This window comes from Cupressus sempervirens, chromosome 2, assembly GCF_028749045.1.
Source record: "Cupressus sempervirens isolate cs-2001-9-10 chromosome 2, ASM2874904v1, whole genome shotgun sequence".
NCBI lineage: Eukaryota > Viridiplantae > Streptophyta > Pinopsida > Cupressales > Cupressaceae > Cupressus > Cupressus sempervirens.
The window spans coordinates 648,276,558-648,348,646 of record NC_143119.1 but is presented as its reverse complement, the minus strand read 5'-3'; the positions used below and the strand labels follow the sequence as shown (position 1 = coordinate 648,348,646).

The following is a 72,089-nucleotide window of genomic DNA, read 5'->3' as shown; positions in this document are numbered from 1 at the left end:
GGTGATAAGATTGCATGGTTTGCCTAAGACTATTGTTTTAGATAGAGATACTAAGTTTTCTAGTTACTTTTGGAGGGCACTTTGGAAGAAGATGAATATGGAATTGAAGTTTAGTTCTACATTTCACCCTCAGATGGATGGACAAACTAAAGTTGTGAACAAAATTTTGGGTAACTTGCTAAGATGTTTGGTTGGAGATAAACCTACTATTTGAGATTTATTTTTGGCACAAGTAGAGTTTGCATAAAATAATTCTATGAATAGAAGCACTAAGAAGACACCATTTGAGATTGTTACTAAATTTCATCCTAAGGGAACCACATAATTGATAGATTTTCCTATTGAGACATGAATAAGTGTTGAAGCTGAGGATTTTGCAATTTTCATGAGGGCTCTATGTGATGAAGTAAAAGTAGACTTAGAGAATAGTAATTTGAAATATTAAAAAAGAGACATAAATATTTGGAAGTTGGAGATGAGGTTATGATTCAATTGAAGAAGAATATATTTCCAATTGGTACCTACAACAAGCTAAAATGAAGAAATTTGGTCCTTGTAAGATTCTAAAGAATTTTGACAGTGGAAACACTTATGAAGTGGAGTTACTAGAGGACATGGATATTATACCCATGTATTGCAAATATCTTTGAGTACTTTGAATCAGATGATGAGTAGAAAGATAACCAAGATTATCCTAAGAAATAGAAAGACATCATTGAGAGAATCCTAAATAGTAGAATAAGTAAGAGTACAAGAGGAAAAGACTGCATGGAATACCTAGTTCAGTGAAAGGACAAACCAGCCAAAGCTAGCTCATGGATTACACAAGCTAAGTTGGATCTTTAAGATTCAAGTCAGAATATGAGTAGTGCTTGATGTGGACATTAGTTCTTTATTAACCCCAAGTGTCTAATGTAGGAGCATCTTGGGTCTTGGAGCCAATCCACTATTTGTAAAGTAATCATTGTTGCTTGTAGTTTTATTTAATGTATATTTAACATCATGCAAAGGACCTACCTTGGGTCCTCCTCCTAAGTGTGCAAGCCTTGTTCATTGGTTTTGCTTGAGTTTTGTGTCATTCTTTTTAGTTTCTATTTATTTGATTCTCATCCTGTGAGGTGCGATGTTTTCTTTGTTGTGGTTTCCCATGTTAACTTGGCATGTTGCAAAGTTAGCAATTGACTCCTAAGACTCATGTGAGCCTCCCATTAAGTGTGCATCACTTCATGTATCTCTTTTCTTTGGTTTTGGTTTACACCTCCAAGGTTGGACCTATAATGTAATTAAATGCTTAACTAGCCAACTTGTGGCTTAACTAGCTATATAAGAAGCTTGGTTAGATGTGGAAACATAACAACTCGATAGTAGAGGCATAAGAGACACTTGGAGAAAAGATAGAATGCAATATTGGACCCTAATTTCATTCTATATGGTTGTAACATAGGAAACCTCGCAATAGGGCATGTTTTTTTATCTTTAATAATTACACCAGTGTTGTTGCTAGTGATCTAGCCTCGTATAGATTGTGTTTTCCCTAATTTGAATGTTTCTTCCATCTGTAACTCTAAGTAGGGGATGTTTGTAGGTTTAAGTTGAGTTAATTTTTCTTGAATCTCCCTACTCCCTATGTCAATATGTATATATACGTGTACATATAAATGTATACATATGTATGCATAAACACACATAATTTGGTCCAATACATGAATATCCTTTTATTCTATCACCTTTATATATATGTATGTGTACATGCATGTATCTATTGTCATGGGGTGGAGTCTTCTATTGCTTTGGTTTTTCTTATTTGCTTTTGTCCTTTTGAATGATATGCATATATATACTTAGTTTACACACACATAATATATTTATATGCATTTGATCATTTTCTTTGTCTGTCTTTAGTTCCTCTTCTAACCCTTAGTTTACCCCACCCTCACACACATTCATGATGTCATGCCAGTACGTATGACTTGGTTGCCCCCCCCCCCCCCCCCCCCCCCCCTTTATGCTTTGTATCTTTTTACCTTTTACTATTGAGGTTACTCTCTTTTCTTAACATGTTGTTTAATCACTCCCTTGGTCTTGTTCATCATTCACTTTTGCATTCCCCTAGATTTTATTTTTATGATTTTGAAACCACCGAAAGTGATGTAGGAGCATCCTTGGATGGTTGGCAATCTTGCATCACCCACAAATATGTTTGCTTGTTTTCTATTTTCTAGTTATCTATCTGATAGTTTGATTCCATAAACACTTGTTTGTTCTTTCTAGATTTTGTGAGCTTGACTTCATATTGTGGTCTTATCATGGATCATTATCCTAAATGTGCATAATTAAATGTTACAATTAGTAGAAGTTAGCTTCATATTCTTGGGTGTTGATTTCCTATGTTGTTCTTCATACGATGCCTGGTATTTAATTCAATGAGGATTTATATTTAAGTTTTAGCTTACACACTATTGGATCTAGACATGTGGTTAATGTATGGACCTATAGCTGAGGCTGCACAAAGCTGTATAATGTATTTATGTATTTGGTCATCAATTCATTGACGTTAGTCCTATATTGTATAACACATTTCCTATTATTGGAGATTGTGAACTCAAAGCCAATATGTATCCTAATGGCTATATATGTAATGTCGTGTAAGGTAGCATTAGGAGCATTCAAGAAGACATTGAGTAGTATACTTGGAGGAATCTTGAGAGTAGCGAGTTTTGCTCTACAATTTGAAATGCATTGGTTGTAACTAGGAAGGCCTTATAGCCCTACATATTGCATGTGAGTTGTCTTGTCAATCAAAATTTAGTTGTGTAATTGAAGACTTGTGTTAATAAGTGAGTTATTTTCAATTGTATCTTGTTATACTTCTACTACTTTGTTATTGTTGGGGGCTTAGTCATCTCATTTGGAGGTACACACACATCGTACTGCATCAGATGGTATCAAAGTGTGGTTTGATCTGGCTGGACTTATTAGAGAGAAGATTGATCTAATCGAGTTGATTTGATCATGGTTAAGCTCAATGGACTTGTCAAGACTCAAACTCTTGGTTGCGAGGTGGAAGATCGTGGTTCTAGTTCACAATTGTATAAGACTTATTTAATTTGTGTTGCTATCCTATTACAAACATATTGATTCTTGTTGGTGGATAGATCGCTAAAGTTTGAGGCAGTTGCATCTTATTGTGATTCAATATGCCACCTAGAAGGATGAATCATAGGAGGTTAGAACATATGTTTGAATAATTAAAGGCTGAGATGAGGAATGAGATCCAAAATGTTTTGAATGGTTTGAGAAGAAATCTTGAAACAAAAGATGAATATATTGAAGCTATCAAATATGTTGAAGTGCCTAAAGTATAGATCCTTGCATAAGAAGAAAGATTATTAAGAGTTATGACACAAGTTGGTAAGAGTCATAGAATAGAGATATCAAATTATTCTATTTCTTTAGATCCCGAGGAATTGAAAGCTTGGATTAATAGACTTGAGGAATAATTTGAGCTTGGAAATTATAATGAAGATCCACAAAGAGTTAGGTTAACACAAACCAAGTTGAAAAGCCAAGCTGCTTTGTGGTGGAAAGAATTAAAGAAGGATAATAGGGAAGTTAATGATGAACCTAAGATTAGTAGATGGAAACCCATGGTTTCTAGATTGAAGTCTAAATTCATTCCTAAAGACTATGAACTTAAATTGTTTAAGAAGTTGAAAAACATGAAGTAGAAAGATATGATTGTGAAAAGCTACACTGAAGAATTTTACAAGATACAAATTAGATTTGGACATCATGAATCTTCTAAAGAAAAGGTTGCAAGGTATGCTAATGGTTTTAAATTTAATGTTTAGGATGCATTGAGTATGTTAAAACTTGGTTTAGTTGAAGATTCTTATCAATGTGCATCGAAGATAAAAGAAAAGTTTGGAAGGAAGTAAGGTAAATAATTGACCAAAGGAGATAACGATAATCGAGTTATTTTTGATAAGAAATATGTATTCAGAGGTACTTTTTAAAATTGTGGTAAACATGAACATTAAGATTTTGAATATCTTAAAGTGATGGTTGACAAATAGAACTTGGTAGTATAGGAAGATTAGAAAGTAGAAACTTCTGATATTGATTTGGCTTCACTTGGAGTTGGAGAATCTATTTTGACGAGAAGAATCGTGTTGGCTAAGAATGATAAAGAATCAATGCAAAGAAGAAACTTATTGAAAACTATTTGTAAGTCTATAGGTAAATGTTGCAAGGTTATTATGGATGGAGGTGGTACTGAGAATTATGTTTATAAATAAATGGTTAGGAAACTTGGATTGCAAAGATTAAAACATCCTAAAACTTATGGTATCAACTAGTTTCAAGATGATCAGTAGGTGTAGGTTAGAAAATAATGCTTGGTTAATGTTGTCACTTAGGTTTGCACCCTTGTCCAAGGCCTATGTGCGAGGACAACCTAGTGAAACATGGAAACAACCTCCAAGCTATGGGACTTGAACTGCGAGGTTGAGTCTCCGGAGAAGGCCGACTTCCTCTTACTATCAGGGCGCACCTAACTACTCTCGGAAGGAAAAGGGGAAGAAGGAGATGCAGAAAACAACTCTACCCTACCTAAACTACGGAGGTGATGCACCAAAATAGAGTGTTCAGACACATTTCTGCCCATATATGCACTATTGAACCAAAATGAAACTAAGGATATATACATACAGGCTTGTTTTGATCCAATAACCTCATGCAGATCAAGAAACCAAACTGAATAACATAAGGAAAGAGGAATCTCACTCATATATTATCCAGTAGGCAAAAAATAGATATAGTATGCAGGCTACGGATCTTGACAATACACCAATGAGAGGCAAAACGGGATGCACATACACATTGATGGCTGAAGGAGATAAAATAGAGAATCATTCAGTTCAAAGTCACAGGGAATGTTACACTGAGAGTTGCAGAGCAATATCAGAGAAATCAGAAAGAGTCGACCCTTGGAAAAGATTACAAAATTGCCTTTATAGTTCAAGCATAATTGAGGGAAATGATTTTGCATTAACTGCTCAACTACTGCCATTGAACCCTAAAATATCTGATCAAAGATCACACTCGAGTATGGTTCTGAAGTACAAAATCAGATTTTTGACTGAAAGAACGCCTCGAGTAGACAGAAGTAGCGCCAATGAATGATCCTGACACAGTAGATGGATCGACTGAGACGGTGGAGTGTTTCCCTATGCCTTGCATTCATTTCAGGTAGGTCGAAATTGATCGCAAAGATCAGATCGCAAGATAACCTTGATCATTTTTTGCTCCCTGGTTCATGAATCAACAGGGTTGAAGCAAGTCAAACAGGCTATACGAGCCAGCTGGGTCATGCGGGCCAATTACCTTTCTTCGTTCCGCCACCTGGGGAAGTCTTTGTGGTTGACCTTCCGTCATCAGGCTAACCGCGCCACCCTTGCAGATATTCATATTAACTGTGACGATTACGTTAACCGCCAGCCACCGATCGTCCTTTCTGACTGGAATAGCGAGACACATGTCAACAAGGCATTGTGTCGCCAACATAAACCTCGAGCGACTTACCCATAGCGAGGTGGTGACGATCATCGATCGACCTAGATTTGACGCTCATGAAGACTCGTCATACTCCATACTATCCTTACCCTGGGCCCATCATAATTGGCACCACCTCTGCAACTGCTGTCATATCCAACCGACACCTGGCAACACCTCAATGACTGCACCCTGGCGAGACCTGGCCCCACTGACACGTGGCGACCTGTCGCTACGTCGCTATGGTAAAGATCGCACATCTTCACCATGGCGATATGGCTATAGTCGTTGATCTTCTCTAATCTAACAGCCACGAAGACCCACCTTCTTGCAACCTTCCTCCCTCGTAATTCGCTGGGCCCGTGGTACATGTGGCACTTTCCTGTTGGTATGCCGGTCATTTGATCCCTACTGCGCTGGCGGGATGAAATACGGTCCCACCAGGACACATGGCACCCTGTTGCTACATCGCCGATGTTATCTCTAGAGCAGTTTCTAATGGCGAGATAGCGCCAGTCATAGATCTCTACAGATCTGACGATCGTAAAGACTCACCTCTTGACTATGCTGGCTGAACTGAAGATCCAGCCAAACCTTGCTGCCGAACATGCTGACTCACCGTCGTCGGCACACCTTTTTCGACAGGCACTATGTTGCCATGGAAATTTTTGGGCCAACATGTGATAGCGACATAGCGCCTACGATGCCGCAGAACATTTTCGACCCGCGATAAAACTTTTCTGACCCGCGCCGTCCTCTGCCCTGCAAGCTGGACCCACCGGACACGCGTCGACCAGTCGCTATGTCACCATCGTAACCCTTGCACAACTTTATCATAGCGAGATGGCGACGACCATTGATCGGCCCTGATCTGACGGCGGAGAACTTGCGAGGCGTAAAAATATCATAATGTTCAGAACTTAGGTAATTTTGATATCTTCGTGGGTATTCAAATATTAGTAATCGGGGAGGTGACCGTTGGGCGGGATAAGATTCAAATTTTGAAACTTGGCGGGGCAAACAAAATGTGGTAACATTCTGGCGACTCACAGGTGGCATGAGCCTGCTCGATGCATAAGACCAACGCTTGTAAACAATCCATTGGGCTATGGAGTCAAAAATGGGTCTGAAAGGTACAAATCTGAGAACTACAAAACCCTAACCCTTTTTTGCAAGGAAATCAAAACATTAAAAAACCCTAGATCTACCCTTGTAACTGAAGCAAAACAAAACTTCCTCTGCAACCTGAGACTGTCAAAACTTCAGAAGCTGGCAAATCAAAAGGAGAACCCTGTGCACGCGCACTTCTTGAAAGGCAGGAAATAACAGAAAAGGAACTAGACTAACTATGTACATGGGTTCACAATCTTCATCAGAAGCAAGCTTTAAGATAAATCCCATTGACTGGGATGGGCAGAACTTCACCGTTGGGTCTGCTCAGTTGGAATGCATTAGCCTGTTTGCAACTGGCAATTAGGTAATAGCCACTCCACAATGCATCAAACTTAGAATGTCTTCCTGGTTTTGCCCTATCAGCATCCCATTTTAGAACTAAATCCCCCTCTTTGAAGTCCTGTCCTTGGCCCTCCTGTCGAAATTCCTTTTCACCTATTGTTGATGCAACTCCAGGGTCTTCATAGCTTTATCCCTTTTTTCTTCTAGCTCCATCAACTCTGCCATTCTTACTGACATGGCACTATCTTCAATCAATTCCAGCTGATGAGCCAACTCCAAGGAAGGGAATTCCAATGAAATTGGGAGTCTAGCCTCCCTACCATATACCAGCACAAAAGGCGAATTCCCAATAGATCTCTTGGGTGTTATTCTATCAGCCCATAGAGCAGTCTTAAATTTTTTATGCCAGACCCTCTGATTGTCTTCTATTGTCCTCTTCGTGATTCTGATCAGATTCTTGTTGGAAGACTCAGCCAAACCATTTCCCTGGGGATAATAATTTGATGATGTGCTCAGGTAGATATTGTGATTCATTGCCCATGCACAAATCTGGGTTCCAACAAAAGATTTAGCATTATCCGAGATGATAGTAGAAGGAGCACCAAACCTAGATACAATCCCATCGAGGAACTCAACCACTGATGGTTCTATGGCATCCTTCAAGGCAACTGCCTCTGTCCATCTAGTGAAATAATCAGTAGCAGCCAAAATCCATTTATGACCTGCACTAGATGGAGGGTTAATAGGGCCTATAAAATCCAACCCCCACTGGGTAAAGGGTTGATCCACCTGAATAGGATGAAGGGGGAGAACTGCAAGCCTTTGTTTGCCTGAAAAGAAAGCACATTTCTCACATTTTCTCACATACCTATAACAATCATGGAACAGAGATGGCCAATAATAACCAGCCCTCATGATATTCATAGTAGTTGTTCTCGCAAAGAAATGGCCGCCATTACGGCCATCATGAAGTTCTTTAATCATCCTTTCAGCCTGGTCCTCTTCAATGCATCTCAACAGGGTCCCATTAAAATCCCTCATGAATAGGATACCATCAACTACAACATAGGGAATGGACTGCAATCTATATTATTTTCTTTTAGCTCTGTCCAATCCCTAAGGGTATCCATCCCCTAATAAGAAGCTCTTCATATTATTTATCTAGCTCTTTGGGCCGTTAACATTTCCTTCCTCTTGCTGCTCTGTTAATACCATAGCAGCCTCTTCATCAGAATCTTGACCTGATAACATTTCTTTGCACAATCCTCTCCCTCTTACCAGCTTGGTAATCTGAATATCAACATCATATTCCATTACCCTAGTGATCCATCTAGCTCTCTTTTCACTGATATCCTTTCTTAACAGAAAATCCTTTACACTGGCATGGGGCACCATCAAATGGATCCTATTGTGGGATAAGAGGTGCTTGAATTTCTTCAAAGCTCTGATGATTGCAAGGGCTTGCTTCTCAACAAAGCTATACTTATCTTCATATTCTTTGAGCCCTTCACTAAAGAAAGCTATGGGTTGCTCCTCATCCTTGCCATTTGTCTGAGTCAAGACAGCAGAGATACTCGACTCACCACCTAAAGTGTAGAGGATGAAATCTTTCTCAAAATTTGGGTTCATGAGAGTAGGGGCTGAGGCTATGGCTGTCTTGATCTCTTCAAAACTCTCCTTCCCCTCCTTGGTCCATGAGAAAACCATGTCTTTCTTGAGCATTGATGTAAGAGGTTTCACCATGGTAGCAAGATTAGGGATAAACCTTCTCACAAAGTTTATTCTACCAAGGAAACTTTGCAGCCCCTTCTTGTGTTTAGGAAGAGGAAGGGCAAGCATTGCCTTTGTTCTTTCTGGATCAATGGTCAGACCATCCTCAGACACAATGTGTCCCAATAATTTTCCTTGGCTTGTAGCAAAGACACACTTGGCTGGGTTGAGGGAAACCCCAAACTCTCTACATCTTAGAAATACCTACCTCAGATGATCAAAATGATCTTCTACATCTTTTGAATATACCGTTATATCATCAAGGTATACTAAGACAAACTTATCAAATAATTTTTTGAAGGCCATCTCCATTGCCTTCTGAAATGTGGCACCTGCATTTGTTAGTCCAAATGGCATCTTGTAGTAAGCATAGGTGCCCCATTTAGTAGTAAATGTTGTCTTATGTCTATCAGATTCTTTAACCAGCACTTGGTTGTAACCAAAGAATCCATCAAGAAAAGAGAATCTCCTTGACCCACTGACCTTGGATAGAATTTGCTCCATGGAAGGGAGAGGATGGTGATTTTTAAGAGAAGCCTGATTAAGATCCCTAAAGTCCACACACAATCTGATTTCCCCATTCTTCTTCCTTACAGGGACAAGGTTAGCTACCCATGATGAGTGTTTGACAGGAAATATTATATTGGCCTCTATCAACTTGGATAATTCTTTTCTCATTAGGGGCTCAATCTTAGGATTCACTGGTCTCTGTTTTTGCCTCACTGGTTTGGCCTTATCAACTAGATCTATAGTATGCTGAAACAAACTAGGGTCAAACCCTTTTAAGTCATCATATGTCCAAGCAAATACATCATTAAATTCTTGACATAAATGAATGAAGTTTTTTTGCTCAGTTTCAGAACATACCTTCCCCATATTCAGAGATTTTCCATCAGCAATTGTAACTAGGGCATAATCATCCTTTTCTGCAGCTAGATTTATTCCTTTGCCTCTTGTTTGATCATCAGGATTAAAAACACTCTCCAAAGTAATGAGACCCTTGGGCAACTTGTTAGAACTAAGGTGAATGATCTGATCACCATACTGATCTTGCAGCCTTGACTGGTTTCTACCTGAGAATTCTGCCTCATTCTGCAAGAAACTCACAATTTGCTCATTGGAGTCAAACACTTGCCAATGAGTGTTGTTGTCAGGGATGGCAGGCCTCACTACCACCCTAATTTGTTGCTTCTCCTCCTCCTCAAGATTCCCTGGTACATCATAAGTTGCACCCACCGTTGCAAGTCTATCAGCATGTGGGTAAAAGCACAAACTTGTGTCACCTTTTATAAAGAAACGTGATATCAGAATGTGACAGTTCAACATTAGTGACAAAAAAAATGGTATTTGTGTTTAAAATATGAAGATGATGTAAACTGATGAAATGTGTAGAATTGGATGAATTTTATGCCTATAATTTTTATAATTTTTTTGAGTAAGAATTTATTCATTTTATTTTATTTTGAAGTCCCTTTTTTAACTATAAAAAATATAGGGTGTAGTTCCCGTCAAACAAGTATATGCAAATCATCTTTTTTTGTTCTAATTTGAAAATATCTTATAGATGACATGTATAGCTAGTGCACAAAAAAGGAAATAATTATTTTTGATGTATATTTTTTTTGTTATAAGTACTCAAGTTCGACCATATCAGAATCCAATAGTTTTTTCCTCCCGTCAAAACTTTCCTATCAAATCTATACCTTCTTGAAAAAAAATTACATATTTGTGAAGAGGATTCTCTCCTCTAGAAATAAATATAATTTTTTAATTTTTTTGATATGATTTACTATTTTTTTAAATTTTTTGAGGGAGCATCTTCTGAAATGTTGAAATATCAACTTATAATACTTTGAGATTATAACTAATCAAAACACTCAAAAATTTATATAATGATGATATTGAATCTGAGATCTATAAATGGGTATTTTTAGGTTTTGAAAAAAATTGAGTTTTGATAAAGAAATAAGATTTGACCAAAACAGGTTTTGGTATCACAAACAGTGACACAGATCTGTGCTTTTACCCATGTTTATTTTCTTTCCTAGGAATACTCTGAATATTAAATGCATTGAAACCCTCAAGCAAATCTCAGACTCTGTGTTTGTAAGACTTGATCACCTGATTCACTACCAAGTCACTGTCTCCATATACTTTCAAGGCTTGGATTCCCCTCTTTTGGGCAAAAAAGAGACCTTGAATCAAGGATTCATACTCAACCACATTATTGGTGCAACTGAATTGGAGCCTGAAGGAGAAGTAGTATCTTATTTGTGTAGGAGAGACCAACATAACACCGGCCCCTGATCCATTTCTATTCCTTGAGCCATCAAATTACATACTCCATATTTCGTGTATATCATCATTAGTCCCAACAAGATCAAGGACTTGAGCCTCTTTCTCTATTATGCAATATGTACTAAGGCCTATCTCAAGAATTTCTAACATAAGCTCAAACTGATATGCATTTGCCCACTCATCCAAGAAGAAATCAGGAATCTCTACTATGGAGGTGACAGGCTCATTTACTATGTCATTTTCATCCATCTCTAGAATAGGGCAATTCATATTGATGAAATTGGGGGTGTAAGATTCAGTGTGATGAAGAGCTTGAGGTTCTGCTCTAATTGAGGCATTGGCTCCATATCTGGTCTTAAATGACATATATGACCAATCAGTAGATATGAATCCACCAATCTGAGCAGTGAAGTCTCTTGAAAGACAGATGGCAAAATAGGGCTTGACTTCAGCAACAGATATATCTTGAATCACAATGCAACTAGGGCATGCATGTAGGGCCATCTCTACATTCCTAAGGATACCTATGGTTTTGACAGTACTACCATCTAGTTGTAACACATCCCTAACAATGGGCTCATATTTCATCCCTAAAGCATCAGCAACACACCTAGGCATTACTGAGCTACTAGCCCCTGAATCTATCATGCAATTGTGGACTAATTTGCCTCCTATAATCAGGGAAACATAGAATGGGGGAGGTCTAACCCTTTTATTTGTCTCCACATCCCCAACTGGTTGTACTAGACTTGTGGCATTCTCCATGATAGATGGTTGATCCTTGAGTTCAATCTTCTCTAATTCTTGTTGCAGCATCCTCTTCTGCATTTGTATGGTAGCAACAGCATCCCACATAGAGATATTCACATTGGTTTTCTTCATTTGCTCTACTACACTGAAAGGTGCATTAGAAACTTTGGTAGAAACTTTGGGAGCTGCACTTATAAGAGGTTGAGGTGGGGCAACATAAGGACCACCTGCATCTTTCTTTCTTCGACCTTGCTCTTGCTATTGTGAAGTACTTGCTTGTTCATTTGCTACTTGTATATGAGGTGTAGCACTCGAAGTTGAGGCTTGCTTAGGAGAAAGAGGGGCAACATGTTCCATAGCTCTCTTCCCGCTCCTTGTGTTATGAGCAACAGAATCCTGGTTTATATTACAATGCTCCCCATCCTGATGATTCATGAAAGAGCAATCATCACGTCCTTGAATATGTGATGCCTCCTTGGGATGATCCTCCTCGTATGATTGCTTTGCTGCAGGTTCTTGGACAATTAGGGCCATATAAGATTCTGCCTTCTGGCACATGCAATAGGTATAAGAATAGTTGCAAGAAGGGCAAAAATCTTGATCTTGGGCCAAGTTATTTTGAGGGACTATGGCTCTGTTCTGATTTGAGCTTGAAGCAGAAGCATGACTATTTTGCCTACCCTGATCAAAGGAGCTATTCCACTGATTAGGAAGCCTACCACCACTTGGAGCTTGATATTGCAGTTGGGGAGGCTTGCCACTTTGAGCTTGCTGCCTTTCTAAGGCCACCACCTTGTTACTCGTCTTTTGTATCATAGAGAGACTATCCTCTAATCTCTTCCCCTGGTCTTTCAACTCCCTCCCCTGCTCTTGCAATTTTTTATCCAGGGTCTTCTCTCTTTTATCTGTATTTAGCACTAGACCTTGGAGCATTTCTTTGAGCTCATCTATCCCATTTGAGGATGTAGAAGCTCGAGGGACTGGAGTAAGGGTTTGTGATGTAGAAGTTGTAGGAAGAGGGGCCATTGCTGGTTGGTGATTAGGAACATTAGGAAAGAAAGGCATAGGGGGCCTTGGAGCCAATTTTCCTCCTTGTATTAGGATGTTCTCAGCTTTTATGGCTATCTCATAAGCATTAGGCAAGGTATCCCCTCCCATAGTTTGGATTGTAGTGGCAATATCACTGTCAAAAGCTCTAAGGTAATGCAAGAAGGCATTACCAGGGGTAGGTTTCACTGCAGTAGGTATTCTATCCCATGTCTTTTGGAATCTATAATTAAAATCAGTCATACACTCATGGGGGGCTCTTTTTATTGTAGTCAACTGCTCTAATAGTGACAAATGGTCACTCTTATCCTCAAAATGTTTGCATAATCCTGCTCCTAGTTCATCCCAATTAGTTATAGAACCATGAGCTAAGCCTCTATACCACTGTAATGCTTTTCCTTTTAAAGATGAGGCTAGAAGTCTGACAACAACATCATCCTCTGTAATACCATGAATATTACAGACATTTGCTACTTCTTGGATATGCTCTAAAGGGGAGATAGAAGTCTCACTAGTAAAATCAGGTATGCTTTTTAGTGCAGATACTGGTATATCATGTCTTTGGGCTAACAACAAAGGACTTCCACCATTAAAGGTGGCAAAAGCATGAACTCTTGGCTGTGCCATATAAACAAGTATTCTATTAATGAGCGTTGATGGCAATCTAGGCTGAGTTCGAGCAGTAGGAGGAGTAGAGGTGGACCTTATAGGTATATTAACTGTTTCTTCACCCCTAACTGGTGATAATGAAATTCTAGTCCTCCTTCTTCTAGGATTTGAAAGGGAAAGCTCTCGATATTGAAATTTACCTCTAGAAGACGCCCTTGTTTCAACTCTGGGCATGAATCACTGCAACTTTGGCCTGGAACCAGGTTTGTTGATGTTCAGAGTCGCCAAGTACTTTGAAGGACCAACCTCTCGAAGGCTTGAATACTGAAGCCAACACTACCTCTTCAGTATTAATCTCTGAAATTCTTCCTTCTTTGACACCAGTAGACTTTAAATCTTCAATAGGATTGTCCCACCAGGCGTGCCAAAAACTGTTGTCACTTAGGTTTGCACCCTTGTCCAAGGCCTATGCGCGAGGACAACCTAGTGAAACATGGAAACAACCTCCAAGCTGTGGGACTTGAACTGCGAGGTTGAGTCTCCGGAGAAGGTCGGCTTCCTCTTACTATCAGGGCGCACCTAACTACTCTCGAAAGGAAAAGGGGAAGAAGGAGATGCAGAAAACAACTCTACCCTACCTAAACTACAGAGGTGATGCACCAAAATAGAGTGTTCAGACCCATTTCTGCCCATATATGCACTATTGAAGCAGAATGAAACTAAGGATATATACATATAGGCTTGTTTTGATCTAATAACCTCATGCATATCAAGAAACCAAACTGAATAACACAAGGAAAGAGGAATCTCACTCATATATTATCCAGTAGGCAAAAAATAGATACAGTATGCAGGCTACAGATCTCAACAATACACCAATGAGAGGCAAAACGGGATGCACATACACATTGATGGTTGAAGGAGATAAAATAGAGAATCATTCAGTTCAAAGGCATAGGGAATGTTACACTGAGAGTTGCAGAGCAATATCAGAGAAATCAGAAAGAGTCGACCCTTGGAAAAGATTACAAAATTGCCTTTATAGTTCAGGCATAACTGAGGGAAATGATTCTGCATTAACTGCTCAACTACTGCCATTGAACCCCAAAATATCTGATCAAAGATCACACTCGAGTATGGTTTTGAAGTACAAAATCAGATTTTCAACTAAAAGAATGCCTCGAGTAGACAGAAGCGACGCCAATGAATGATCCTAACACAGTAGATGGATCGACTGAGACGGTGGAGTGTTTCCCTATGCCTTGCATTCATTTCAGGTAGGACGAAATTGATCGCGAAGATCAGATCACAAGATAACCTTGATCATTTTTTGCTCCCTAGTTCGTGAATCAACAGGGTTGAAGCAAGTCAAATAGGCTATACGAGCCAGCTGGGTCATGCGGGCCAATTACCTTTCTTCGTTCTGCCACCTGGGGAAGTCTTCGTGGTTGACCTTCCATCATCGGACTAACTGCACCACCCTTGCAAATATTCATATTAATTGTGACGATTACATTAACCGCCAGCCATCGACCATCCTTTTTGACCAGACCAGCAAGACACGTGTCAACAAGGCGTTGTGTCGCCAACATAAACCTCGAGCGACTTACCCATAGCGAGGTGGTGAGGATCATCGATTGGCCTAGATCCGACGATCATGAAGACTCGTCATACTCCATACTGTCCTTACCCCGAGCCCATCATAATTGGCACCACCTCTGCAACTGCTGTCATATCCAACCGACACTTGGCAACACCTCAGTGACCGCACCCTGGCAAGACCTGGTCCCACTGACACGTGGTGACCTATCGCTACGTCGCTATGGTAAAGATCGCACATCTTCATCATGGCGATATGGCGACATTCGTTGATCTTCTCTAATCTAACGGCCACAAAGACCCACCTTCCTGCAACCTTCCTCCCTCGTAATTCGCTGGGCCCATGGTACATGTGGCACTTCCCTGTTGGTCTGTCGATCATTTGATCCCTACTGCATTGGCGGGATGAAATACGGTCCCACCAGGACACGTGGCGCCCTGTCGCTACGTCGCCGATGTTATCTATCGAGCGGTTTCTAATGGCGAGATAACGCCAGCCGTAGATCTCTACAGATCTGACGATCGTAAAGACTTGCCTCTTGACTGTGCTGGCTGAACTGAAGATCTGGCGCACGTGGCGCCCTGTGATTCACCGCCGTGACACCAGACTCTACCAACTGGGCAAATGAAGTACCTGATGTAACCCAACCGCTTGCCTGAAACCTTGCTGTTATCTTCTCTGGCCCGCCAAACCTTGCCGCCGAACATGCTGACTCACCGTCGTCGGCACACCTTTTTCGACGGGCAGCATGTTGCCATGGAAATTTTTGGGCCAACGCGTGATAGCGACATAGCGCCTACGACGCTGCAGAACATTTTCGACTTGCGATAAAACTTTTTCGACCCGCGCCATCCTTTGCCCTGCAAGCTGGACCCACCGGACACGCGTCGACCAGTCATTATGTCGCCATCGTAACCCTCACACAACTTTATCATAGTGAGATGGCGACGACCATTGATCGGCCCTAATTTGACGGCGAAGAACTTGCGAGGCGTAAAAATATCATAAGGTTCAGAACTTAGGTAATTTTGATATCTTCGTGGGTATTAAAATATTAGTAATCGGGGAGGTGACCGTTGGGCGGGGTAACATTCAAATTTTGAAACTTGGCGGGGCAAACAAAATGTGGTAATAGTTAATTTTAGTATTGGACCCTTTAAGGATGAATTATTATGTGATGTAGTAGTCATGACTGCTTTTCATGTTTTACTTGGAAGACTTTGGCAATTTGATAAAGGAGCTATACATGATCAGAGAAAGAATATTGTTATAGTTGAGAGAGATGGCAAGAAGTTTGTTTTGATTCCCTTGAAGGATGAGGAAGGAGGGAAAGAAAAAAGCCTAAGTGTTTTAAAAAAATTCAATTTGAAGACAGCAAAACCTGTGTTTGAGGTTCAAACTGATGTATAGTCTGACTTGAAGAAGTTATTTGATTCTATGATTAAGAACAAAGACAAAGAAAAAAAATATTCTAGTAATCAGATGAAGACATGCATCAGGTATGATTCATTTGATCTTGGAAGTAGCTGCAGTAGTAGATTTGAGATATCTGATGGAATAGTTGGTTACAACAATAAGTTTGGGCAATCTTCTCCATTGATTGATGAAGAGGATATATGGATTAAGAATGAGCATAGGATTTATGTTTTGAGTTCTCTCAAATGTTCATAAGTCCTTATGGAACTTATTTTTCACCTTAGGTATCTGATGCAGGAGAATCCTTATGATAGTGGCAATCTTGCATCACCCAGGAAGATATTTGCTTGTTTTCTATTTTCCAGTTATCTGTTTGATAGTTTGATTCAGTGAACACTTGTTTCTTCTTTCTAGATAATGTGAGATTGGATTCATATTGCGGCCTTATCATGGATCATTATCCTAAGTGTACATAATTTAATGTTACAACTGGTGGAAGTTATGCTTCGTCTTCTCGAGAGTTGATTTCCCATGTTGTTCTTCATACAATGTTTGGTATTTAATTCGATGAGGTTCTATATTTAAGAGTTAGTGTGTGGACCTATACCTAAAGCTGCATAAGGTTGTATTCTATAGTATGTATTTGGTCATTAATTCATTGAGGGTCATATAATGAGTTTCTTATTATTGGATATTGTGAAATCAATGTTGACCCTTGTGTTCTGATGGCTATATATGTAATGTCATGGAAGACAACATTAGGAGCATTTAGCAAGTCATTCAGTAGTATACTTGGAGAAATATCAAGAGTAGTGAGTTTTGGTACGTAATCTAGAATGTATTGTCCATAACCGAGAAGGCCTTATAACCTGACATATTGTATGCGAGTTGTCTTATCAATTAGTATTCAATTGTGTAATCGAAGATCTTTGTTAATAAGTGAGTTGTTTTCAATTGTATCTTGTTATACTTCTATTGTGTTATTATTGTTGGGGACTTGGTCATATCCTTCGGAGTTACACTTGCCTTGTACTGCATCATAGATCGATGACTTATTCCTTTTAGCTGGCCCTTTATCTCTCTTATTTTTACCCCATTTACAATGAATACTCTTGAAGTTGAGCTACATATGGTTGTCACAATTATAGTGTCTAAGGAACGGTTATAAGGTGTAGTGAGATTCTCTCGTGAGATGGTTATTAGGGCCATTATACATATCCTAAGTGATGATTATATTTTGAATGAATATTGAACTATGAATAGTACATATTTTTTGTCTATGTTCTTGGATGTTGTAATTTTTTTCTCTCAAAAAGTATAGAGACATCGTTAAGAAATTATATAAGAGTATCTTCATTGGAGACATGTTGATTGATATTAATAGATTCTTGGTAAATATAAATGATGACCTCATAATACCAAATAAAAGGAACTATGGATGACTTATTTGGAAAGATAATTCGGTCTCAAAATATTTAATCTTAGACATAGAGGACTGAGATTAATTTGAGAATATGAAGCCCATCATATCTCACAAGCTTAATTCTCTCTTATGGATTTATCACATAAGAAGCCAAATAATGTGTTTTGGTTTAAAATGTATCTACTTGAGGATATTATCTTAAATCATGAAGAAGTTATAAAAATCCCTAATTGATGATGAAGAGTTGGAGATTTTGAAGGGAAAAACTAGTTCTAGATCAAGGAAGATGTAGAAATGAAAAAGTAACATTTCTCCTAAGAATTATGAGGTTTGACACAACACCCCACATTAAGAAATTGAACATCATAACATGGAAGATAATAGATTTATGTAGGGGAATCAAAATCGAACCTACAATGTGATAAATATGCCAAATTTTGTTAGTAGCGAGGCTTGTTTTAGCCTTTAGTTTATTATGGTAGGGATTGTTCCAACATATATTACATATCTATTATACTTGAACATTACGATGACATGGTTAGTATGAATCCAAAACTATTCCTCCAGCTTTCACTATATTTTTTATCTGAATATATACTTGGGCACTATAACTCTAAATTGACTTCTAAATATCTATACATATGGGATACATTAGAATTTTGGTATGATAGATACAATTTATAGTTTATAATCTTGCTAGGTCAATGGGAGTATGACTTGGATATCTTACTATGTAGCTACACTTTCTTGAAAGGCAACATATCATATATGGAGTATTCATGAACAATTACTATGTACTTATCTCGTGGTTACTAAACTATGCTAGAATATCAATATGGTTCTTGTATGGATAATCTCTGATGAACTTCCTTATCTATTTTTTTTGGTAATCTCATATTTGTTTTAATCATGATATATCATGTGTAAGAATATCATTTCTTCTTTAAATCATGGACTTTATTAGTATAGGATAATTTTTAGTATTTGGAAATAGATATTAGGTTGCTGACATTTATTAAAAAGGGGAATGTGTTTATCAAGAATTTAGTTTTTGCTCTGTAATCTTGTTATCTATATGAGAGGAATATATATCTTCTCAAAAAGTTTGATATTGTCCAAAAGTACTTGATATGCCATAAGAGAAGGATCTTTTAGAAACCCCAAGGCCAAGTAATATATTGTTAGAGTGGGGTTTCCATTGCACCAAAAGACTGATCTGTCAATGCCCGATACAACCACTCAAATTATAGTACACATGAGGTGGTTAATCCCTTGTCACAAATCTCGAGGGGAGCACTGACCAAATTTTCAACAATCTCCCCCTCAGTGCTACTTGAGGGTCTAAGGATTCAAACCTATGACCAAGCTCTAATACCATTTCTTAGAGTCAGGTTTTCGTTGCACCAAAAGACTGATTTGTCATTGCTTGATACAACCACTCAACTTATAGTACATAAGAGGCAGTTAAGCCCTTATCATGAATCCTGAGTGGAGCACTGACCAAATTTCCAATATATATAGGATGCATGGGGCTAGGTGGGCTACTACTAATATTAATATATGATGGTTGGATGAAACTCACGAGGATTTGGCTAGAGAAAAATTCCCTTCCTCCTTATAGTTCTTCCCTACCCACACACCCTACTCTCTTTAAAATTCTATGGAAACACCTATTGTGTGTTCCAACTCCCCACCCTACACTAATGGATGGGTGAGATGGAGGTTATACACATGTGCACACATATTCCCAAGCTCTCTTGTTGACAAATATTGTAACTCTTTAATAGTTATACTTATATGATATGTTCCTCTTTTTCTTTCTAAAATTATGTGGCCTTAAAATGAGCAAGATAATAATTGATACTTTTCATCAACCATATAAAGGTTAAAGTGAAAATGAGTTATCTTTATTATCTATTGATAGTATGTTGATCCTTGGTTAACCTAGTTTGACTCCCAAAATAATAAGTTGTATATTCTTGATGGATCCGCAATAATATTTCAATACGGGTGTAAAGATAGGGGAACAAATTGAATGAATGCGGTATGTAGTTGTTGGCATAGATTTATTTTAGATAGCTCGTTAGTTCTTTATGATATGATTACCATTTTAAATGGATGTTTGCTTTGTCATTCATTGTAAAAAGCAATATTTGACATCTAACGTAAGACTTTATTATGCTATGATGATATGGATATGTAATGGATCTATGTTGGTAAATCTCAGAGAGAGAGAGAGAGAGAGAGAGAGAGAGAGAGAGAGAGAGAGAGAGAGAGAGAGAGAGAGAGCATATATCTATTTATACTCTGTTAGTCCTTGGTTTAGATCCTAATTTAGTGAATGCACCTTATGCATAGGTTAATAAGGGAGCTTCATGCTCTTTGATGAAGGTCTCAATTGTATTAAATTTTCATCTATCATATGGTATTAGATTCAAATCAATAAGGGGAATCATCTACATGGTTGTTAAACATAAGAGGACAACTATGATAAATGAATAAAGGCTACAACAATGGATTAAAGATTATTAAGATGATCCCTTCAATCAAACATGTAAACTTGGGTATACCCCTTTTATTTTATAATACAGGACATATGTCCCAAACAAGACTGGTGGTTTTCTTCTCCATTCTTTCCTACCAATGCCCGTTTGAACGAAGAAACTGAATTTCAATTTATATTTAACTTCCATATGTAAAAAGGCCTAGGCCATTTACCAATTCAAAGAAAAAAGATTAGTAAGATGCCTTATTAATCTAACCTACTTAGATTACTTGTAGTAGATACTAGGTTAGAAGTTATCAACTAAAGCTCACTTTAGGTAAGTGTGGTAAGAGGTAAAGTCTTTATGATTGATAATGTTCCTTGCTTTAATAATGAAATAAGAAGTAGTTTGATTTATAAGAAATAATCTTTTTGGCAAGAAAGTTGGATTGTGAGAGTTGCAAATCTTAGGCTTTTAGAAGAGTTGTTAGTTGTGAAACTCTTGGAATCTTGTAAGTTTTAAGGAAGAGCTATAGTAGGGGTCAACATACCAATCTAAAGATAAAATATGCAGCTCTATGACAATGCATATATTTGTAATGAGGAGAATACCTATCATTTACATTGGATGACTATAAATTGGCTTATGTATTCCTCATATGTATAATGGGGAGATTGTATAAAACTTTGTGACTCTATTTCTCTTATGTTGGGGCAAGATTGGAGGTTTTCTCTACTCAACTCTTTCCTACTTGTGCCCCTAATTGAGTTCTAATGGATTTTGAATATTAATTAAATTATTTGGCTTCAACCTATTACTTATAAAAAATATTTTATTATTATCATATTTATCCTAAGGTATAAAAGGTGCCCCTAGAAGATATCTCTTCATGCTATATGTGTTTATAAGCAAGTTTTTTATATTATTCGGTATTTTTTATATCATAAATTAAAAAATAGACTCCACATAATATTCAAACTAATGTTATAAAATTATCAAGACTTATTTAAGGTAAGCTAAGATAATTTTATTTACTGAACTATAAAATATTTTCTACTTGCTACACTCTCTAACATATAATAAATGATAGTATACTATATTATACTATTATATTAATAATTATAATATTTTTTACAACCCTATTTTCAAATCTTTTATTAAATACAAGTAATATAATATTAAATGTATTATTTATTATTAGATTATATACAATTATATAACTAGATTATACATTGATGTTATAATATTTTGTGACTATGAAAATTTAGTGTAGAGTTTACATTATTATTAAAAATATAAATAAATTTTTTGATTAAAAAAATAAAGATATCAAAATTTTAAAATATATTAATATCTAAATCAAAATATTTAAATATAAGATATAATTTACAATATTTACTGTTTAGCACATTCTAAAAATAAAAGAAAAATATTTCAAATATATTGACTAAAATTACACACACACACACACACACACACACACACACACACACACACACACACACACACACAAAGTTAACTATAATAATATTTTATTTGTTCTTAGTTTAAAAAAATATAAAGTTTCATATAAGTACATATATTTGATAAAGAGTTTAAATATTTACAAAAAAATACACTTAACATAGACAAGTGGTAAATAATTCAACTATTTCTATAATAAACAATTTAATAATCTATATACAAACAATGAAAATTGAATAAAATAATATGTATGCAAAGATTATTAAATGAAGATTAATTATGCAATAAATCTCATAAAAAATATTAAACAAGATATATGATATTATAAAGTAAGATTTTAAATCTTAAAAAGGATATGCAATCTCATTTAATTTAAATTAATTACACAAGATGAGCACTTTAAGAATTTTGTTATGTCTAATAATTACACAAATTTCATAAACAATCTAAATTTAATTTTAATACTTATTTAATTGGTCAACAAAAAGTGAAGTAATTGCACAAACTCAAACTCTATAATCAAGCTAAATTTAATGTCAATAAGCCTACTAATTAATTGGCCAACAAAAAATAAGACAATTACAGAAACTCTACAACCAAAGCGAATTTAATGTCGAGCAACTCAAACACTTAAGAAGTGAGCACTTAGAGAAATCCACTATGTAATTGGCCAACAACACAACTCCATAGCTACCATCTAAATTTAAATCACATACACTAAAGATATAAAAATCTTAAAACTGATCAAATTATAGATAATATCTTCTCCTTATCAATCTTTAATTAAATTTGATAGGTTCTGGATTTATCAAAAAAGCTATATGATATTATAAAAAAAAATGTTAATAAATATATCATTTGTTCAAAGATATCACACAAACCTATAAAATTATAGAAATCCTAAACCATTGAATTTGCTAGCTAGAATTGCTTGCGTACGTTTTATTTTCCTAAAATCTTTTATACAAATACTTCAAAATATACAATATTATAATTTAAACAGAGAAAACTCTCATTGACTCAAAGATATCATCCAATTTCAAAAAATAAAAAAAATCTTAAAAATCAATCAAATTGATATCACTTACTTATCAATCTCAAAACCAATGAATTTGAGAGCTAGAATTACTCCTGTATGTCTTTTTTCCCAGAAATCTTTTAAACAAATACTTCAAAATATACAATATTATAATTTAAACAGATTAAAAAATTTCATTGGCTCAAAAATATCGTCCAATTTCAACAAGTAAAAGAAATCTTAAAAAAAGTTCAAATTAATATTACCTACTTATCAATTCTAAAATCATTGAAAACTTTTAAAAATTATTTATTTACAGCATATTTATCAATCTTCTACGATAAATCTGAACTACATACACAATCAAATCCCACATTCTATAATCAAATCCAAACTCCCACATTGTATAAACATGTAGTATGCAAAATCATAATATCTTTCATCCTAAAACCAATCTATATTTAGATTTTAATGTTGTGACTCGAGGTGATCCTTTGCGCACGAAGAGCCATCTATAAGTAGAGATGAGAAAGGAGAAAGAGTCGTAAGATTGTGAATTTATGCAAAGAAGAGATCATATATTTTAGCCGAAGAGAGGGAGGAAAGGGCATTGTAGAGCAGAGGAAGAGCGTATACCCCACCTCGATCAAGTCTTCCTCATCTCCTCATTCGCTACAAAGTGGCACATTCGGGCCCAATTTCCCCTCCAAATATATGCTTTACAATACAATTTATACGCTGCAAGAAAAAGGGGAAAATTCCTTCTTGTACTGAATTTGATAGCCCGAATTGTCCGTGCCCGCTCTATCCAGGTGTATGCTGTTTTCAATGCGATAAGCGCGCGGCCTGTTTGGCCAAATTGCCCGCTTGTAGTTGGCCCCGGGGGTTCGAGCTTTGCTCCTATGCATTTCTAGTCTAGTGAAGGATACATTTATGCTGTTATGCGGACGCTTCTCGTCTTTGCGACAGGTGTAATTTAATCGACGCTACTTATGGTTCAACTACTGTAATCGGGCTTTTCGATCTGCGTGGGGAGATGCCATAAATGAAATTGTAGGTGGAAGCTGCAGGTCGCGCAGGAAGATTTGGGGCGCGCAAGGGTTTTGTATTTTGATCGTGCGGTTTCAAAATTTCACGAACTGCCCCATACCCATATAGCAAATTCAGGTACTATGGTTTTTGGTCTTTGTGGGTATTTGTTTTAGCTTGACAATTTGGGGGTTTTGGTTGGCGCGGGTACTTTTGATTAGTTCCCTACATATCGGGCACCGAATTTGAAAAACACAATAGAATTGAAATAGTGTTTTCCGGCGGCGTTCGTGGGTTTAAAAAAAATTATTTACTTAGATCAGCCGTTCAGTGGACATGAATTTTGATTTCTTCACTCGCTAATTTTTCATGGCCATGGTCTCATTTAGCTACGTTTCATTATGCCAGTGGAATTGCTCTTGCATAGTTTACGGTCTTACTCTAACTAACACCAGCTAGACTGCCCTGTACTTATGGGGTTGATATTAGACAATGGACATTCCCATCCCCTAACAACATTATCTAGATTGACCTGTACAACCGAGGTTAATCCTAGGTGAGAAACTATGCTTGCCCCTACTAATGTCAGCTAAATTGCACTATGTCAATGTGGTTGATATTGAAGAATGGATGTTTTCCCCTACTAATGTCATAGATTTCCTAAATAAATGGGGTTGATATTGCCGAATGAACATTGTCTTCCCTCCTAACATCAGCTAAATTACCCCATTCAACGAGATTGATGTTCTAGAATGAACCTTCTCTCTTCCCTATCAACATCGACAAAACTTCCCTATGTCTATGCAGTGATGTTTGACGATAGTCACCGACAAACATAATTTCCATTGCCCTTTGCCAATGGAGTTGATATTGCTCAATGAATGTGGTCCCGCCAATGTTAGCTTGATTGGCCTATGCTAATAGGTTGATGTCTGCAAGGGATTTTGTTCTTCCCTACTAATGAGTAATGTCAGCTAGGTTGCCCTTTGCAAATGTAGCTGTTATTAACTACAGTGCTTGTATGTCTGCGTAATCTATTACATAGCCCTCCTAAGATAAATAAACTGTGGTTATGATTGGGCATGGAATTAGAAAGATAAGATGTATCGATATTTGTTGTGTTTCAGGGATTGTTCTTAAGACTTACAGCTTGTGCAGTTAGGTTGTTCCTTGTACGTATATGGCTATTAAACAGTCTACTCTCGTAAGACCAGTTGTTGTATTGTTGGTAACTTGAGCTCATATATTACTTTTGAATTGATTAAGGTAATTATGCTACTGTGGATTAGAAATAACACTCTGTATTGATAGTTTTTTTTGGGTGTCATGCTTCACTGCATTGATAGTGCAATACTGTAGATTTACCTGTTTCTCACTGTCTTGATTATTGGATTTTTGCCATTTTTGCCTGTCATGCATTCTTACACTTGGAGAGACAAATATTTTGCATGCATGTCCGAAGTTCATACATTCATCTTGAAATAAATACAGCTGGCTTGCAACAGTACTTGGTCACAAACAATTTTCTTGTACTGAGGATCATCCACTCCAAGTGGGATTAAGCCTCATTTAATTGGATAGGCGTAAGCCATAATTAATTGTGCTGTGGACATTTTTCTAATGCCAACACTAAAAGATGCATTGCATGTCCATTCGAAATGATTTTGGGAGTTTGTGGTTGACTTTTTAGTTTTCTTCAGGTGACTTTTCCCTTGGCTGACAGATTCGGTCTCATCCTTTGGCAGAAGAATTTGGCAATTTAGCGAGCAATCTGTGGAGAAGAGGCAGTTCTTCAATTTTCAAAGAATTATCCGAGGTTTTTAATATGGGTGGATGCTATTTTGCATCTGAGCATGGTTCATTTCTTCATGGGTTTCACTGGATTCAGATTGTTAAAGATGAGTAATATATTTGCATTGCATTACCTGATGGGCACACAAGCTCAACAATGATTTGAAGATGAAAGCACACATGTTAAAACTGGTTGGATTGCCTTTTGGGTCTTATATTGTGTATCTTGCAGAAGTTGCTATGTTGCAAATTCATATATGTCACAGAAATATAGATGGATAAGACTTCTTTTTGGTAGTCTGAAATAGCTGTTTAGATCTAGAATTGCAGAGCAATAGGATGCATGCCCAGGCTCAGATTGCTGGTCAGGTCTCAGGACAGGTAACTGGCCAAGTGGGAGGACAGTTGTCTGGTTTGGCACAACAGAATGGGAACAGTTTAGCTTCTCAGGTATCAAATCATGGGAGTATACGAAGGTCGTGGCACACAGATGTGGATATTCCTGGAGTTCGGCGACATATTATAGAAAGGATGTAAGCAATCAAAGTCCCTCATACTTCAGACCAAGAACAGCACTTTCTTTTTTAGTTGTGTGTTTCTCCTGTATGATAGATAATACTATTTTGAATATACTCTGTTATTAATTGTAGTGTGAACTAATAAGGGGATACAATCATTTTAAATATAATCAATGGATCACACTTGATGTACAGTCTTCTTATTTACTTTCCTTCTCATCACTGGTTGCAACATTAAGAATGCTTAACTTGATTTCATTTATTTAAGATGAATTTAAATATCATTTTTCTTCCAAGAATGAAGTTTACTTTCCTAAGAGCTATTAGATTTCCACAATGCATTAGTGATATTAGCTTGTTTTCTGGGTTCAATTGTGTAAGAATTTTATCATCATCGCTTCGGATCACACTATGTGATCCGTCATCATTTATAATATAATTTACTGTCCTAATTTGAAGTACACTGCTTTGAAGTATTTTAACTAATGAAGTAGTTGCAATATTATTGAAAAATGATAAAATCACATGACTGTCCTGTCACTATGACATCAAATGGGATCAGAGCATTTTTTTCTATGGCGTGCATGGTACTACACTGATAGTTTGTTCCAGTTCTCTCCCAGTTTTCTCAACTTCACCCCTTCTTATCTTCAATGTCGTCTGTAGATTATCACACTCAATCCCAATTTAATGGTGAACCCAGGGCCAAATCTGTACCCCTTTCCAGACACAAATCCATGAATTTAAGAGCTATTCATTACCTTGTTATGGGTTCTATTTGCAGTCTGTCTGTAGAGTCATCTGTTTGCCATCATTATTATTTGATCTCATTTTTACATTGGTCAGGATTTAATTATTTATCCCCCGTTTCTTCTTTCTTTTCTTTGTATGTTAGAATATATGTTTGCTACCAATCTCAAGCAAATGCCTTTTGATATCCTTACTAAATCATATTATGTTCTGTTAATTTGTTTTATTCATATCTGGACTTTTTTGCTTTCAGTTGTATTTGATTCTTCTACCTTGTTGATGCTTTCTATTAAGTCTCATGAAGTTTTCTATCTTCCCAGGAAGACTTAGTTTTTTATAATCTTCTTGGTTAAAGATATTTCATCATTTCTCCACATAGTATTTTCTTTTGCACGTTGTTGTTCTTTGGTGGTCTTTTAAGTTCTATTGATTATCTTTTATAGTTCCTCCTTTCCAGTTTATACTTGTAACAACACATTATTTTTCTTGCATTGTTTTGTTTTGAATTGTTGAATAGTTCATTCATATTTTGCTTATAAAGAGTTCATTTTATTTCTATTATTTTGATTTTTGATTCTATATTTGTGATCTATTTTGAGAAACTCTTATTTTCCAGAGGTGTGACAACACATTATTTTTCTTGCATTGTTTTGTTTTGAATTGTTGAATAGTTCATTCATATTTTGCTTATAAAGAGTTCATTTTATTTCTATTATTTTGATTTTTGATTCTATATTTGTGACCTATTTTGAGAAACTCTTATTTTCCAGAGGTTGCAATGACTCTGTAGATGATTTAATTTGACTGTTGATGTTTTACTGGGTATTTAAAATACTGATATTAAGTTTGTGTGCCATTTTGTTCCAATGTGTGAAGCATGAAAATATATATATATCATAATCTGTTAGGAGAGCCAATGAATTTTGTTATCTGATTCAAGTGATGGTATTGAACAAACTCTGGTTTAAGATTTCTACTTCATACATTAGTATAAGAACCTTCCTGAAAGTGAAATAATATATGTCCTTTTGAACTACCATTGGAAGGAATGAAGAAGTCCGAAAAAGGCAAAGGCATGCCCAAGGCTACAGTTTTCAATCTAGAAGATAGTCTTTTGATCATTAAAGGAAAGAATGATATGCCTTTAATATAACAGCTTCTTGTGTTTATGTTAATATTTTCTTTGCTTTCTTAGATGATAATCAAATTTATCTTGATTTATAGAAAACTATTAACATCAAGATATAGTTGTAAAGTGCAGCTGCTTCTGCAAAACTTCGGTGGTTTTTAAGAGTCCAAATGAAGTGATGAGATTCTTGAATTATGCTTATCATGAAATTATTGTGCTTTGGTTTAATTCATTCGGTAAAGAATATCATGATTCATACTCTAGGTAATTGCAAATAGTTCTTTAAATTGTTTTGGGGTTTCTGTTTAATTTTCCTCGTCTCTGGTTTTCTCAGTTTGCAAGTTTTTCAGCGGCATACAATTTCTGCAGAGTGGCAACAACGATTGCCCGAATTTGTGAAGCGCCTAGAGGAAGGCCTATTCAAGGATGCTACTTCAAAGGTATTTATGTACATAAATTAGTTGTAATCTATTTTTCAAATCCTTCACCTAATGGTTTGCTCAGGATTCAAATTGGGTTTACCAATCCTGTAGCAATTTAGTTTATTATTTTGTGAATGTTGTTTCTGTAGTGAAAGTAAGATTGAGTACCCGATCATTTTGATATGTACCCATAATTAGTAGTTCAAATTTTATATTTCTTATTTGCAAAAGCAGTTTTGTTGTATTTGAACTAAAATTTCTGATCTTGAGCTGAAGTTTGTCGCACATTGCTTTTGATAAATTACTTGAGTTGAGGGTAATCTTTCCTTTTCTGTGTCAGGAAGAATACATGGATTCAAATAGCTTAGAACGGCGCTTACAGATTATGGTGAAGCGGTTTCAACCACCAAGCAGTCGTAATCAGAATCGTAGTCATCACAATCTTTCTTCGGTGGGAACAATGATACCAACTCCAGGGTTACAACAAAATGGAAATGTAAGCTCAATGATTCCTACACCAGGTAATGATATTTCGACAGTTAATGGTCCTGGCAGTGCTAATGTGGTCCCCAACACCATGGGAAACATGCTTCAAAATAGCAATGATAGTACTAGCATAATGCATGCTAACTCATTATTGGCAAATGATGGCTGCACAAATAAAATGGTGCCAACTCCTGGCCTTAATGGGAACATTTATTCACACAGTGGTGACAATATCTCTTCTTTGCCAGGACAGTTGAATAATACATTTCATACCCAGCAAGGAATAAGTAACATATCCACAGGCATGGGAAACCACATGATGCCTACAATGGGCGTGCCAAGAGTTGGAAGCCAGATGATTCCAACTCCTGGATTAAGTACACCACAATCTGTGCCGATTAATTGTTCATCTTCTGGTGGATTAGGTCACTCTAATGTTGACCTTCTAACCGCTGCTCAACAGCAACAACAATATAGTGGAGGGCAAAACAGTCGAATGTATCATAACATGAATGGTCAAGTAGGTGGTACAATGGGAATTAACATGCAGTCAAAAAATTCATCTTACAGCTTGTTAAATGGAAGTATGAGTAATGGGATGCAGCTGATGAATGGCAATCAACATATGATAAATGGTACCAATTCACTTTCTAATACTGGAAGCTTTGCAAATGCTGCTAGGTTTGGACACGTTCAAATGCCTTCACAACAGCATATAAATCAGCAACGGCAGCGACATTTAATGCAACGTAAGTTTATCTCGTTTTCAATCTAATGATTTTTTCTGCTTCTTGTTTCTATATTATTTTTTGACTTCCAAAACTAACCTAACATAAATATATTTTATTGTGATTCTGAATTTTAAGAGTTGATATATGTGTGTTTTACAAGCAGCACTGTCTCATTCAATTACTCCCCTGGCAAGTGATAGCTATGCAATGAATGCAGCTGATCTGGCTGGTTCTGGAAACATGTACAATGCTGCAACATCAGGTGGACTTGCAGCTGGAACAAACTTGAATCCAAATTCCGTAGGGTTACATTCAAAAATGATCCCTGTCCCTGGTTTATCGTCTCAGCAACCAAACCTGCATGTTCATCAGCAGGTTCAACAGAATAAGTCCCAGTCTCTTGAAAACTCACATCAAATCCATTTTCAATCGCAAAGAGGTCCATTATTTCAGCAATACCAGCAGCAGCTGCAACAGCCATACCAGCAGAATGTGCAACATCAATTTCAGCAGTATCAACAGCAACATCATCAAAATGAACAAAATCAAAATCAACAACAATCTCTTTTAAAAAATGAAGAGGTACAGTCTATACAGCCAATTCCAAAATTGCCCATGCAAAAAAATTCTGGGATTGGTATGGAGCCCCAAGGTGAAACATTGCAGCATTTTACTCCACAAGCCACAAATGAAAATTTTCAGCCACAAGTCACAGGTCCACTGGCTCAGCAATCTCAGTCAAGAGGACTGCAAATGCCCCAAGATCCTTCTAATCTTGGGCTGTTGTGTCCGCCACTCTCTCAGAATCAACACCAGCAGCAGGTACTGTCTCCTCAGACCCAGGAACAACAACAAACCCAGTCACAGAATGATTCAAATAGCTCTCCTTCATTGCTTCAGACTGAGGCTGTCTTCCAAAACTTGCAAGAGCCACAGTCTCAGGAGAAACTTCACCTTGCAGATCAGATTACAGGTTCTACAGAGCAGGGTCCATATTTAGCTAACCAGCAACATCTGCCCCAAGAAGTTGAGCAAAGTATAAGTAATCATGATGAATCTGAAAACAATCAGCTGCCACAACAATTGTCAATTCAAAGTAGAGCTGAAGCACCATCTGGAGCTATGGGGATGCCTGGACAACCTAATAATATTGCTATGGCACGCCAACAGCAATATATCAAACAACAACGTTGGTTGCTATTTTTGCGTCATGCTAGTAAATGTTCAGCTCCTGAAGGACAATGCCAAACAGCACATTGTGCGACAGCACAGAAGTTATGGGCACATATTACAAAGTGCAATGAATCTAATTGTTCCTATTCTCGTTGTCAAGCATCAAGGACTCTTCTACGGCATCATCAGCAATGCCGTGATATAAAGTGTCCTGTTTGTGGTCCTGTTCGACAAATCATACTACAACGTGCAGGACATGGTCAAGGGCAATCATCAAGTCAGGGGGAGACGGGCTCTACAAATGGTGTTAGAAAATTACTGAATTGTAATAAAACAGTAGAGACTAATGCAACTTTGCCATCAAAGCCTTGGAATGCTGTGCAAGAAGCAGTGCAAATTCAGCAGCCTCCACTCAAGAAAGCAAAGACTGAACCTTCCTCACCAAACTGTGGATTGCCACAAGTTGGTATCTCACAAGGATCATCTCCAAGCTTAAGCAAAAAGCAGTTGGCCTCCCTTGTGCAGCCTCAAGTTCTCCAGCAAACTGGGCAGTGTGCAGCAGTAACAAAATCTGAGACACTCAAAACTGCAAAAGTGGAGTCTATGTCTGAAAAAATGGAACCAGATGTGAGTTTCAACTTATTCATTTCCCAGAAATCTGCAGATTTAAAGAATGATGCAACAGCTGAACATGGGCAAGCAATAAAACCTGATCCTTCTGTAACATCTATGAGCAATACTCCTGTGCCAGTTAAGCAAGAACCTGTATTAGCTAAGAAAGAAGCTGGGCAGATGAAACCTGAATCTGGACAAGTTAAACAGGAAGTTGCCACATCAGTACTTTCTGATAATTCAGCTGCATCAAAGTTAGGAAAATCAAAAATGAAGGGTGTGTCTCTTACTGAATTGTTCACACCAGAGCAGATCAGGGAACATATCACTGGGCTACGCCAGTGGGTTGGCCAGGTTAGTTTTACTTGATGTTCATGGTACACTTCACTTTTGTGTTTTATAATCAATTAAAACTAGGTATGGAGCAAACTTAGCTATATGCAATGAAGATGTGGTATAGAACTAGAGATCCAGGAAAGACTTAACAAGAAGAGATCTAAAATCAATTTTTGATTCATGTGTAGTACTGGTTTTCCATTGGGTAAAAGCTCCAGAGCTTTTTGTCATTACATAAGGGCATATTATGTTTGCTAATTGAATGCCATATTGATTTCCTCCATGTTAGAGCAAAGCAAAGGCTGAGAAAAACCAGGCAATGGAAAATCAAATGAGTGAGAATTCATGTCAGTTGTGTGCAGTGGAAAGGCTTACATTTGAGCCTCCACCTATTTACTGCACACCTTGTGGAGCCCGCATCAAAAGAAATGCAGCATTTTACACCATGGGCAGCGGTGACACAAGGCATTACTTTTGCATACCTTGTTATAATGAGGTCAGAGGAGATACTATTGAGGTAGATGGATCAACTCTTCTCAAGTCAAGGTTAGAGAAGAAGAAGAATGATGAAGAAGTTGAAGAGGCGGTAAGAATATGAATGCCTTTAGTAGAAAGCATAAAATTGCAGTTTGTATTGGATATAGTTCTCTATACTGACTGTTTGTTGGTTCCATCGTGCAGTGGGTGCAGTGTGATAAATGTGAGGGGTGGCAACATCAAATATGTGCTCTTTTCAATGGTAGAAGGAATGAAGGTGGGCAAGCTGAGTATACCTGTCCAAATTGTTATGTTGTTGAGGTGGAAAGAGGTGAGCGGAAACCCTTGCCTCAAAGTGCTGTCCTTGGTGCAAAAGATTTACCTAGGACGATTTTGAGTGACCACATTGAGCAGAGGCTATTTCAGCGACTTAAGCAGGAAAGGCAGGAAAGAGCAAGAGCACTTGGAAAGAGCTATGAAGAGGTATATATATGCTTTTTGATCAGTGCTGAAGATTGAATTGAAATAATTTTGTCTTTGATTTTTAAAAGGAAAGTGCATGTGTCACTTTTCATTTTCAAAATTACTAAGAAGCAGCAGGAGTGGTATTTTTCTTGACAGAAAGGATTATTTTTTTTTTGGGATTTTGATGACAGATTAATTAAATACACTCTTGAGAGCTAGCAAGCAACTATATTGTATTATATGGATGGAAGTGAATTTATTAATCTTACAATATGATATATTTTGATAGCTTCAGTTATTGATGATGTGTGACAATGCCATTATGTTTTTTTAATATTCAAGTCATATTGGTAAAAAGAGGTTTAACAACTAGTGCTTTGCAAACCTGAAAAGATGAAGGTGAAATTAAGATCAATGATGTATGAGAATGCTGACATGTAAAAGAGTTGAAAGACCAATGTAAATTGTAGAATCTTTTTAATCTTGTATATAAAAAAGTTTTATTTCTGGAATTTTAAAAATCTTGTAGCAAAAAAGATTCTTGAGAAAAGCCATTGTAATGCAACTCTGGAGATATTAAAATATTGTAGAAGAAAAATGCTGAAATTGATATATGAAGGTGAAATTAAGATCAATGATATATTTTGATAGCTTCATTTATTGATGATGTGAGACAATGCGATTATGTTTTTTTTTAATATTCAAGTCATATTGGTAAAAAAGAGGCTTAACATTTAGTGCTTTGCAAACCTGAAAACATGAAGGTGACATGGAAAAGAGTTTTTATAAAAGAGTCAAAGACCAATGTAAATTGTAGGATGTTTTCAATCTTGTATGTAAAAAGTTTTAATTCTGGAATTTTTAAAATCTTGTAGCAATAAAGATACTTGAGAAAAGCCAATTATAATGCAACTCTGGAGATCTTAAAATATTGTAGAAGAAAATGCTAAGTATTGTTCACTGCGAATCTATTAGCCTACAAGCATTATGTTCTTTCAAGTGGAGTTTGAATTTGCAGAAGAATCTGATTCTTTTGAAGGTGGTTATCAAGTTTCATTCCAAGTTGTTGTCAACTGTTCATGTATATTTGTAGCACCATGCATACACATACACATAAATGTGCATGCACATGCAACCCACGGGTGCATATGCAATAGAGCCCTTTCCCTACCTATACTCTTGTGTGCATAAGCGTGTCTGTGTATGGGGGTCATGTGCGCACCTTGCCAATTCACCTACTCTGATAAGTGTATAGAGAATGAGTGTGGGGCTTTTAAGTGGGATTGTGAAGTCCTACAGTAGAAAAATAATTGTTTTAATTTTACTTTAGAATGGAAAAGTAATTTATATTTCACAGGTGGGAACATTTATGTTTCAGAATTTGTAGATCTCTCCTGTAGGTTCTGTAGTTCAATTTTGGGACATGCATGGCTGGAAGGGTTTGTTAAAAACATTTGTATATGATTGACAGGTTCCTGGGGCGGACTCTCTTGTTGTGAGGGTTGTCTCATCTGTTGACAAGAAATTGGAAGTGAAGCAGCGCTTCCTGGAGATTTTTCAAGAGGAAGATTATCCAATTGAATTTCCTTACAAGTCAAAGGTTTAAATATGTTCTGTTTGTGCATCCAGTTTCTCTTGTTTCATTATCCAGAAATCTGAACTAATAACTATCATGAAACAAATGCAAGAGTTTGGTTGTCTTCCCATAATAAGCTTTCTAATGGTTTTATCTTGTTTGTACTTGCAGGTGGTATTGTTGTTTCAGAAAATCGAAGGAGTGGAGGTTTGCCTTTTTGGAATGTATGTTCAGGAGTTTGGATCAGAGTGTGCTCATCCAAATCAGCGTCGTGTTTACCTTTCTTATTTAGATTCTGTCAAGTACTTCAGGCCTGAAGTGAAAACTGTTAGTGGAGAGGCTCTTCGCACGTTTGTTTACCATGAAATCTTGGTAATATAATTTTCAGCTTAAGATAATATGAAATAGATTGATTTATTTCTTTGTCTTGGTCTAAATGATCTTCAAATAAATGGTTTACCTAGAAAGAGATTATCAAACCTTCCTAGGGACTATATTGCGGGGAGGGGATATCTGATTGAGAGGAAGAGGGAAGGATTTTGGAACAGTTTGTTCATCTCTTTGTGCTCTTTACTTGCCACATGATTTCTTTTTCTTACATACCATGTCTTTTTAACAGATTGCATACCTGGACTATTGCAAGAGACGAGGATTGACTAGTTGTTATATATGGGCCTGTCCTCCATTGAAGGGAGAAGATTATATTCTTTATTGCCACCCTGAGATACAGAAGACACCAAAATCTGACAAACTCCGAGAATGGTTGGTAGTTTCTTATCAGACTAAACTTTAAAGGGAAAATTCAACAATAATGCTAAAGTGAATTGCTTTCTGGATAGATTTTAACTGTGACAATTTTACTGTGGCAGGTATCTTACAATGTTGCGTAAAGCCATGAAAGAAGAGATTGTTGTGGAACTTACCAATCTATATGATCACTTTTTTGTGTCTTCCGGAGAATGCAAATCTAAGGTCACAGCTGCTCGCTTGCCATACTTTGATGGTGACTATTGGCCGGGTGCTGCTGAGGATATGATAATGCAACTTCAACAAGCAGAAGAAAATGGTCGCAAACATCAAAAGAAAGGAAAGACGAAAAAAACTGCCACCAAAAGAGCATCAAAAGCTGCTGCACTAGCTGAGCTTGCAAACAATGCCTCAAAGGATGCTTTACTAATGCAGAAGGTATATTTCCTTTTTTTTTGTGTTTGTGTTTTAATCATTTTATTCATAGTCAATGTAGTTTGTCATCTTTAATATTTAAATTTTTTTTTAACTCATTCTGTAGTATTGAGTCTTCTTTTCACTAGAAACCTTATGGTGCTGTCTGCAGCTTGGGGAATCCATTTTTCCAATGAAAGAAGACTTCATCATGGTTCACATGCAATATGCATGCTCTCATTGTTGTCACTTCATTGTCTCTGGCAAACGCTGGTTTTGCAAGCAATGCAAAATTTTTAATCTTTGTGACAAGTAAGTTAAGAATCTCATTACTGTACATCATGGTAAAATTTTCTCAATTTAAAAATATTAAGAATTGCATATGCATGCCAATAAATTCATTGTTTTGATACATAATATGTAGACTGTTAACAGCAAGTATAGAATTTCATAGTCACCAAATACATTTTTGAATTGATAATCTAGAATTGATACTGCTTGATTGGCAAACTTGGCTAGAACTTGCAATTTTGGTTTTGTTTAAAAACTTTCCAGATGCATGCACACCAAGTCTGGCGTGGCAAGACTCAGCCAAGACTTGGGAGAATCACTGAAGTTTCTTTGGGCAGATCCCGTGATAAGACCAGTATTTTGCATTTTTCTTTGTTATTTTTTTCATCTTCATCCATTAGTATCTCAATGGCATAAATTGATTCTTGAGTGATTGGAAGAATTCAATGCACACCAAGTCTGGCATGGCAAGACTCATCTAAAACTTGGGAGAATCACTGAAGTTTCTTTGGGCAGATCCTTTGATAAGAACAGTATTTTGCATTTTTCTTTGTCATTTTTTTCATCTTCATCCATTAGTATTTCAATGGCGTAAATTGATTCTTGAGTGATTGGAAGAATTCAATGATGATTGGACTATACCTTAAAAATAATAAAATTATGAAAAGTGGTACATGCCTTGAAGAATGACCTGGTGGCCTTTAACCTGATGGTGGCTGCTGCCTCTGGACCTCCGCTCTAGCTTAAAAAAAAGATAAAAAAATGTTTTGGTTTACCATGGAAGGAAAAGCAGTTTTTTTCCCTTATTTGGATATTAGTGAAAATAGCTTTTTTACCCCTATGTTTATGATTTTTTCTGCAGTTTTCCAGTCTCTTGATTAAGTCCCAAGTAATTGAATTTCACTTATGAGTTATACTTTTGGTTTGCTGAGTCAATTCTGATACGTAATAATGCTACTGTAATCATAATATACATGTCTGTAAATAGTTTTTCATAATTCTCATGCTTAAATAAAATAATGTGGTTTTTTAATTTGCTGAGTACGGAGTACAAGTCAAAATTTTGGGCTGCTGAGTTTTTGAACTATGTATGATAGATTTATTCCAGGTAAAGACAATTCCTTTTTATTTTAAATTTTAATTCACCCTGTTTTGCAATGCAAGACTATAGTTTTTGTTATGTGCTATTTGTCTTCCTCTAAGTTGAAAGCCTTGTCTGGAATGTTTAAAAAGGATGTTTGTTGTGGTCAATTTTTATATTATTAGATTGGCTTTCAGCTGATGTTTGAGATTTACATTTGTACAAATGATGTATTGCTAGTATACAATGTCACTCTTGTCAACAAGACTTCTTGTGTATCAAAAAAATCTCAACTTATTTGCAAAGCTTTTCCTTAAATGTTCATAATTAAGTTGGTACATTTTATCTTTAAGATATTAATAGGAACTTCAATTTTAAAAATTGTTCTAGCTTGGTGACAAAAGCATAAGTTGTTTCCCACTATTGTATTATGCTTACCAACTATGTCCTTAGATACTGTGAAGTAGCAGCTAAATCCTTGACAAATTTACAGTCAACATTAACTAAGATCAAATTTTGCTGCGGGGCTAGGTCCTTCAGATTAGAATTTAGTACTTATCCTTTTCTTTTATACTCTTAACACCACATAGTACTTTCTAGTTTACCATTATAGTGATAAAGCTTGGGTCATTTTTTTTCGTGTTATTCTCAATTGTTCAACCCTCTTATGTTGATAGAGTCCCACATCATTATTATGGTTTCTGAATCTGTTTTTATTCAGATTCTTTCCTATTTTGATTGCATGTGAAGAGTCTTTTCTTCTAGTTTTGAATTTTGACAATGAAATAAAACCTAATTTTTTGAGATCCTCATTGTATTCTCTCCCTAAGTGGGTGAGAAATTTGTTTCCCTAACCATGAGATTTTGATTTTAATATTTTGTATCCTGCTCCTGTTTGAGGAACCTTAACATGATAGTCGCTGTTTTCCTCAAATAATAAGCAGCTCGATCAGAGTTCAGCCTTAATAGTTGATCTCCTCTTTAACAAGATTCCAGTCCACATGCCAGCAATCTTTGAAAATCACATTCATTTTAGCAGCTAGCTAAAGAGTCTTATGCCAAAGCATTTATTGTAGCAACATCATCATTTCATTCCATTGTGCTGGACGTCTTTGCCAGATTGAAGCCACATGTATAGGAAAAAATGGAACTGGACTGCCTCATCTCTTGAATGGTTTGCAGTATATGTGTGTTGAACATGTGAAGGCCCCTGTACAGTGAGTGAGATGGTATCAATCTTTGGCTTGAATAAGACACTGTACATGATTTTTCTGTCTGATTTAGATATGTCAGTGCTCAATCCCAATGTAGGTCCCTATTTTAGTCTTCCTCATTAATTGGGATCTGATGATATGACAGAAAACCAGTACTTTGTAGTTATTCTTAAACCGGCATTTTCATGTTTCCAGTACTCTGTAGTTATTCTTAAACCGGCACTTTCATGTTTCCAGTACTCTGTAGTTCTGTAGTTATCCTTAAACTGGCACTTTCATGTTTCCAGTACACCTCAGTGGTTTAGGCATCAGAAATCCAAATGGAGGAGCAACAAGATGCCCATTGGCTTTCCATGGAACTTTTATATATTTTCCTATAGCACAAAATAGGATAAAATTTAGTTGATTAATTAAGCAAACCTTTTTTGAAAGTGATGATTGGGTCTTCTTCAGACTCTAATAATCTCTCAAGAAACAGAAAGAGCACAATCACCTAAGTTTTATAGTTGTTATCAGATGCTTTGCAAGATTGAGAACATTGCTTCCAATTTGGAGATACTTCCTTCTCACGTTTTATAGTCCATATAATAATGGAAACTGCAAAATACTAAATATAATACACACACATTTACACAATCTTAATATCCATTCTCATGTTTTGTAGAGTCCAGTAAAATTAGTTCTAATGGTCTATGGTCAAAAGTGACTATCGTAATTTTACTAAGAATTAGAGTGTTACAGAAATGAAGATGAAAACAGGTAGTCCATTTTGAAAGAGAGAAGATGAAAACAGGTAGTCAAAAGTGACTATCATAATTTTACTAAGAATTAGAGTGTTACAGAAATGAAGATGAAAACAGGTAGTCCATTTTGAAAGAGAGAAGATATGAGTCTATTGGAATAATAAAATAAAAATACCAAACATCGTATTCAGGTATAGTCTATAGACAAATAAAATTACCTGTATAAATACAGTACAAAATTGAAATGCTTTATGAAACTTCTAGTAGTCGGGCATAGTATGTCGAGGTGCAATATATGAGGTGGTAGGAGATGTCACAAGATAAGATGATTCAAGAGGTCTCAAATAAGATCAAATCAGAAGTCTGTAGCCTCCATAAGAGTCTAGACACGTAGCTCTATTGCAGTGCTAGAGATAATACCCATGGAAATTTCTAAAATAAATATTCCCCATACACTCCATTGTATGGTAAAGGTTAACTGAGCAAATATTGTTGTCAGCCACTGAAGACCTTCTTGTAGAAACTAACTACTATAGAGAATTCTTTTGTGTCATTTCATGAGGTCAAGAAAATTGCAAATGCAAAATGTGGTTTATTAACACAACCTACTTCATCAAGTACATCTATTTTCAATTTTGATTTAAGAAGCCTGTAGCCTCCATAAGATTCTAGACACGTAGCTCCACTGCACTGTTAGAGATAATACACATGGAAATTTCCAAAATAAATATTCTCTGTACACTCCATTATATGGTAAAGGTTAACAAAGCTAATATTGTTGCCAGCCGCTGAAGAACTTGTAGGTTTCTATAGTGAATTCTTTTGTGTCATTTTAGAAGGTCAAGAAAATTGCAAATGCAAAATGTAGTTTATTAACACAGCCTACTACATGGAGTACTCCGTTTCTATTTTGATTAACTGTTATAATTTTTCTACTCTCCACAGTATCAGGATACTTGGTATAAATGTCAGTGTAAGAATTAATTATATGGGTTCAATCATTAATGGCAAGAAATTATCAATAGATGAAACAATATGAAAAATTGAGCAAAATACATAATTGATTTGTTGTTCCTAATACTGTTTTTTTTGACTTATGTGAAAATTGTCTTTTTGAACAAAATTCCTTACTTTTTCAATAAATGTGAGTTTCACTGAGTTATTTCTGGGTTCGACTGTTGTAACTACTTTACAATTTTAATGCATAAAAGTTTAAAACCATGATAAAGCACAAATATTTTCCTTTATGTTTTTTGCTATCATAGCAGTTTTGTCTCTCTATCATACGAGTCTAGGCTTTGGCAAAAAATTCTTATTATGCGAAAATTAGCGAAGTTCATGAGCATTTCTCTTCACACATTTTAATCATTTCAAGCAACTATTAGCATGAGATGATCTGGGGATGCATGGAACAGGAAAGTGCAAATATTTTATATGCTTGCATGTGCGCACACAGTACAAATGAAAATACGTGTGCACTCGACCCCACCTACATACACAACACAAATGAAAATTTGTGCTCTCTGCCCCACCTACACACACAAGCATGCATGCACCAATGCGATTGTGATACACACAACTACTTATAGTCCCATCCCCACTCCCACCACCATGCACTTTCAACCATCCACACCACCCAACATTACATGGATGCATACACAGTTCTAATTACTTTGAAAATTTGAAATTCTAATATCACCTCAAATCAAATTCTCAATTTCTATAATTTGCCGACAGAAGGGTTATGTGTCAGTTGTAATTTTCTTTGCAAATTTGAAACCTCCAAGAACTCCTTGGTTCAAACCCTGAGAGTCTGACTCTCAGATGCAAAGGTTGTGCAATTGATAGGGTGAGTAGTATGCATTTTGATAACCAGTCTCAAGCATTTGACGTTACCTGTAGGATATGCTGATATCTTCATTCTCTTTCTATTCCAAAGCATTACAAACTTTTAAACAGCTTCATGGATTACAAGTATATATTTACTTTTCCGTATGCATGCTGAATTGACTTTGCTTTTAAATTTTCTCTGTCCTCTGTCTATCACATATGAATTGGCATTTCTGTTTGTACAAGAATTGTTGACAATTTTATGAACATTATTAATCATTTTTTTTTTCTGTAGTTATTGATGATAGTAGTATTTTCTATTTTGTAGATGTTATGTGGCAGAGCAAAAACTTGATGAGAGGGAACGACATCCTATTAATGGCAAGGAAAAACATGCACTTTGTTCTGTATGTATTCGCCATCTCCTTCTGTATTATGTGGTTTTTGATAGTTGTGAAGAAAAAAATTGAAGTCCAAGGGATCTATATATTTAGCTTTTAGGGTTCAGGTTATGCATGGATTTTATCTATTTGATATTTTTACTTTATTCATATCTCTGTTTAACTCTTATGGCTTTATAGATGGCTCATATTCTTATCCTTTCTCCACAGGTTGAAGTGATAGATGTTCCTGCAGACACTAGGGATAAAGATGAGATCGTGGAAAGTGAATTCTTTGACACTCGCCAGGCTTTTCTAAGTCTTTGTCAAGGAAATCATTATCAGTATGATACATTGCGTCGTGCAAAGCATTCTTCAATGATGGTGCTTTACCATCTGCATAATCCAACTGCACCTGCTTTTGTAACTACATGCAACATTTGTCACCATGATATTGAGACGGGACAAGGATGGCGCTGTGAGACGTGCCCTGATTTTGATATTTGCAATGCCTGCTACCAAAAGGTTGGCACTGCAGATCATCCTCATAAGTTGACAACCCATCCTTCTACAGCTGACCGTGATGCACAGAATCAAGAAGCTCGTCAGCAACGTGTACTACAGGTATGTTTAGATTTTACAAGTATTTCTTGTATATGATGTATCTCTGTATCCCCTTCTCACATTTAAAGAGATGGAGAGATTATTTTTATATTGAGGGTGATCCAATTGAGTTTGTTCTGTACCTAATATGATTTACCAGTACAACATGATGTCCTGAAATTGTAAGTAGACATCATACCTCTTTTAGAATCAATTTCTACCTAGTGCTGCTGGCTTTTTTATGTTGATTGGTCTTTTTTCCCAGATTCGTTCTTTAATATGTTGATGATTATCTGCCTTGCTTTATTTGTGTACGATGAATTGTGCATTTTGTCAATTGATAACATTAAGATTATCATCTTTTTTGTTATCATTTAAACGAGCCAATCGGTGTATCTGCTCCCTCTTGGTTAACATTCCAATAAGTCTCCTTTGGTGACTTAAGAAATCTTGATATCATTCCTACCACAAAGCATCTATATTGGAATTGATTTTGCGAAGTAGACAGTGCCAACAAGTTAATATACTTCTTATTTTTGGTTGTCCATCCTTTCCTTTTCATTAATTTTGGTCAATTTCTGTGAGTACAGAAAACAAGGCTTGCAACTTTCCATATTAAACTTTTCAATAGATTGACTAACATGCTTCAAGTGTGCAATGAGCATCATAGTTTTTCTTCTGCCAGACTTACGTATCTGACACAGATTTGTCAATCCAGTGAGTAACACCCTAATGTAAAGAAACTGAATGTATATGAAAATAATTGAACCCAATAAAATGCATATTGTTTGCAGTAGAAGTGAGAACTTCATTAAAACTGACTGGAACTTACAAGAAGCTAGTAATTTGTGATAAGAGATATAAAGAACTCTTTTTTGGAGATTCAGATATCAAGGGTGATCCAATTGGGTTTGTTCTATACCTAATATGATTTACCAGTACAACACGATGTCCTGAAATCGTAAGTAGATACCATACCTCTTTTGGAATCAATTTCTACCTAGTGCTTCTGGCTTTTTTTAATGTTGATCGGTCTTTTTTCTTTTAGCAAATAACTCAACCTGTGTTCTAGATTCGTTCTTTAATATGTTGATGATTATCAGCCTTGCTTTAATGTATGATGAATTGTGCATTTTGTCAGTTGATAACATTAAGATTATCATTTTTTTTCGTTATTATTTAAACAAGCCAATCTGTTTATCTCCCTCTTTGTTACATTCCAGTAAGTCTCCTTTGGTGCCCTAAGAAATCTTGATATCATTCCTACCACAAAGCATCTATATTGGAATGGATTTTGTAAAGTAGATAGTGCCAACAAGTTAATATACTTTTAATTTTTGGTTGTCCATCCTTCCATTTTCGTTAATTTTGTCCAATTTCTGTGAGTATAGAAAACAAGGCTTGCAGCTTTCCATATTAAACTTCACAATAGATTGACTAACATGCTTCAAGTGTGCAATGAGCATTGTAGTTTTTCTTCTGCTAGACTTACGTATCTGACATAGATTTGTCAATCCAGTGAATAACACCCTAATGTAAAGAAACTGAATGTATTATGAAAATAAATGAACCCAATGAAATGCATATTGTTTGCAGTAGAAACTAGTAATTTGTGAGGAGAGATATAAAGAACTCCTTTTTGGAGATTCAGATATTTTCTGTGGATACTTTTTTTGCATGAAACAAAATTCCAAAATAAAGAAGGTGAAATGATTGTTTAGGAATCAGAAAAGCCATGTGAAATGTTTGTTCCATTGTGTTTTAGGAATGAGGGTGGCTGTCTGAGGGGCCATTTTGTGCGAAGGGCAGTGTGTGCGTGCATGTGTATGGCAAAACTGAAGTTTAGATTAGTGTCATATCAAGATTTAAATTTTGGCTTTTGTATAATGTATTAAAACAGCTGCCTAGTCCCTGCTTTATATGTTAGATCCAACAAGTAGGCCAAATAAACTTGCCCTTTATCTAGTGTTAAGACAAGTTAAAAACACAAGTTATACAACCAAGAGCTATTAAGTGGATAAACCATTGTATCATAATCCATTGGACCATCACTAAAATTGAACTCTGTAATGCACTATTGTTCAATGCAGTTTATGTTATCTAAGGCTTAAGCAATAACTTGGGAGATAACTAGTATAACTACCTACATTGCAGCAACCATGAAGTAGGTTCCTTTCACCATCTTAAAAATTTGGGGTTAAAGATGAGTGCAGAGCGTGGGTGTTAGCAAACTCAGAAATCTGAGAGTCTTAAGCAAACAAAGCTTTAGTATAATAAGAGCTTTTGTGTCCAACTGTGCACATTTTTTGTATTGATGTTTGTATTATATTAAATTATAGAAAAATCAATGATAAGACCTACTCAATGCTACATGAATCAAATGTGGCAAGGATCTGTCTCTCAACCAAGGTAAATAGCCCTCCCATGAGCATTTAATCTTGAAGAATAGAGTTTTGACAAACTTCTCAGTGTGAATAGAATGCTTACCCTTCAAGGATTACTTCCAATTTTGCGGTTTTATCAATAGTAAGATAAAACATAGAAACACAAACATGACATCTTGCTGCTCTTAATCTAGCATGTAACAATTATAGCCTATTACAAGCATAGTTTAAAATCATGGACATAGCAAAGATTTGGCATTGAAGTTTTTTGGCTCAGATTGAGGACTCCAGTAAAGACACTTAACAAACGAAAAATGCTCTCAAACTAGTGAAAATGCAAACAAAGCAAAACAATAAAAATGCTCTTTCTGGAGTTGCACAGTTTTAAATATGAGCATATTGAGACTAGATGAATTTTGGTAAGGCGTCACAAATCTGACCAATTTGTGCTCTGCAAGTCTGCAGGTTGCAGTCAAGACTTGTAGACTTGGTTAAGTCTGAAAAGAACAGAGTATCAGCTAGAAATTAAAAAAGTAATGATCAGCTTTTTACTATGTTACACAGGGACATGTCCCCAATTTTTGGTCCTCTAGGAAATGTCCAAGAAACATGTCCCCTGCTGTATCCCATCCCCTCCTCGAAACACTGGAATATATTACAAACCAACACTAGTAAATGTTTTTCTCAAGATGCACAGTCACAAACCAAGTGGGCTTTGACATTAACTAACCCTCCTTAAAATGCTGTGAAATATTTTAAAAACCAACACAAGTCAATGTTTTTCTCAAGATAGCAAAGTCACAAATCCAAGTGGGGTTTGACATTAACCAATGGTTCTATTCTGACACTAAGTTTGATTAATGTTTTGTGCATACATCAAAGTGTTGGAGTTGCAGGATATTTTTGTATCTCAGATGAGACATTTTCTGATTTCACCATGAATGTTGTCATTCGAAGTTATAAACAATAAAAAAAATAATATACTAAATTTTCAAAAAAAATCACACACACACACGAGTTGTATACATCCCCCTGCTGACCCCAATTTTTGGCTCTCTGGGAAATATCCCAGAAACGCATCCCCTGACGTTCCCTGATCCTTCCTTTAAATGATGTGGAACTTGGAAGAACAGCTGATGTTCTTGGACATATGCTGGCAGTGACAAGCAGTCATGATTTTCACGAACTGATGTTGCTTGTTACTGCTTGAAGCAGATGTTGGGTCCCGTAGCCATTGCCAGGCAGGTATACTAATTAACTAGTGGAGATGTGGAAGGGGGGATTCAATTAAGGTCAAGTGCAGGTTGGGAATGCTAATTGCTAAGATCTTGCTATTCTCCTTAGAGAGAGCGATTTTCTCTAAGCTTTTTTCAATGCACTCTCTGGATGGTCCAAGGACTGGATTGGCTCTCTTGCAGATTGGGTTTGGATAGGCACTCTTTTCTTACCTGGCGAAATAAGATCTTGGTGCTGTGGGCAAAGAAGATAAGGCAACTATGCTGGACTGTGGGTTTAAGGTGAAATAATAGGAGTTGATCTATAGTATACCCAGAATATGCTAGTCTCAAGTTAGTAATTTGCCTTTGAGGAACAAATTTCAGACATCCAATGGTATTGGATCTCTTGTATATTTTCTTTTCACTGGGGGTTGAGTGTTGTACCTTATGTAAGTTGCATTGTGTTATTAATTTTGTCTGTTAATATTCCGTACTTGAAAGATGTTTGCATTTGCAAGGACATCCTAAGGCATCCAGCTGCTGTGAGGTTGGCTTTATTGAATTTCTCTTTTACTTTAATCCAATGTTTGTATAGTATTTTAAGAACAGATCTCTAGTCTCCTGTCTATGGATCTAATTGTTGGAGGATGGTTTTAAAATAAACATGTCATGTTAAGGCAATTCTTATAAATTTGCATGTGTGGATTTTTTTATCAATGTTGAAGACCAACAGTTAAAATCTTGACAAGATAGTCTCTGTTTTGTGATACATGCAACTATTTTGTACTTTAAAAAAAAAGTATTCGATAGTGTCTATATTTGAAGAATGCACACTCTTCTGTAGATGCACATTTACGAGCTATGCCATGCAAACAATTAAAGCAGCTGTGTTTGCTGGTGATGTTAGTATCTAATGTGTGTTGTCTCTGGAAACAAGTTTCTAACTATTTGATGATTTTTGCTACAGCTACGAATAATGTTGGATCTTCTAGTACATGCTTCACAGTGCTGCTCTTCTCATTGTGTATATCCAAACTGTCGTCGAGTGAAAGGACTCTTCCGGCATGGGATGCAGTGTAGAACTCGTGCTTCAGGGGGTTGCCCTCTCTGCAAGAAAATGTGGTATCTTTTGCAATTACATGCTCGAGCTTGCAAGGAGTCAGAGTGCCGGGTTCCTCGTTGCAGGTACTCTATATATACCATCCTTTGCTACAAGTGGTTGTGTAGTAAACATAAATTTCGTTTCCTGCTGCTCTACCAAGACTACATTTGTATTCTTACTTGACAAATAATATATACTGATAATATATAGTAAAAAGGAAAAGCATCTGGTATAGAATATGAATTATAGTAATTTTGAGTTCAATCTGTTTCCCTGCATCATTTTATGCATGTTCACATCTGTAGGGATCTGAAAGAACATTTGCGAAGGTTGCAACAACAAATGGAATCACGCCGCCGAGCTGCAGTTATGGAAATGATGAGGCAGCGTGCAGCAGAGGTGGCTGCCAATTCCAGTTGATTAGATGTACAGTCCGCTTGAAGCTCGTATAGAAGCAGAACTCGCCACTCAAATATTCTAAGGATGGACAAGGCAAATTTTTTAGACATCTAGTGAATAATGTCACTGGTTTCTCACCAAATTTTGAAAGATCATGTATCTCAAAGTTGGAAAGATATCCCAGCCAATATTTCCTTCTGTTATCTCCAAATCGGTTAAGATTTTATGCTGTCCTTTATTTTTGGCATTCATGATTACAGACTCTAACCATAACATGTAGAATTATCCTAATGGTCTTTGCCCTAAACAGTTCGGCTAGAGCGACCCGTCAATTGTTTTGCAGCTAACAAAATGGATGGTGATAATTCTACAATAGGAGATGGAGAAAGGCATGCTCAAATTTTTTTTGGGATTTAAAGGATGATTTGTAGCACTTTTCTGACGTGTGATCTAAAAAGGCAGGGCCTCATCTTTCTTTGAAGAAATGATGATTTTGGACTTGTTTTCCAACCTTGTTAGTCGACTAGTATAGTTGAAATTTACACAGGAGATTTATTTTCCTGGAAAATGGGAATTCTTTGGAGCCTGGCCAAGTAAATAAGCTCTTGGCAAATGTGTAAAAGACTCTTCTTTTCTGTATTATTTTGAAGTACGTATAGTCCCTATGCGGGATTCAATCATTCCCCCAGCACTTGGAATATTCAATAAAAGACATCTAGAGTTGGGCTGATTCAGCAGAGGCAAAGTCTATTTTGCCCTTTGAAGAACACTTGATCTGGCCCATCTTGGTGTGACCAAATCTCAGAAGAGAATTTTTCTCAGTCCTCAAAACAGAGCAGACATGGGCTGAACAGGTAAGCAATTTTTTTCCTTGTGACGGTCTTTTTGACTGAAACTACCCATTGATGTCTAATTGACTTTGTATTTGTCATTTCAGTGAAAGGCACCAGTGGGCTGATTGCATTCTTTATTGGGTATTGGTGGATTAATCTTTTTGCACAGGACAAGCTGATCAAGCACGACAGTATTGTAATTGAGCTGGCATGTCTGGGTTTGAGTTGTACAGTATGGTGCGATGTTGTCATGATAATTAATTTCCAAATTTTGGAACTCAGAAATGTTATGGAATGCTTCAGTATTTCCATCAATATAAAAATATATGGCTTCTGTGAATACAACGAGTTTTGTGTCAATTGCAAAATTGCATGTCAAAGAGTATTTTTTACAGTTTATATCTTGTTGGGCATTTGGGATTTTAATTAATTTAAGAAAGTAATTCTTGTGGGGATGAGGCAAACCATATTTTTGATAAACACATGGATTGATAAGTTGCTAGTTGTTTTTTTCCTGTAAACAGTAAATAGTGATACATAGGTAGCATAAGCTGCAATATGAAAACAATTATCCTTAGTAGGGTGAAGACACAGAATTACAAACTGCAAGTGTCGTGATTTCTCTTGGTTAAGGTGCAGCAGCCTGGATTATGTGCTTGTTTATGATTGTTTCAATACAAGAATCTTTGGAACTATTTTTTGGCATCAATCAGAGCTGTTGAGATTATTTTGTAATGATTAAACTTGCGATATAAAGGTTGTGCAACAGAACTTCACTTCCAACGTCACCAATGATTGGTTTTCCGAGCCTCTTGTAATGTAAATATCTGACCTGGAAGATGGCTTTTAGAGTTCCGTCAACATGTCTGTTGCTAACTTTTAGTAGTATAGTGAATGAGGTCGACTAATGGGATGTCCTTGTATGCTTTGCTCGTTATGTTTTCGTGGCCAGTTTTGGCCTAATTATTTATGTGATAGTTGAAGAGTAGTTCAGCGAATTGGTTGTTTGTGTCAGTGTAGCTTATTATCCGTCATTCTTTAGGTCTCAAAGTAATCTCAAGGGTTTCTGTTCCTCGACGGGATTTTAGTTTTGCTAAGGTTTTAAACGGTTGATATTATGGAGGTTCCCTGAGTATAGTGATATAGCACAAATAAGGCTTAATGACATAAGCTGACCTCTCTTGACATGATGCATGACCCTTTTCAATCATTTCCCACTTATGTTCTTGTGTATGGTCAAGCATGATCGGCTTGGGGGGACAATGGACTGGACTACATTAAATACTAATATGTTGTAGTCCTGATTTACTGAGTCCTTAGAGGTTTTAGGGTTTAATCTTACAAGTAATCACACCTATAGGAGTGAGATGCATGCCAATGGGGATTGTATACAGGGTTTGATCTTTTACTTGCAGTAACACCTGTAACTGTCAGATGTATGTCCGTGAAAATCATAAAGGCACGATCAATATATGATCAATTAGAGTAATTTTAGATATTTTCTAATTAACTCTATTTTATTTAAGGCAAAACTTTAGGCATATAATAATTAATTTTTTTATTAATTATTATCATGCAACTTAAGTTTTATATTTTAGGGTTTTGATTTCTTTTATAAGGATTGATCTCTTTGTAACATTGGTTCACTTTTGATTAATAGCAATTTCACTTTTTGCTTATCAAGAATTTCTCATCTCTTTTAGAGTGGGGTGTTACTTTGTTTCTGGTCACTTTCAGCAGAAATGGATATCATCATTGAGCTCAAAGTGTCCTAAAACAACCATTTTGTTATAAACTTTGTCCCATTTGAACAAAGTTGGGAGTAAGGCAATAGTTCTTTGCGCTCATGCTGTATAGGTTGGGCGCAAATATCGAGGTGACAATTTTTTTAACTAATAAAATAAATTAAAACAAAAATAGTCACCCTGGGGGTGGGTTTTCAAAACTAGCCACCCTTTCTAATAAGCCTGCAGGCATCGGGCTCATTGTGTTGCACTTTCCAAGCCCTCGTGCGCCGTTAGGTAAATTGGGCGACATTTTTTTGGGTGTGTTTTTTTTCAAACTTAGCACTTTGGAAAAGTGGACTCGTCTGTTGACTGTACGCCAGCCATCATATGGGACCCACTGTTTTTGGTGGAATTGTGCAATTGCACATGCCCTTGTGCTCCTCGTAAAAAGCATGCCTTGGATTGTGGTATGAACTCTACAAGGGCTATGCATGCCTTCGACGGCAACGTCTATACAGCCACGAAAATGCACTTTCTTACCAGGGAGAGGACTTAGAATTTTTTTTGAAAAGTTAGAAAAAACAATGTAAAGTGAGTGCATTTTCGTGGCTGTTTAGCCACGGGCAGACTTAAGTACATCAAACAGATAGCGTTGACTTAAGTGCAATGCCAAAAAGGACATCAAATGTTGATGAAGTACGCAAAATTGCCTTAACACATGTCGAAACCGCTCCACTCAAGAAAAATATGGTCACAGACAAACCGCTAGTGAAACTATTGATAACACACCAAAAAGTTGTCGTAATCAATAATGGAGGTCTAATTGCTTGGCACCGAAAAACATTGTTTTCTTTAGTCCCAAGCAGGCGGCAACGTCTATACAGCCATGAAAATGCACTTCCATACGAAGGAGAGGACTTAGTTAATTTTTTAAAAAGTTAGAAAAAGCAATGTAAAGGAAGTGCATTTTCGTGGCTGTATAGCCACGGGCTGAGCAGCCTCGAACTAATTAACATGTAGACTTGGGGAGTCCGCGCGACTGTTGTGTGCAAGCATGGGACTGGAGGTCCAAGGAAGCCAAAAAAAAAAAAATGCATGTCACATTGCCCAAAAAAGGCTTGCATGTCGAAGGCGCCCGTGGCTATACAGCCACGAAAATGCACTTCCTTTACATTGCTTTTTCTAACTTTTTAAAAAATTAACTAAGTCCTCTCCTTTGTATGGAAGTGCATTTTCGTGGCTGTATAGACGTTGCCGCCTGCTTGGGACTAAAGAAAACAACGTTTTTCGGTGCCAAGCAATTAGACCTCCATTATTGATTACGACAACTTTTTGGTGTGTTATCGATAGATTCACTAGCGGTTTGTCTGTGACCATATTTTTCTTGAGTGGAGCGGTTTCGGCATGTGTTAAGGCAATTTTGTGTACTTCATCAACATTTGATGTCCTTTTTGGCATTGCACTTAAGTCAACGCTATCTGTTTGATGTACTTAAGTTTGCCCGTGGCTAAACAGCCACGAAAATGCACTCACTTTACATTGTTTTTTCTAGCTTTTCAAAAAAAATTCTAACTCCTCTCCCTCGTAAGGAAGTGCATTTTCGTGGCTGTATAGACGTTGCCGCTCAGCCCGTGGCTATACAGCCACGAAAATGCACTTCCTTTACATTGCTTTTTCTAACTTTTTAAAAAATTAACTAAGTCCTCTCTTTCGTATGGAAGTGCATTTTCGTGGCTGTATAGATGTTGCCTCCTGCTTGGGACTAAAGAAAACAACGTTTTTCGGTGCCAAGCAATTAGACCTCCATTATTGATTACGACAACTTTTTGGTGTGTTATCAATAGTTTCACTAGAGGTTTGTCTGTGACCATATTTTTCTTGAGTGGAGCGATTTCGGCATGTGTTAAGGCAATTTTGTGTACTTCATCAACATTTGATGTCCTTTTTGGCATTGCACTTAAGTCAACGCTATCTGTTTGATGTACTTAAGTCTGCCCGTGGCTAAACAACCACGAAAATGCACTCACTTTACATTGTTTTTTCTAACTTTTCAAAAAAAATTCTAAGTCCTCTCCCTCGTAAGGAAGTGCATTTTCGTGGCTGTATAGACGTTGCCCTTAAGTCTCAAGTCTTTTTTTACATGCCAGCACATTCTTGGGCCCCTGTTGCCACATCATCCATTGATGGTTTTTTTTTTGTTCTAGCGCAACATTTTTTTTTTGAAAATATTCTAGCATTTGATACTTTTATGGCCACCATAGCTTTATTTTGGCTCTAGCTTACTTTTTCCAGTAGAAGACATTTTTTTGGCTTTTTTTTCGTTTTTTGTTTTGATTTGATGAGCATTTGATCATCAAACCTTGGTTCGTTACTTGCTAATGTAAGTATCGCATCATCACAGCTGTTACCCCTTCTCGCTCTGTTTGGACTCATCTTTGTGTTATTTTCTCATATCTCGAACATACAGACTTCATTTTTCACAAATGAGATAACGACAGAAAACAGGGTCCGAGCTTGTCGTATTGGTCTAAGTTATTTTCCAATTTTGATGCTTGTTTGATAACTTATTTTGTTGTCAAAGTTAGGAGTTATTTTTTGCATCTTGAAAGACATTGTAATGCCTACCACTAAACTTTTTTGTTGTAGTGTCGGATTCTTTTAGGTCAATTTTTTGATTGTGTTTTTATGATTAGTGGTATCGGATTACCAAAATTGATTAGTTGTATTTCATATTTAGTTGATATATATATATATGTTGAGTTAGTGCCAATTATTGTAGTTTTTTCATGATTGTTTCGATGATGATATATATGTTCATTTAGTGACTTTCAGTTATTTAATGATGTTAGACGAATGATTTTTATGCTGTTTCTATGGATATTTACCCATACTTGCATGTGTATGGTGTGTGCATGTTTTTTTTATGTTTGACGTTTTTGATGTAGTTGAGGAAGGGAGTTGTAGTCACCTGTTGGTCGGAATCCACATGATGAACCACTTCCTGCCATGCCTATTTAGTTTAGAATGTGCTTGTACATGCGTGGATTTTATGTAGATTGTAGGTATTGAGTATTGACTTCTCTGAATTGTTAGGATGAGCGTATCTTATTGCAGTATTCCAATGCTATAAGTGGGGAGACAATTCAAGTCAAATCTTAACCTAAGCCAATTGTCCTAGAAAGTAGGACAAGTATCTGAGCTAGTGTACCCATTCAAATTCGTTAAGTGACTTCAATTTGTGACTTTGACCCTAGAGTTTGATTATGCTTTGTCTTGCAGTTGAGTTGTTGTATTTGGTTTTGTGGATTTGTTGTAATTTTTATTATAATTAAATCAAATTAAAAGATAATTTAATGATTTAATTTAATAGAAATTTATTAAAGAAATTTGATATTTAATTATATTTAATTAATTGAGAAATTAATTAAATAAAAGAATTAAATTTAAAGATTTTATTGAAGTTCTATTTTTTGGTGTATTTCTATTAATTTAATTTAATAATAATTTATTTAAGAGTTCTATTTTAATAATAAACTCTAAATAATATTATTAGTTGAATTAATAAATATATTATTAAGGTGTCTTATGATTTCATAAGAGACAAAACATAATTTAATAAAATTTATTTTAATTAAATTGCATAAAGCTTATGCATGAAACTAAAATATAATAAATTAATCAAAGAAAGAACAAATACATTTAATAAAGATATTTTAAATTGTAAAAAGCATGCATGAAAATGTAAAAAGATAATTAAATATTAAGAGATATTGCTCAACGAGTTTCTTCTCGTGATTGCACAATCAGAGCTCCAAATTTAGGGGAGAATTTTTTTTTAGAGATCTATAACTCATTATGCAATTACACAAGTTTTGGAGAGGCAATTTTAGAGAAGGAGGTTTTTAGAGAAAGGAAATTATTGTGTGCTTTGTGCGATTGTCATTTTAGCATCAGATCCAGGTAGGATCTTGTGGATTTATTTGTATAGTAGTTTTCGCTCTTCAAACTTTTGTCTTTTCCGTGTTTGTTGTGTTTCTGTTTTCAGAATATTATTTGGGTGGAGACCCTTGTTTGCATATTTATTACTCTTCATTTTTGAAGACGTCTATGAATGGATTTCATTATTGTGAAATCATTGTTTGTTAATTTAGAATTGAAATTCTTTTTTGTTGAAATATCGTTCTTCATTTTAGAAACATATGTAAATGAATTTAGTTTTGAAGCTCTTGCTCAATGGATTTGAAGGATTGTTTTGGATTGTTAAATCGGGTTGCGGGTTTTGAAATGATAACCAAGGTTGTTTGATTGATTTTAACTGTTTAGTTCATATTTCTCTACCAGGTTTAAGTTGGAAATTTTATCAAAAAAATAAAAATAAAATTACATAGTAATTTATATAGTTACTATGTAATTATATTATTACATATATTAAAAATGCATTGAGGGGGCTATTGTTTTGGTTTTAATATAAATATATAATAAAAAAATAAAAAAATTTATATTTTTGGGGGGGGGGGGGGGCGCACCAACCCCTACCCCCCTTTCTCCTCCCCATCTCTTGTTCGCCAATGACAGTCTTACTACTGTTGCGCAACATGTACTCTGCGATAGCAACAGTACGTAGTACTGCAACAACCTTGTTGCCAGTCGCGCGGGCCTAAAACGTCTTCTTCTTTTTATTTGTGATTTTGTATTTTGTTAAAAATTCAATTGATTAAATTATTTTCGGGTGGGCGGGGGCTATCACCCCCTATCCCCCTTTCTCCTCCCCATCTTTTGTTAGCCAACGACAGTCTTACTATTGCTGAGCAGCATGTACTGCTGCAATAGCAGCAGTACGTAGTACTACTACTGCGACAACCTTGTTGCCAGTTGTGCGGGCCTAAAATGCCTTCTTTTTATTTGCGATTTTGTATTTTGTTAAAAATTTAATTGATTAAAATTTTAAATTTATAATTATATTTAGAGTTTTAGTTTATAATTAATTTAAATTAAATTAATTTAAATTAATTTGATTTTAATCAGTTAAATTAAAAGGTACGTTAATATTATTCTATTAATTTTAGTAATGAGATTGTTAATAAATTATTTATTAATAATAGATATTTACTATTATAATAATTATAATAGTTAACATTGCAAATATCTGGTTAATGGATTTTAGTTTTCATTATCAATTGAGTATATTGGGATTATTTATTTTTAAATCTATTAGTGATTTAATTAAATAATTATTTATATGTTAAAGAAGAATTTGTCAACTCTAGTAAAGTCTTAAGACTTAAAATGAAATGAAAATTGAAACCCTAGTTTAGAACATTGAATTTTGTGTTTGTTTGGTAATGAATTAAACTATAAAACTATGTTTAAAGAAACGTTATATGATTAGTTGAATTGTCTGGGATTCTAGTGAACTCGAATACCATAGTGAATTTGGTAACTAGAGAAACAGAAACAGAAACCTTGATTGAGATTGAAAACATTATCAACTGTAATACTTATAAACGTAAATGAAAGCTTGAAAACCTATAGTGAACATTTAACTTATGTGTTTTCAAAACAGAATGTATTACAAAAGTTACTTTGTATGTACCTTATGTAACGTTTGATTTATTGGTGTTGGGTTTCTAGGGTTTGACTTAGTACTTTGACCAAATCAGGATGTTTATCAGAGGCTCGAGAGTTCTATTTTGTGATGTCATGATGATGTTTTGATTTTGATATTTTATACTCAACCATGTTAATGTGTCTTGTATGCTCTATGAGGTGTTTTGATCTATTGATTGTTATTGCTTTCCAGTGTTCTTGTGTGAAACTAAGGTGAATGGTGTGGCCTATTTGATATAACCTTTGAGTGTTTAATCAGTTGTATTTGGATTGCTTTCTAGTTGCTTGTATAGGATTGAGGTGTTTGTATGATTTGTTTTTGGTGATGTCATGTTGTGTGATGGAATTGGTTTGTGTACTTGATTTTGGGATCAATCCTATTAGGATGATCGTATTGGTAGAATTCATGATTATGACTAGTGATTTTCAGTATTCATCAATTGCTTGTTTAAGAATTGATGTATGGTATGTGGTCTTATGTGGTCTTTTGATTTCACTGAGCTTAAGGTAGGTTATTTGTATGTCATGTTAAGAAGTGGATTGCAATGGAGGCCGAAGCCCTAAAGAGGCTGCTTGGGTAACCCATTGTAGGTTATGTTAATAACATTTCATTAAATGGGTTTAAAATGAATTAAAAGACTAGTCGGGTAACCTTAGAGCTGACTCATTAGTATGCATTGTCTATACGAAATGATACTGATGCCGCATAGAGACACTAGGGGGTTAGAGTCCAGAGAGGCTGCCAGGGTAACCTTAGAGTTGACTCATGCGATGACACTTGCCCACTTACATAGTAGATTTCCTACATGTTTGTGTTGCCTCTGGATTTAGTTGATACTTGCGTCTCGGTACCCTTGAGATAGTTTGCTTTTAGGTGATTCCTTGAACCTAGATGTTGGTTTTGACTTTGAGTTTGTTATCCTGTTTGGGACTTGAGACTATCTCCTCAACGCGGTGGGAGTGGACCTTTCTAGGCTCCGCAAGGTTGGGTGGTAATTCTTTTTCTTATACCATTGAGATCTGACCATTGGATGCCATTGTTGGATGTGCTAGTGCATATGTTCCTTTTTATCTGATATTGTATCTCTGTTGGATGATTATTTAGTGTATTGTATTTGATTTCATAGATCTTACGAGATGTTGTCATCTATTTCATGATTTATATTATTTCAGCCCTTCATACCTTGTGACCTATACAGTGGATGAAGATGCATTATGGTTATTGCCAAGTGGCATCTAGTAATTGTATACTATTTAAATGAAATTTGTACTTCTAGTTAATCTTTAATATGGATGTGATATATGTTAGATTTAATATTAATTAAACTTAAATGTGATTCAACGTCATGGAACCCTTAAGAGTTGTAACATGTTTATGTGTTGTTGATGTATGAATGTATGTTAATTGCTTCTGTTATTCTATTACTGTTGTGTATGTTATCTTTATAAAAAAAATGTTTGACAAACTTAGTGAAACTTTAGGTTAATTTCTTTTGGGTTCTCTGGCGGGGCGTTACACATATTTTGAGCATCCGATCTCCAATTTAATGATTCTTTATATAGTTGGAAAGATTTTTTACAAATCTTTCCAATGATGCCCATTGTTTTTCCAGATTCTATTCCAGGCACATTTTATTTAGTTTTTTTTCTTTTTTTGCATTTTGGTGGATATCTTGGTTGTTTTAGGTCTGAGGATTGATTGTTTTGCTTTAAATATTTTTTTGCACTCATGCCATATAGCTTGGGTGCAAATATCGAGGTGACAATCTTTATTAAAATAATATAATAAAACAAAAATAGTCACCCTAGGGGTGGGTTTTCAAAACTAGCCACCCTGTCCCATCAACCCGTAGGCATAGGGATCACTGTGCTACACTTTCCAAGCCCTTGTGTGCCGTTAGGTAAATTGGGCCCCACATTTTTTTTTTTCAAATTTAGTGCTTTGGAAAAGTGGGCTCGTTCGTTAACAGTATGCCAACCATCATGTGGGACCCGCTATTTTTGGTAGAGTTGTGCAATTGCACATGCCCTTGCGCTCGTAAAAAGCATGCCTTGGATTGTGTTATAAAGGGCTCTACAAGGGCTATGCACGCCTTTGACATGTAGATCTTTTTAAGGCAATGCGACCTGCATTTTTTTGGCTTCCTTAAACCTCTAGTCTTCTGCTTGCACACATCAGTTGTACACACGAACTCCCCAAGTGTACATGACAATTACTTTGAGCCCACTCAGGAGTAGCCTGGACAACAGTTTTCAGTGCCAAGCAATTAGACCTCCATTGTTGATTACAACAATTTTTTGGTGTGTTATCAATAGTTTCACCAGTGGTTTGTCTATGAGCATATTTATTTTTGGTGGAGTGGTTTCGACATGTGTTAAGGCAATTTTGTGTACTTTATCAACATTTGATGTCCTTGTTTTTGGCACCACACTTAGTCAACATCAGTTGTTTGATGTACTCAAGTCTTTTCTTACATGCCAACATGCTCTTGGGCCCTTGTTGCCACATCATCCATTGATGGGGCTTCTTTTTTTTACAGCGCAACAATATGTTTTTGAAAATATTTTGGCATTTGATAGATTTGTATGGCCACCATAGCTTTATTCCAGCTCTAGCTTACTTTTTCCGATAGAAGACATTTTTTTGGCTTTTTTTTTGACTCGATGACCATTTGATTGTCAAACTTCGGCTTGTTACTTGATTATGTAAGCACTGCATCATCACACCTGCTACCCCTTCTTGCTTTGTTTGGTCCTGCCTTTGTGTTTGTTTCTCATATCTTGACCATACAGATTTCGTTTTTCACAAATGAGATACCAATAGAAAAGAGGTTCCGAGCTTGTCGTATTAGTGTAGGTTATTTTTCAGTTTTGATGCATGTTTGATAGTTTATTTTGTTGTCAAAGTTAGGAATTCTTTTTTGCACCTTGGAAGACATATCTTGAGCATCTAATCTCCAATTTGAAAATTCTTTATATTGTTGGAAAGGTCTTTTACAAATCTTTCCAATGATGTTGATTGTTTTTCTAGATTTTGCTCCAAGCACATTCTATTCAATTTTTTTGCTTTTTAAATTTTTTTTGGTGGATATCTTAGTTGTTTTAGGTTCGGGGATCAATTTTTTTGTTTTAGATTTTTTTTGCACTCATGTTGTATAGCTTGAGTGTAAATATCGAGGTGACGATTTTTATAAAAATTAATCTAATAAAATAGTCACCCTGAGGGTGGGTTTTCAAAACTAGCCACCCTATCCCATTAGCTCGTAGGCATTGGGCTCACTGTGTTATACTTTCCAAGCCCCCATGTGGTGTCAGGTAAATTGAGGCCCACATTTTTTGTTGCGCATTTTTTTTTTTAAAACTTAACACTTTGGAAAAATGGACTCGTCTGCTAACTATACATCATCCATCATATGGGACCCACTTGTTTGGTGGAGTTGTGTGATTGCACATGCCCTTGCGCTCCTTGTAAAAAGCATGCCTTGGATTGTGGTATGAAGGCTCTACAAGGGCTATGCACGCCTTTGACATGCAGACCTTTTTTGGGCAATGTGATATGCATTTTTTTTTTGGCTTCCTTGGACCTCTAGTCTCACGCTTGTACACATCAGTTGTACACACAAACTCCCCAAGTCTACATGTTAATTACTTTGAGACCGCTTGGGAGTAGCACATACAACATTTTTTAGTGCCAAGCAATTAGACCTCCATAGTTTATTACGATATTTTTTGGTGTGTTATCAATAGTTTCACTAGTGTTTTGTCTGTGAGCATATTTGTTTTTGGTGGAGCAGTTTCAACATGTGTTAAGACATTTTTGTGGACTTTATCAACATTCGATGTCCTTGTTTTTTACACTGCACTTAAAGTTAACGTTATCTGTTTGATGTACTCGAGTCTTTTTCTACATGCCAGCGCTCTCTTGGGCCCTCGTTGCCACATCATCCATTGATGGGGCTTTTTTCTTTCTTTTTCCAGCGCAACAATATGATTTTGAAAATATTCTGGTAGTTGATAGATTGTTATGGCCACCATAGCTTTATTTAGACTCTAACTTACTTTTTTTGACAGAAGACACTTTTTTGTCATTTTTTTTTTGTCTCGACGACCATTTCATCATCAAACTTCGGCTCGTTGCTGATGTAAGCACTGCATCATCACACCTGCTACCCCTTCTGGCTCTATTTGGACCTACCTTTGCATTTTTTCTCATATCTCGAGCATACTGACTCCATTTTTCACAAATGAGATATCGATGGAAAACAAGTTCTAAGCTTGCTGTATTGGTGTAGGTTATTTTTCAATTTTGATGCTTGTTTGATATCTTATTTTGTTGTTAAAGTGAGGAGTTCTTTTTTGTACCTTGGAAGACATATCTTGAGCATCTAATCTCCGATTTGAAAATTATTTATATCATTGGAAAGGTTTTTTTATAGATCTTTCCAATGATTCTAATTGTAATTCTAGATTCTACTCTAAGCACATTCTATTTAGTTGTTTTATTTTTGCATTTTGGTGGATATCTTGGTTGTTTTAGGTCCGGGGATCGATTTTGCTACTTTAGATTTTTTTGCACTCATGACGTATAGCTTGGGTACAAATATTGAGGTGATGATTTTTTTAAAATAATATAATAAATTAAAACAAGAAAAGCCATCTTGGAGGTGGGTTTTCAAAACTAGTCACCATGTCCCATAAGCCTGCAAGCATTAGGCTCACTGTGCTGCACTTTCCAAGCCCCCATGTGTCATCAGGTAAATTGGGCCCCACATTTTTTTTGGGTGTATTTTTTTCAAACTTAGCACTTTGGAAAAGTGGACTTGTTCGTTGGCTGTATGTTAGCCATCATATGGGACTCATTTTTTTTTGGTGGAGTTGTGTGATTGCACATGCCCCTGCACTCCTCATAAAAATCATGCCTTGGATTGTGGTATGGAGGGTTCTACAAGGGCTATGGAACCTTCAACATGCAGGCCTTTTTTGGGCAATGTGACATGCATTTTTTTGGCTTCCTTGGACCTCCAATCTCACGCTTGCATGCATCAGTTATACATGCGGACTCCCCAAGTCTACGTGTTAACCTCCATTATTGATTACAACATTTTTTTGGTGTGTTATAAATAGTTTCACCATTGGTTTGTCTGTGAACTGTTTTTTTTGGTGGAGTGGTTTTGACATGTGCTAAGGCAGTTTTGTGGACTTTATCAGCATTTGATGTCCTTGTTTTTGGCACCACACTTAAAGTAACCACCAACTTTTTGATGTACTCAAGTCTTTTTTTACATGCCAGTGTGCTCTTGGGCTCCTGTTGCCACATCATCCAACGATGGGGTTTTTGTTCTTTTTTCTAGCGCAACAATATTTTTCTGAAAATATTCTGGCATTTGCTAGGCTTTTATGGCTACCATAGCTTAATTCCAGATCCAGCTTACTTTTCCCAATAGAAGACATTTTTTTTTTGTCTTGATGACCATTTGATTGTCAAACTTTGACTCGTTACTTGCCGATGTAAGCACTACATCATCACACCTGCTACCCCTTCTCGCTCTATTTGGACCTACCTTTGCATTTTTGCTCATATCTTGGGCATACAGACTCCATTTTCCACAAACGAGATATCGACGAAAAGAAAGTTCTAAGCTGTCGTATTGGTGTAGGTTATTTTTTTAGTTTTGATGCTTGTTTGATAGCTTATTTTGCTATCAAAGTCAAGAGTACTTTTTTGCACCTTGGAAGACATATCTTGAGCATTCAATCTTCGATTTGAAAATTCTTTATATCATTGGAAAGGTCTTTTACATATCTTTCCAATGATGTTGATTGTTTTTCTAGATTCTGCTCCAGGCATATTCTATTTAGTTTTTAGTTTTTTTTTTTTCATTTTGGTGGATAGATCTTGGTTGTTTTAGATCTGGGGGATTTTGTTGCTTTAGATTTTTTTTTGCACTCATGCCATATAGCTTGGGCACAAATATCAAGGTGATAATTTTTTTAATAATATAATAAATTAAAACAAAAATAGTCACCCTGGGGGTGGGTTTTCAAAACTAGCCACCTTATCCCATCAGTTCACAGGCATCAGGCTCACTGTGCTGCACTTTCCAAGCCCCTATGTGTCGTCAGGTAAATTGGACCCCACATTTTTTTTGTATTTCTTTTTTAAAAACTTAGCACTTTGGAAAAGTGAACTCTTCCGCTGATTGTACGTTAGGCATCATATGCGACCAACTATTTTTGGTGGAGTTGCACGATTGCACATGCCCCTGCGCTCCTTGTAAAAGGAATGCTTGGATTGTGGTATGAAGGGCTCTACAAGGGCTATGGATGCCTTCGACATGCAGGCCTCTTTTGGAAAATGTGACATGCATTTTTTGGCTTCCTTGGACCTCCACTCTTGTGTTTGCACACATCAGTCATACACACAAACTCCCCAAGTCTACATGTTAATTACTTTGAGCCCTCTTGGAAGTAGTGCGAACACCATTTTTCGGTGCCAAGCAATTAGACCTCCATTGTTGATTACAACAGTTTTTTGATGTGTTATCAATAGTTTCACCAGTGGTTTGTCTATGAATTTTTTTTTGGTGGAGTGGTTTTGACATGAGTTAAGGCAGTTTTGTGGACTTTATCAGTGTCTGATGTTCTTGTTTTTGGCACCACGCTTAAAGTAAACACCAGCTGTTTGATGTACTCAAATCTTTTTTTACATGCCAACATGCTCTTGGGCTCTTGTTTCCACATCATCCATTGATGTTTTTTTTTTCTTTTTCCAATGCAACAATATTTTTCTAAAAATATTCTGGCATTTGATAGACTTTTATGGCTACCATAGCTTTATTCCAGCTCTAACTTACTTTTTTCGAAAGAAGATTTGGCTCTACAAGAGCTATGGACACCTTCGACATGCATGCCTTTATTGGGCAATGTGACATGCATTTTTTTGGCTTACTTGGACCTCTAGTCTCACGCTTCTACACATCACTCGTACACACAGACTCCCCAAGTCTACATGTTAATTACTTCGAGCCCGCTCGGGAGTAGCACGAACAACATTTTTCAGTGCCAATCAATTAGACCTCTATTGTTGATTACAATGGTTTTTTGATGTGATATCTATAGTTTCACCAGTGGTTTGTTTGTGAACATATTTTTTTTTGGTGGAGTAATTTGGACATATGTTAAGGTAGTTTTGTGGACTTTATCAGTGTTTGATATCCTTGTTTTTGACACCACACTTAAAGTCAATGTTAGTTGTTTGATGTACTCAAGTATTTTTTTACATGCCAACGTGCTCTTGGGCGCTTATTGCCACATCATCCATTGATGGGGCTTTTTTTTTTTCCAGCACAAAAATATATTTTTTGAAAATATTCTAGCATTTGATAGGCTTTTATGGCCACCATAGATTTATTCTGGCTCTAGGTTATTTTTTCCAACAAAAGACATTTTTTGGCTTTTTTTGTTTTGTTTGTATCGACAACCATTTGATCGCCAAACTTCAGCTTGTTACTTACTGATGTAAGCACTGCATCATCACACCTGCTTCCCCTTTTGGCTCTGTTTGGACCTACCTTTGCATTTTTGCTCATATCTCAGGTATACAGACTCTATTTTCCACAAACAAGATATCAACAAAAAGTAGATTCCAAGCTTGTCGTATTGGTGTAGGTTATTTTTAAAGTCTTGATGCTTTTTTGATAGTTTTTTCTGCTGTCAAAGTCAAGAGTTATTTTTTGCACCTTGGAAGACATATCTTGAGTATTCAATCTCCAATTTGAGAATTCTTTATATTGTTGGAAATGTCTTTCACAGATCTTTTCCAATGATGTTTTTTTTCTAGAGTCTACTCATTCTATCCAATTTTTTGCTTTTTTTTTTGCATTTTGGTGGATATCTTGGTTGTTTTAGGTCTAGGGATCGATTTTGTTGCTCTAGATGATTCATCATGGATTGTACTATCTGTTGTAACAACCTTATGTCTCTAATAGTCTTTGTAGACATCATTTCTATGCATTCTTGCAAACGCATTGAGATAAAGTGCTATATTGCATTTGTATTTTTGTTTAAGTTTTTCCTTGTTTTGCCTTCTAATTCGAGCAGTGTCACCTGATGAAACTCATGTAAATTATTGCATTCTTGGGATTCACCATATCATGTGCCTTATTGTACACACACTACTTTGATTAAAGTGCCATGGATGTTTTGCCTTTGCTTGCCATCTACTTTTGTCCAGTAAGTTTCCCTTCTGACATTAGCCTCATGACATGTCTGAGATTGATCACCTCAGTACACACATGTATTGTTTTGTGTATCTTGATCATGTTTCCTTGACATGCAATTCTTTTGGCCCACTTTTCCAATTGCTTGTCTGCATTTGGTGAGGGGGGGGGAGGGGGGTTCACTTGGTTCTACCCTACCACCTCTCTGACTTCGTTTGGACCTACCTTCACGTTTTTGCTCATATCTTGGGAATACAAACTCCATTTTTTGTAAACGAGATATCGTTGAAAAGTTGGTTCTAAGTCTGTCATAGTGGCATAGGTAGTTTCCTGATTTAAAACTCTTTTGATAGTTTTTTTTCTATCAAAGTTAAGAGTCTATTTTTGCACTCCAAGAGACATATCTTGAGCATCTGATCTCCAATTTAAGAATTCTTTACATCGTTGGAATGGTCTTTCAAAATTCTTTCTAGTGATGCTAGTTATTTTTCTAGATTATGCTCCATACATATTCTATTCATTTTTTCACATTTTTGCATTTTGGTGGATATCTTGGTATTTCAAATGCAAGGATCAATTTTGTTGCTTCAGATGATTTGTCATGGGTTGTACTATCTGTTGTATCAATATTATGTCTTTTTTTTGTCTTTATAGACATCATTTGTATGCATTCTTGCAAATACACTGAGATAAAGTGCCATATTCCATCTATATTTTCATTTCAGTTGTTTTGCCTTATTTTGCCTTCTGATATGAATAGTGTCATCTGAGCACATTCGTATAGATAATTGTATTATTGGGATTCACTATATTTTGTGCCTTATTGTACATCCACTACTATGATTAAAGTGTCATGGGGGGTTGATGTTTTGCCTTTGTTTGCCATCTTCCTTTGTCTAATAAGTTTACCTTATGTGACATTAGCCTAATGACATGTCTGAGATTGATCACCTCAGTACACACACATGTATTCTTTTGTGCATCTTGACTGTGGTTCCTTGACATAGTGTTCTTATTGGTCCACACTTTTCCAATCTCCTTTCACCTCACCCTTGCTTGCATTGGGGGGGGGGGGGGGGGGGGGTGCGGGGGTGCGGGGGGGTTGGGTCGGGTGCACGTTCTTTTGTTGGTTCTTATGCTTCCTTGGTTTGATGGGGTGAGCTATGTATTTAGTATTTGTTCCTATCTACTAGGCAAATGCAGTGGCTGGGTATTTATGAATTTTGGTGAGATGAATCATTTACCATATAAACATTTTTTTTTCATTCCTACTTTGGTTGCAACCTTCCATATTTGATTGATCATTTCTTTAGGCTTTGGTGTTTTATACCATTTGTATCTTCGAGTTTAGTTGTTTGCCTTTATGTGTCTCCTGATTCAAGTAATGTCTTTTGAGAGCACTCTTATAGATTATGGTCTTCCCTACCTAGCTAGGTTTTATTTTAGTGGAGGTTCTTTAGATTAACATTTACTTTTTGACAGAGCTTTGTAGCCTCTACATGCTTCAATGGTGTTGTACATGATCATCTTTGTTTGTTCCTATCTTCTGAGACATTCTCTAGTTTGGAGGCTTCTACAGACCTTCACTAGTTCTTTCAACATTCTTTCCATCTCTTCTTGGAGTAGGGTTTTTCCAATGTGGGTTTCTCAAATTCTCCTCTTTATAGAGATTTGATTGTGCTTGGGTGCCTCATCAAACTTTATTGTCGAAACTCAAATATACTTTCAGTAGTAGTTTCTAGATTTTAGCTACTCCCTAAATTTATCTTAAGGAGGGGGGTTGTTAGAGTAATTAGATATTTTCTAATTAACTCTATTTTATTTAAGCTAAACTTTAGGCATATAATAATTAATTCTTTTATTAATTATTATTATGCAACTTAGGTTTTACATTTTAGGGTTTTGATCTCTTTTATAAGGATTGATCTCTTTGTAACATTGATTCACTTTTGATTACTAACTTTTTTCTCATCAAGAATGTCTCCTTTGTGGATCTGTGAATTCCATACTCCATAGATTTTGCTTCTCTCTTTCTGTGATAGGTTTTTGCATGTAGGTGATTCCTAGGAGTTGTGAGGGTGATCTTTCATCAACTTCAACATGATCATTGCTAATTAAGAAATGTCTTTTATGTTTTTACCATAACCTATTAAATAAATGATGACACAAGTTACCGAAGGATTTGATGGCTGATAAATTTCTATAGTATATATAACTTTTATAATAAGGATTCAACACATCTATGGAGTGGCATCTATGATTCTTTATGTTTAAATTTGAACAACTAATCAAAATTATGATACACCCAAGGTCCTGTTAAATATTTTTAATTTATAGAAATTTTTATGTTTAAAGTTAAACAAAAAATCAAATTTATAATACACCAAAATCCAAGTTAAATATTTTTAATTCATAGAAACTCTTATATCGGTACATCCTTAATGCAAGGCATATTCTTGTGAGGAACAATGAGTCTAATAGTGGAGATAATGATATGCACCCTTATTTGTACTTTATATATAGAGATACAAGTGAGAATGTAGGGTGGAATATGGAGAGGGGAAGATGATAGTAGAGGAAGGACGTTGTAACTATCGATGTGACGATATGTACAATATAGTAAGAACTAATTTTTCTTGAGTGTGTATTTATAAAATAATTAAGCTAGGGGTCTATCATACATTTAAAAGTTCCATGATGGCCCTGAAGGAAATGCTCCCATCCCTAGGGAATTATTATTGAATGATGGCATGAAACAAATCTCAATGGCTTGATGAGAATATATGCTACACAATGTTAGGGAGGGTACTAATAGTGAATGGATGAATGAATGATTTTAATGATGTTTGTGAGGCAAAAGCAACCTATGGGACCCACAAGAAAAGAGACAAACACTCCCATAAGATAAGAACATTAGGATTTTTGGTGTTGCTTCTTTAAGTCTGCCCTTCGAGAATGAATATTGTCTACTAAATTTGTTATCCTGTTCAACTGTGTTTCCTTAAAAATAATACCTAAATTTCCTATTTTTAGAATACCCCAATAGTTGGGGTAGATGTCATTGTATGTTGAGCATTTCATGAGAAAGTGTTGCTCGGTCTCCCCCACTCTTGTGCTGCGAAAAAGACATTCTCTCCTCCCATTCTTCCTTGGGTATCATCCATCTACTTGTTTCACATCTCAAATGATGAGAGCTCGTCTTGACCTGTGCTATAAACATTTTAGCTCTCCATTTTATATTTGGTCCTAGGTATGGTTTCACCTCATAGGTCTGTGTCGGGTTAAAATCTTTGATATAATAGTCTTTTTTCACCCATTTTGTTTTAACCATATGCAACTCCTTAAATTTTCCTTCACAAACTTTTTAATTCCAATATTGTTATTCGAACATTCATGCATACTAACATTCCATTTTTCCATCCATTTAACCATTTTCTTCATCGAGGTGATGTTTCTTCTATTCAACCTCTCTTCCATTATCAAATTAGACCAACGATGATTTTCTATACTTTGTCCTTTTTTTAAATACATAATAATCAAATCATTGTTGAGGCCTCTAAAGTGAATATCCCTGTTTCTGCCAATAGGATCTCATAAGGAACCATTGTTTTAATTTTGACACCACTGATGATTATGCTTTTGGATTCTTTCTACCTATCTCCATTTATGATTTGACATGCTAGTGCCCTGAATCTCACATCCATAGAGTATCACCAGGGTAACTAACAAGCCAAAAAACACTTTTTTGGTTTTCCAATCCCATAATTATGTATTCTTGCATCTATTTTGTAAGGAATATAGTTCCTGCCATCCTCCTTGAATTCTTTTTTCTCTACATATTTCCCAACTAAGCTTGTTTAAGAAGTCGATTCCAAGGTACTTGTTCTCGTCCACCATCTCTAATGGGATACCATTGAAAAGGAAAATATTTTGTTGCCTCTTATTTCTTTTCAAAGATAAAATCATCAATTTGGTTTTTCTAGTGTTTACCTCCATCCTAACCACCTAGAAGGCCTCAAGTGCCTTCAAGTGTTCACTTAGACCATCCATTGTTTTGGAAATTAAAATGAGGTCATCCACATAAAGAAGCAACTTAATTACTTACTTAGCTAGTTGAACCCCATCACCATTGTGCTTGTCTAAACATCTTCTAATTTATCAATATATAACCCAAAAAAGGTTGGTGAGAGGGGGCATCCTTGTTTGACCCCTATGTCACTTCCAAAGCTCTCTGACATCCCTTCCATAGTTCTGATTTTAGCAATGACCTACTCATATAATCTATGTATCACAACTCTTAGTTCACTAGGAGTTTTCAGCTCTTCCAATCTAAGCCAAACTTTGTCATGTGGCATTGTGTCAAAGGTCTTTTAAAAGTCAACAAAGTAGCAAAAGGCCTCATCGCCCTATATGTTCCAAATTTTTTCAACCAAGAATCTTAGCATAACCCCATCGTCAATAGTTGAGTGTTTTGTCTAAACCCTACCCGCCCCTTGGCTCTTTTACATTTTGATTCAACCTACTTGCTGATCTTGCATTCTGCCATGCTACCAAAGAGTTTTCCCAAGAGGGGGTTAATCATAATAGTGTGATAATTTGTTGGATTATTTATGTCACCGCTTTTTTGGATAAGGATAACCATGCTAGTTGTCCAATTTTTTAGGGAACCCCTCCTTAATGACATAATTGAAGATGTGGTAAATATGAGGAGCCAATATATCTTTGCCCCATTTTAGATGTTTAGTTCACAACCCATCAATGTCTTGGGCCTTCCCCACACCAATTTCTTTATGCCTTGGAAGATGTCTTCAATAGTTAAAAGTTTGTTTCTATCCTTGATTATCAGAGGTCTATGCTTGTCCTTCTTGCACTCATATAACATCCTTGCATATTCAAGCCATTGAGGCCTTGTGATATTGTTAACTATCTGTTTTCTCTTTTGTTACAACTCCTAGAATCTCTTTGGGTTTTGCTTGCCTAAGGTGATATGCTTCAACCTTGTTATTGTCACATATGAATAATTTTTACCTCTTAAATACTCCCCGTACTATTTTTTGCTCTCTTTACTCATGTTGTTTCTTAACTTTCTCTTACCCAACTTGTAATTTCCATCAAACCACGTATTTTTTGGGATAGTATTTTTGGCTTCATTTTTGGGCCTGGTTCTTTTACACTTCTCTAATGCCATGTGAATTATAGGAACTAAGGTATCTTTGCGAACCCTTTGTTGATTTGTGTGTGTTGTTGGTACACAAAATTGTTGGTTGACTTCCTACGAGATTGCCTACTCGATGCTGGGAAACTCCACACAATTTTGGTCAATGAAAAAGACTAAAACCTTATTTGTTTAACCTCGACACTTCAGGCTCTACAAGATGGAGGTGGTTGTACCTTTGAATAATGGTGCATAATATGTAGACTCAACAATGCTCTTGAGTTGGCAAAAGTTCTCAAGGAAAAATTGATTATAATAATGGATATTTGTAAAGTATAAAGAGGGGGTGAAACTAAAATGTGTAACTGTTTACTACAACACATGAAAGTGGGTTGATGCTGATTGTTTACCTTCCACAAATCTATTCTCAAATTTGAACTATAATAGGACCAATGCATTCCAAATTGGAGAAGAGAGTCAACTTTGATAATTATTGAATAGATCTTATATCTTGGAGATAGGTGCACCACCATCAACTAATAAGAAGACAAACTGAGAGAATCCCACAAACCCTAGATAATTGGATTTAGCTTAAGGATGAAGACTAATTGTGCAAAATATACATAAGAATATGAGCTTTTTTTCAAAGTCTTTCCCCAATCTTGCTCTACAAACAATGTTAATCCAATAAAGACTTAAATCCAATGAAATCAACAACCAATTCCCTCTCTTTTGGAGAAGAACACAATATATTTTATTAATTCAAAAAAAAAGTACAACTAGGTTGTAACAAGTTGCAATATCTAATACTGTTATGCATGTGTATATCCATAATATTTCTTTTGTATCTTTTTCTGTACTATCTTATACAAAGCCTTGGTACCCTTTCTTATAGAGCACGAAAGGGTGGAAAAAGCTTCAGGCCTCTTCAGCCTAACTAACTAAAAACTAATTGCAACTTGTTACAAATTAATTACAATAAGAAAGATAAAATAGAAGATCATAATTCTCACATCATGTTGAGAATTTCCTCCTAGCCCTCAACAACCTCTTCATCTAGCACTCCTATTAGTATTGTTGGGCGGTCGTTTTGCATGAGATCAATGATAAGAATTCATTGTGCAATTCCTCTCTTGAAAAGCTAATCTTTTAGGATCAACTCCAAGGTTCAGTATTTGTCTTGCGACGTACCAAAATTTGCTCAGTTGAAGATAAATGTGATTGTTCACGAGGAGGCCTTTGTTGGTTCTACTATGATCTCAGAATGAAGTAAAATCTATTTTCTGTCTCAAAATAACACACAAAAGAACAATATTTTTGTATTTCTTGGTTTTTACAATGAATGCAATTTAACAGTGCAACTAAAATGAGTTCCTATTCTAACAAAGGGTTAGCAAAGAAAATAACAAAACTGAAAGCAAATAACATGAAATTGAAATAACTTGAAATTGAAATCCTAAATGGACATAAGCTACAAAGCACAACACGTTGCGAGTTAAGCTTTCAAATAAATCGGTAGGGAACCAATGAAAATAGGAGAAGTGCTTCTTAGAATCCATTGATGCAATCATTCGTGAGAAACTTTAACAATCATATGATATTTCACCTTTCATTAAATTGCAAGGCCACAGAAAGTGCGCTCATGCGAGACAAAAAGCTATGCAGGCACAATTTGATGATCTCTTCTCAAGCTCGATACATCAATTTTTTTTGTAAATCTATAGCAAAAACCAGAATTAAAAGATTGCACAACCAGAAACAACGCAATAAACCTTTGGCTCAATCACAATCAAATGAGCAAAATTCACAAAACAATGACACATTTAGGCAAGAATCACTACACTCCAAATGCGAGCACCAAAAGCATAAGTTTATTGCATAATAATGACAACCCTTGTTACATTTTACAATGGGGTATTTATAAGAAATCGTCTCCTTAATTTGTGTTGAGAGTGAGAGATATCTTCATGCAATAAAATGCTTTTAAAACATTAAAACAAACTAAATATATACAAACTAACCATTAATCTAGTGCTTAGAGGGACTCCATCCATATTTTATTCATTAATTGGATGCATGAGCCCTTTACATGTCAAAAACAGAGAAAGCATGAGAGAGAAAGTAGGAGGGAGCCTTTAGTCAAAGTAGGAGTGTCTCAAGGTGCCAAAAATAGAAGTTGGTCCTTTACTAGGTGTGTGTCAAAGTTAAACTGCCATCAGAATGCATTCTCGATGCATGGAAGGCACTATTTTTGGAACAAGCAGTTAACTGTCAGTGCACTTTTGAATTGCGCAGTTGCGGACCTGCATACCTGCGCACCTACGAACCTCGACAAGGTCAAAAATCTCAAAATTTTACTAAGTGCCAAAATTGAAATTCTGGCATCTGGGTTTTGTTCCTCTTCATCCCAAAGCTATGTTTGGATGTTTGCCCTTGAATTTCTCTACCATCTCAGTAATCTTAGCCACATACAGAAGATCTAAAGCCTCATATTTATTCTTGACCTTCTGTCTATAGTTGTCCACCTCAATTTGAGTATTTGCGAAATCTTTGAGTTTGGTATCTAACTCTAACAGGGCTTCTTCTATCTTGAAGGCTTGTCGGATGTCCTCATCATCAGCAACCTCTATAAAAATCTTCCTGAAATTCTCCACTACTATCTCTACAAGTAACCAGTTCTCTCATTTCTCATCTTCAAAAATATCCAAGCATGCATCACTGTAGTGTCTTTCTGCTTCCAAAACCCGCTCTCAAAGTTGGTCCTTGAGCCAATGGATCTCCTCATGTAATGTCTCCATTACTTTATTGCTATCCACTATTTTCTCTATCCATTCATCAATCATGTCTAATTCTTCTCTGGTATATACATCAATCAAAACCCCATATCTTTGGCCCTTTATGGCTTGTAGAGTCTGCAAATCCTTACTCTAGACCCGTACCTCATCTATGATATTGAAGTCCTGCTTCAAAATTGCCACAATCTTATTCACGTTCTCCTGCATAGCATGCAGTAACTTCAAATTCCCTATGATGATAGTAACACCTTTCTCCTCGAAACTTTCTTTCCATTCCTGACAAGCTTTCAAAAATGAGTCAAGTTATACACCTCCCCCTTCTCTAAGTACAATGTTCAAAGTATGCTCAGGATGTTCAGGATCAAGAAGACCAACGACCTCGGCTAGATATCCCTTTAGGATCTCAACTTTCCTTTGAAGTGCTTGGAGTTCAATCTCCTCTTGTTCCATGTACTTGAGGACCTCTTTGACTCCCATAGTCATCATTTGTCAGGCTGAATCCTGTGTAGGTCTTCCCAACATAACATCCTTAATTAACTCATAATCTTTGAGGTTAAGGCCTTTTGTATTTGTGCCTTCAAGAGGGAGAGCCACTTGTGCAAACAAATCCTAGTTCTGTATGGTGGTGACAAATGCCAATGGTGCTACCTCATGTGATGGAGACTCAAGTTTGTTCAAGATATCTGCAATGTCACAAATTTCTTCCTTTGAAGCATAGAATTGAGGCTTAGTACTCCTCATTATTTCCTTTCAGATCCATCTAGGGATGCGTCCTATTGAGGATCGGGCTCTTGATGATGAAGGGGTGTGTTCAACTACATCCTTGCCTTTATCACTCTTGCTTGGAGTCATCTCTTATTGTGAGGACTCTTCTTCTGTAGGCTCAATCTTAGTAGACCCTATAGCTTAAACCTCAATGTCTTGGGAAAATGGCTAAGAATATTCCACTATTTGTCCTTCTGAC

General features: G+C 36.1%; 1 protein-coding gene across 2 annotated transcripts; it reads left to right on the top strand.

Moving 5' to 3' along the window:
• Window positions 1-23,375: 23,375 nt before the first annotated feature.
• Window positions 23,376-47,967, top strand: LOC149575042 (histone acetyltransferase HAC1-like). 2 transcript variants are annotated; one of them, XM_089814904.1, is made up of 17 exons: window positions 23,376-24,056; window positions 25,664-26,242; window positions 28,441-28,546; window positions 28,869-29,763; window positions 29,909-31,884; window positions 32,156-32,452; window positions 32,548-32,826; window positions 34,280-34,408; window positions 34,556-34,756; window positions 35,004-35,146; window positions 35,254-35,569; window positions 35,718-35,857; window positions 41,033-41,111; window positions 41,316-41,708; window positions 46,256-46,473; window positions 46,696-47,643; window positions 47,727-47,967. In XM_089814904.1, exons 2-16 carry the CDS (start codon window positions 26,049-26,051, stop codon window positions 46,808-46,810), a joined length of 5,481 nt encoding a protein of 1,826 aa, XP_089671030.1. In that variant the 5' UTR covers window positions 23,376-24,056; window positions 25,664-26,048; the 3' UTR covers window positions 46,811-47,643; window positions 47,727-47,967. The 2 variants fall into 2 exon arrangements, with proteins under 2 accessions (XP_089671030.1, XP_089671031.1); XM_089814905.1 differs by having other exon boundaries at window positions 23,434-24,056; window positions 25,619-26,242.
• Window positions 47,968-72,089: the final 24,122 nt, after the last annotated feature.

Excerpts from the sequence above, each read along its gene's own strand:
- LOC149575042 (XM_089814904.1), top strand. The coding sequence starts at position 26,049 with ATGCATGCCCAGGCTCAGATTGCTGGTCAGGTCTCAGGACAGGTAACT. Across the intron at positions 34,409-34,555 it reads AATTTCCTTACAAGTCAAAG|GTGGTATTGTTGTTTCAGAA; the intron begins GTTTAAATATGT and ends TTGTACTTGCAG. Across the intron at positions 46,474-46,695 it reads TGCCGGGTTCCTCGTTGCAG|GGATCTGAAAGAACATTTGC; the intron begins GTACTCTATATA and ends TCACATCTGTAG.